Source organism: Garra rufa, chromosome 10 (assembly GCF_049309525.1).
Source record: "Garra rufa chromosome 10, GarRuf1.0, whole genome shotgun sequence".
NCBI lineage: Eukaryota > Metazoa > Chordata > Actinopteri > Cypriniformes > Cyprinidae > Garra > Garra rufa.
In genome coordinates this window covers 5,011,439-5,081,477 of record NC_133370.1, presented here as the reverse complement: position 1 = coordinate 5,081,477, position 70,039 = coordinate 5,011,439, and the positions used below count along the sequence as shown (strand labels likewise).

The 70,039-nt window shown below is 34.9% G+C and overlaps 1 protein-coding gene across 1 annotated transcript; it reads left to right on the top strand.

The window, feature by feature from the left end:
• Positions 1–28,005: 28,005 nt before the first annotated feature.
• LOC141344423 (uncharacterized) lies at positions 28,006–67,690 on the top strand. Its single transcript, XM_073849311.1, has 3 exons — positions 28,006–28,334; positions 55,361–55,652; positions 63,295–67,690. Exons 2-3 carry the CDS (start codon positions 55,388–55,390, stop codon positions 63,747–63,749), a joined length of 720 nt encoding a protein of 239 aa, XP_073705412.1. The 5' UTR covers positions 28,006–28,334; positions 55,361–55,387; the 3' UTR covers positions 63,750–67,690.
• Positions 67,691–70,039: the final 2,349 nt, after the last annotated feature.

Genomic DNA, 70,039 nt, shown 5'->3' with positions numbered 1-70,039 from the left:
CAATATCAACAAAACCTTATGCTTTTGTAAAACAAACCTGCGCTTTCTGCAGTCTCTGTCTTGAGGAGGAGCACTTCATAAAAATGATCCGAAACTCAGTGAATACTTGCCTCACAGACATGATAAATATATCTATAGAATGCTTTAAATTACTACTTTGATTTACTAAAATGAAAGTACTTTATATTGCATAAAGTTAATATGAAAATTCCACCTACTCCGCCCCCCGAAAAAGTCTGTGGTATTAAACCTGTCTTCACATTTAACAAAAAAACAGTTTAGTTAACTGGCTGATTTTTTTTCACTCTGATTGATCAATTTCATAAGACAACGTGTTTATTAATTTTACATGCATTCAAATATTTGTTCATATTTATTTCGTGCTGCAAATATTAGAAAGTAAAAGATGACTGATTCACATGCCGCTTGATCAGAGGCGAATATAGCATCTATTATCTCACTACAAATTAAAGAGCGTAAAAGCACATATTGTTTGTATTTTATCATAAAATTGACAATGTATAGGCTGAGACTTGCGTGCTACAAATAATGAATGGACTTGAAAATGTTAATGCAGAGCACAAAATCCGAGTATGGGTCACCATACTTGGCCACACATCACGTTCTTTCCTTTTCCATTTTCCTTTCCTATCTGAGGCCAGACTGAAAAGAAGCTCAGGACAGCTGACTGGCCACTGCTGCATGCCATCATGAAAGCTTATCATTTGCACGTGTTTTTAAGCCTTGCCAGTTTCAACATTCAAAAGAGTTTAAAGCATTAAACACAAGATGCAGGAAAAACTCAAATGAGTACTTGCGTCTCACGAACAGCGCACAAACACCGAACTGAGCTCTCCTTCGTATCCTTCTGCACCTGAACGAAAAAAATATAAATATACAAATACAAATATTTAATCTGTTGTGCGTAGAAGTCACTCATTGTTTACACAGTGCATATTGGTTTCTCAAAATGGTAATTACTTGTGCTTATCCTGATTCTGGCAACCGACTAAAAACTAAGACTTTTGACTTTTCGCCGACTCCATTGCCAGAGCACGTTGATGCGTCACGCGCCGGCTGTCGTGAACGCGCACCATACAGCTGAATGTTCCAGTGGATCAGAGGTAAATAATAGCTAAATAAATAAATACTGTTCAGTTTCTTGCACAGACCAATCGTTATGTGTCCCAACATGCATCATAACGAGCTGCAGGGTTTAACTTAATTCTGTCTGTGTATGTTTTTTTTTTTTTTACTCTTTAAGATTTGGTAACCATTGACTGCCATTATATGACTGACAGACTGCAACGGTTTGAGTTAAAAATCTTTGTTTGTGTCCTACTGAAGAAACAAAGTCACCTACATCTTGGATGCCCTGGGGGTGAGCAGGTAAACATCAAATTTTCATTTTTGGGTGAACTATCCCTTTAATGTTACCCCAAGAAAATGAAAGAAAATCACTCACTGACTGAACTTTGTTACTTTGTTTTAACAAGAATTAATCTACATTTAATTTATATAATTGAAGACTATGCAGTGATATTTTACATTTGATTATTCGGTTTCTGTACCTAGACACCATTGTGCAGCATTGTGTAAATAGCATAAACAAATAAATAGAACAAACATTAAACTATTTCAAACAAGCCCATGGGCACAACCTGCACCAGAGCTCCGCAAACCCCAGCTACGGTCCTGCTAATAGGTGCTGAAACTTCATTGGCCAATAGCGGCCATCTTTTTTTGAGATACGCAAATGTCCTTATAGACGCTTGTGGCACTTTGGACCAAGACTGTGCACAGCAATTGTTGAAAGGGCAAATGGTTGCTTAGGTATAACCATTTTTTTGTTCCCCCCCCCCCCCCACCCCTCTTATAGCACCACTAAGTGGCCAAGCCCCACCATTTTTGTCCTGTGACATCAGACTGAGTTCTTACATAAGTGTTCTGAGTTTGGAGAAAATATCAAAAAAATTTTTTTTTTTTTTAGAATTATTGACATTTACTCTCCAGAAAATCTTTCTGCCTTGGTTTGACAATGGCTTTGTCCTGGCTTGGTTCCGATCAGATGAAAAACCTATGACTGGTTCACAAAAGTATTTTTTTCAAAAAAATTCAAAATACCCAAAAAGGCTCCTAATCTAAGGCATGTGTTTTGTCCGGTGTGAGCCAAGGATTCCACTGAAATAAGACACTTGAGCCTGCGACTGACAGTTTAGGAGTTATGAGTGATTTCGTACTTTTGACCGCTGTAGCGTCCCCGTCAGGACGATTGGGGCGAGCTTTGGTGAGGTTGTCGGCGGTGAGAGTACTACCGTCCCACCAAGTTTCAAGTCTCTACTACTTACGGTTTGGTCTGCACCAAACCGTAAGTTTTATGTGGAGATTGCTGATCCTTGACCATTTTAACAATTAAAATAGGTTTTCAGCACAGTCTTAATTTTGAAATCAGGTCAAAGAAGGAGAGACTGTTTAAATTTCAGAAAAAGTGACTGTACAAAAACAAAATAAAGGTGCTTTAAAAGGTTCTTCACAGCGATGCCATAAAAGCACCATTTTTGGTTCCACAAAGAACCATTCAGTCAAAGGCAGACTGGCCACTGCTGCACATCATCATGAAAGCTTATCATTTGCATGTGTTTTTAAGCCTTTCCAGTTTCAAAATTAAAGAGTTTTGTCTGGCGTGAGGCAAGGCTTTTACTGACATAAGACACTTGAGCCTATGACTGACAGTTTAGGAGTTATGAGCAATTTTGTACTTTTGATCATTGTAGCGCCCCCATCAGGCCACTTGGGGCAAGCTTTGGTGAGGTTGTCGGCGGCATGAGTACTACCATCCCTCCAAGTTTCAAGTCTCTACGACTTACGGTTTGGTCTGCACACTCAGTTTTATGTAAAGATTGCTGATCCGTGACCAGTGCAGTCTTAATTCTGAAATCATGTGATGGCGATGGCGAGTCGAAAGTTCCACACCTTTTTTTTTTTTTTGGAAAGAATTTTTGATATTCACTCTCCAGAGAATCTTTCTGCACTGGTTTGGTTCCGATCAGACGAAAAACCTAGGACTGGTTCGCAAAAGTAGTTTTTTCAAAAAATCTAAAATAGCCAAAAAGGCTCACAATCGAATCTGAGGCATGTGTTTAGTCCGGCGTGAGCCAAGGCTTCCACTGACATAAGACACTTGAGCCTGCGACTGACAGTTTAGGAGTTATGAGCAATTTTGTACTTTTGATCGCTGTAGCGCCCCTGTCAGGCCAATTGGGATGAGCTTTGGTGAGGTTGTCACCGGTGTGACTACTACCATCACTCCAAGTTTCAAGTCTCTACGATTTACGGTTTGGTCTGCACGCTCAGTTTTATGTGAAGATTGCTAATCTGTGTCCATTCTAACCATTACAATATGTTTCAGCAGCGTAGTCTTAATTCTGAAATCATGTCAAAGAAAATGACTGTTCAAATTTCACTGATTTAATAGTCAGCTATATCAATATTAATTCATGAAAAACATAAATAGAAATCAATTTTGCCATAATGCATAAGTTTCTAGGATTATTCTACTTATATCAGATAGCACTTTAAAGGGATGGTTCGGAGTAGAATTGACTTCATTGCTATGCACTCCGAAGCCCATGTAAATACCCCATCCAAAGATTTTTTTACCTTAGTCAAACATTTATGGAGATATTAGAGTTTTTCAAATTGCTTGTTACAGGAGTGAATGGTACATGTGATGTATCTCGTAAATTGCACCACTAAACGTGCAAGTAATCTTACCAAACTTGTACAGTAGTGTAAATAGGTTATGTACTCACAAAACGCTGCATCAGAGCATTTGTAAGTCCACCATGAGTGTTTTAAAAACACGTTTTAGCCGACCCCTACTAGTCTCAAAAACTACAAATGGCGACACGTCGACGTCACTTCCCTGGTTTGAAAAAAGCACGTAAAAGTCCTCCTACAAGTTGACATGCACACAGATGTAGTAGGAGGACTTTTACGTGCTTTTTTCAAACCAGGGAAGTGATGTCGACTTGTAGTTTCTGAGACTAGTAGTTCTCGGGTAAAACGTGTTTTTAAAATCACTCATGGTGGACTTACAAATGTTCTGATGCAGCGTTTTGTGAGTACATAACCTATTTACACTACTGTACAAGTTTGGTAAGATTACTTGCACGTTTAGTGGTGCAATTTACGAGATACATCACATGTACCATTCACTCCTGTAACAAGCAATTTGAAAAACTCTAATATCTCCATAAATGTTTGACTAAGGTAAAAAAAAACTTCGGATGGGGTATTTACATGGGCTTCGGAGTGCATAGCAATGAAGTCAATTCTACTCCGAACCATCCCTTTAAAGTGTAATTCCAAAAACAATGGGAAGCGTTTCTTTTTTATTTCTGAATAACACACAATTATGATTAATTTAGATATCTGCTGATGACAACTGACCTACAGGACACGGTCCAGAACATTAATGTATTAAAACTGGTGCTGACCACATTAAGACCTCCCTGTTTTACCCTCTGACACTGGGACGAACTGAACTGGTTCGCACAAGTAGGTTTTTCAGAAAATCCAAAATACCCCCCCAAAAAAGCTCACAATCGAATTTGAGGTATGTGTTTTGTCCGGCGTGAGCCAAGGATTCCAAATGACACAAGAAACTTTAGCCTGCGGCTGATGGTTTAGGAGTTATGAGTGATTTCGTACTTTTGACCGCTGTAGCGCCCCCGTCAGGCCGATTGGGGCAAGCTTTGGTGAGGTTGTCGGCGGTGTGAGTACTACCATCTCACCAACTTTCAAGTCTCTATGACTTACGGTTTGGTCTGCATGCTCAGTTTTATGTGGAGATTGCTGATCCGTGACCATTCTAACAATTAAAGTAGGGTTTCAGCACTGTCTTAATTTTGAAATCATGTCAAAGAAAGAGAGACTGTTTAAATTTCAAAAAGAGTGACTGTTCAAAAACACTCTTAAAAATAAAGGTGCTCTTTCTTCGCCAAAAAGAGCCTTTTGTGAAACAGAAAGGTTCTTCAGATGTTAAAAGTTCTTTATGGAACCATTTAGACATAAAAGCATCATGAAGCACCTTTATTTTTAAGAGTGCAATGCATAAGTTTCTAGGGCTATTCTAATTATATCAGACAGCTTTTTAAAATGTAATTCCAAAACAGATGGAAAGAGTTTCATTTTTATTTCTAAATAACACACAACTATGATTAATTTTTAAATCTGCTGATGATATAACTGACTAAAAGGATACAGTCCAGAACATTATTATAATAGAACGGGTGCTGACCAGATTGAGACCTTCCTGTCTTACCCTCTGACACTGGGACAAACTGTATTTCATTTGTAAATTGAGTCCAGCTCTGTAAGCTGTCATGATGCATCACTGTGATTCTGAACATTAGGTCCAGTCTGAAACATACAAATGCTTGGGCAAGGGTTTAGCATGGGGAAGAACAATCCCATCAGACAAAATGACTTATTTTACCCATAATAAAATCTGCTAAATAAAGTCTTCTGCAAACACATCTGGATGTGATTCCACTGGCGTTCCTTCATCATATCTTTGGCTGAATGGCTTGTGTCCACTACAGTTTTCTTTTATTCAACTGGCGAGTGATAAAAGAAAAATCATTTTTATTTGAAGTGAGAAACACATAAAATCTCTTAGGCATGTTTAGCTCTAATTAAAATCAAGTCTATTGTAGAATTCTCTACTTCCAACCCATAGAAACAAACGGGTAACTGGGATTAATTTGTCCACATGCTAAACCAATTTTACCTCTCTAAAAAATAAATAGAAACGGGGAACAAATTATTTTTAAAGGTACTTTTTATAGTTTGAAGTAAAAAGTAAACCACACGTAAATTTTTAATAAAGATTATTGGAGAGCATTTTACTAGAAAACACTTTAGCTTTCTACTTCAAAATAGCACATTTAATTCAGTGTGTCAACTGCAGCCCCAGACCATGATGCTACCACCACCATGCTTGACTGTAGACAAGACACAATTTTCTTGGTACTCCTCACAAGGGCATCGCCACACATGCTGGACGCCATCTGAGCCAAACAAATTTATCTTATAGTCTCATCAGACCACAGGACATGGTTCCAGTAATTCATGCTCTTGGACAAGTTGTCTTGTGAACCAGCCTCAGATGAGGCTTCCTTCTGGGACGACGGCTATGCAAACCGACTTGTTGCTGTGTGTGACGTATGGTCTGAGCACTGACAAGCTGACCTTCTACTTCTGCAACCTTTAAAGCAATGCTGGCAGCACTCATGCATCTGTTTTTTTAAGCCTGTCTTGGAAAACCTCTGTATGACTCTGACCACTGTAGTGCAACTCGGTTTCAGGGTGTTACTGAACCTCTAATAGCCTTGGCCATCTTTGTGGAGAGCAACAACTCTAATTCTCAAACCCTCAGAGAGTTCTTTGCCATGAGATGCCATGTTGAACATCCAGTGGTCAGTAAGAGAGAATTGTACTTAAAGCATCTAATTTTAACTGCTCTAATACAAGATACACAAGTTTGTATGAACCTGTCAAGCAGACAAAAACATAAACATAATGAACAGGACATGTGGCTTTGCATGGTTAAACAACATACTGCTGTTATCACTTAGGGTGTACTCACTTTTGTTGCCAGCTATTTTGACAATAATGGCTGCATGTTGAGTTATTTTCAGAGGACAGTAAATCTATACTGCTATACAAGCTGCACTTTGACTACTCTAAAATATATCCAAGTTTCATTTCTATAGTATTGTCCCCTTGAGAAGATATACTGAAACGGTTTCTGAAATGAGAGGAGTGTACTCACTTTTGTGAGATACTGTAAACTAGGAATTGCAATAAGAAAAAAAAAATCATAAATGTTATAAAAATCGAAAAAATAATTTGCCATCCTTGTCTATGTGGTCGGAAAAAAAAAAATTCTGAAGCTAAAATGGTATTGCAATAAAAAATATTGGATTAGTTAAAAGAATGACTAGCACAAAATATGATTTTCCCTTTTTTAAATTTGACTTCAAAGTTGAAAGTGGGCTTAAAGGGTACATGGGCTTGGGTAAATTTACCCTAAACTAGAAATTTTAATAAAAAGACTGGGAGAATTGTGAGATAAGTCGCAATTTTTTTTTTTTTTTCATTTCATGGTGGAGCAATCAATTAATCAATCAATCAATCAATCAAAAAGTCAGAATTAAGGGGAATTTCAATCAATTTGAGATTTTGGGCTTTTTGCTTTTTCATTAAGTGTTTTTTGTCCGACTAGTGGAAAGAAAACATCCAAAAGACACCGTTAAGTGTTTCTTTTATAGCACTTTATCTATTTGTGTCAACAGAATTCAATTACAATACATATTTTTAAAGACCGTATTCTCAAAATGATTTTTTTCTTCTATACTAAGCCATGAATCTCCACTTCAGTAGCACTCCACTTACACACACCAAACTTTACATTTGTATTCCTGTCCATATCCTGAAGGTTTTAAACAGAGGGATTTATTCATATACAATTATCTTGATTTTATACGCTTTTTACTCCCCCCAAAATGGTAAAATACATGGTTTTCTTTGTTTCAGAAAGTTTTTTTCTGAATTATGGAGTAACAAAATGAGATGCCCAAAATCCCCTCCGTAAAAACATTTGACTCTAATATGTTAAAAAAATTAAACAAGAATTTTGAAACTGACTTCATTCAGTGTTTAGGTTTTGTTGTACTAGAAATGCAAATTAGTGCATATTTTATTAAATAATGCTTCACTTGCATATTTAAACCTAACATTTAACAAAAATGTTTGCAATTATCAATGTAATCAATCAACTGAGTAAGTAAGGTGATAACTATTAGTTCATTTTTTTACCCTGTTTACCTGCAGTGTCTCACCTTAGTTATAAACTTCATAAAGTTCATAACTCAGTTCCGAGGTAAAAAGGCTGAATTGTGAGATAAAAAGTCACAATTGTGGTGGTGGGAAAAATGCAGAATGTTAACTTAGAAAAAAAGCGCAACCTTCAGGAAGTGAAGAGTGAACTTTCAGGAATGTGAGACTAAATAGTTGCAATTACCCTTTTTATTTTTAATCCATGGTGGAAACAAGCTTCCACATTGAATCACTCCCATGATGTTACCAAAACCATATGCTGTCGTTTTTCCCGTGCAACGCAAACGTAGCATTTCTGAAGAATTTTCACTAAGCTACTAGCTTGCACACCCAGTTTTCCCATGGCGTAACCAAAGCCTCGTTCCTCACCTTCACACCTATAGGTTCAACTCCTCTCAGGTCAGGACACATGTCAGCCATCTGAGGTCCCCCGTTAAAACAACAAAACTCAAAGCTCTCGCATTTCAGCGAGAAACAGCCAGGAAAGGAGCCAGAGCCAGAGCAGCGGGACTCGATTCCAAACGTCTGATTGTATACAAAACAAATACACAATGCACTCAGAATCTGGTGCTGGAATGAAAACCACAACTCTAATGCACATAGTTGGTTTCAGATCATTGGTTCTTTTCAGGACAACGATCAGCGCTGATCAAACCCGAACATCCAGTCAGGGGGGTCTGCGGCCACTTTAAGGCTCGTCTTCATGAAACTAAAACATCTAGATTCATACTTCGAGGGCAAATACAATAAAACCTCACGCTTTTTCAACCCATTGCGACAATAAAATTGCGGCGTGCAACAGAGCGCAACAGTGAGCGGATACTTTAGAAGCAGAAATAGTTTTCTCCGTTGGGAATTCCGAGGCATGAACCGGACCAAACCCTGGATGAATCACAACACGACAATCACAAGTATATGAAAAGCAGAAAAAGACAAAGACTCAATGTCTTTTATAAGTGAATAAGCTACTTACTCACAGGAAAATTACATCATGCCCTTCACTAGCGATTATCGAGAGCAGTGACGTCAAAGACGGCAGACGAGGAAAAATTGTGTTCATTTCATACAGTAAGGTATTTTCAATTTGTTTACAAAAAAACAAATTACTCCATTATTTCATCAAAATAAGCTGCTCTGATATACGCCGAGGATCTACAAAGATGCCATTTGCTTGTTTTAAGGAATAGTTCAGCCAAAAATGAAACTTTCCTGTAAACTCTCAGGCCATCCATGATGTAGATGAGTTTGTTTCTTTATCAGATTTGGAGAAATGAAGCATTACATCACTTGCTCATCAATGGATCCTCTGCAGTGAATAAGGTGCCGTCAAAATAAGAGTCCAAAGAGCTCTAAACAAATGGATTTGGATGTGAGACAACAGAAGCTATTTTATGGACTCATATGTGACCCTGGACCACAAAAGAGTCATAAGGGTCAATTTTTGAAAATTGACATTAATACATTATCTGAAAGCTGAATATATAAGCTGCTAGGATAGGATAATATTTGGCTAAGATACAACAAAAAAATAAATATAATAAAATAAATAAATAATAATAGCAACTTTTTTATCTTATAATTCTCACTTTTTTCTCTCAATAAAAAAAAAAGATGTTTCAAAACTAAGAAAATAATTCATGAAATTATATTAAGAGAATAGTTATTTGCCATCCTATGTGGTCAAAAAACAACACAAATTTAATAAAATAAAATAAAATAAAATATAAAATAAAAATTGCAAATTTATCTTAAAAATTCTTACTTTTTTCTTTCAATTGTCCCAGATATAAACTAGAAATAGCAATTTGAAAAACAAAAAACCTGTTTCAAAACTAAGAAACAAAATTATATAAATAGAAAAAATACTTGCCATCCTATGTGGTCAAAAAAAAAAAACAATTTCCTGAAGGTAAAATAAAATACAATTCTCACTTTTTTTTTTCCTGAGTTGTCTCAGAATTGTGAGATATAAGCTCTGAAATTTGAAATATAATCTAAAAACTGCAATAAAAATAAAAAAATATATAAATATATATATATATAAATAAATAAGTAAAAAAATAAATAAATATATGTGTAAATAAATGGAAAAATAAATTTAAAAAAAGTTAATTTGCTATTCTATGTGGTCAAAAAACTGATTTCTGAAGATAAAATAAAAGGGTAATTGCAACTTTTATCTTACAATTCTCACTTTTTCTCTCTCAATTGTCTCAGAATTAAGATATAAGCTCAATGTAGAATTACATCACTAAGCTTAAGTTTTACATGAAGTTTTGATATATTTATGGTAGGAAACTCACAAAACATCTTCATGGAACAAAATCTTTACTTAATTTTGCACTTTGTGAAAGTAACAGTTTAACAGTAACTTAATGATTGATTTGTTCCTTACAAACACACAGCTTCTTCACAAGCCATTAATTGATGGACTGGAGAGGTATGAATTACTTGTGGATTATTGTGATGTTTTTATCAGCTGTTTGGACTCTCATTCTGACGGCACCCATTCACTGCAGAGGATCCATTGGTGAGCAAGTGATGCTACTTTTATTCAAATCTGATGAAGAAACAAAATCAAAAATTTTAATTTTTAAGTGAAATATCCCTTTATAGTAGTTACAGTATTAGAGTTAACTAGACCAGCCAAAACTTGATTGCACATCTTATGTAATCAATGTGTGTTAATAGCGGCACGTTTGCTCCCGATCTCACCCGCATTACCTTATAAAGCTCTAATGAGAAGTTTGCAAGCTAATTAAAGCCTCCATAACAGATTAATCCTGGCCTGGCGTGCAGATTTAGAGAGCACTAACTTTGCCTCATCCGAGTTACCTAATTTTCCTTGCTCAGACCGGCTGATGAAATCGGTGTAAACTGTCAGAGATACTTGAGCTACACGACACAGCTGACAGATACTTTCCCGGTAATAGACCTTTCCAAGCCAAACCAGCTAAAGGCCTTCAAAGGAAAAGAAAACAGACATTTATCAACTGCCTGATTGCTGCTCATCAGCATGTCACGGAGAGTATATGAATGCACATAAACGTCATTTCTTTTTATAGTCTTCTTGTATGCTCTTACATAAATATACCTCAGGAAGGATGCATTAAGTTGATCAAATCTACATATTAGAATGATTTCTGAAGAATCATGTGATACTGAAGACTGCCGTAATGATGCTGAAAATTCAGCTTTGATCACAGGAATACATTTGATTGTACAATATATTTAGATATTAAACACTTACTAAACTTTGATATTATTTCAGATATTTTAGTGTATTTTTGATCAAATCCATGCAGCCTGGTGAGCAAATATACAGCTGAGATCAAAAGTTTACATCCCCCTTTCAGAATCTGCAAAATGTTAATTTTACAAAAATAAGAGGGATCATACAAAATGCATGTTATTGTATATTTAGTACTGACCTGAATAAGATATTTCACATAAAAGATGTTTACATATAGTCCACAAGAGAAAATATTAGTTGAATTTTTAAAATTGACCATGTTCAAAAGTACATACGCTTGATTCTTAATACTGTGTTGTTACCTGAATGATCCACAGCTGTGTTTTTATGTTTAGTAATAGTGGTTTATGAGTCCCTTGTTTGTCCTGAACAGTTAAACTGCCTGCTGTTTTTCAGAAAAATCCATCAGGTCCCACAAATTATTTGTTTTTTCAGCATTTGTTGTGTATTTGAACCCTTTCCAACAATGACTGTATGATTTTGAGATCCATCTTTTCACACTGAGGACAACTGAGGGACTCATATGCAATTATTACAGAAGGTTCAAACACTCATTGATGCTCCAGAAGGAAAAACCATGCATTAAGAGCCGGGGGTGAAAACTTTTGAACAGAATGAAGATGTGTAAATTTATCTTATTTTGCCTTAAAATCATATTTTTTTCAATTAGTACTGCCCTTCAGAGGCTACAGAAAATGTTACATGTTTCCCAGGAGACATAAATTTACCCCTATCTTCAAATTCAAAAGTTTTCAGCCCCGGCTCTTAATGCATGATTTTTCCTTCTGGAGCATCAGTAGCTGTGTTTCCATTACTCTTTAAATTGCACAAATTGAAATTGCGAATTGAAAATTTTAGGCAATTCGAAAAAGGAATATTTCACAAAACAGCAATGGAAATGTTTTTTTTTTTTTCACATTTACAGGTCACAATCGATTAAATATAGCCAAAATCCCACAAAAATCCATTGCCATGACTCATCGCGAATGGAAAAATTATGTTTCAGTCGCATAACATCGGTTAATGGAAACACTGTCATTTCGCAATACTTTTTAATCGACATTTATAAAATAGCGCCATAGTTTTGCGCAAATCTGTAATGGAAACACAGCTAGTAAGTGTTTAAACCTTCTGTAATAGTCCCTCAGTTGTCCTCAGAGTGAAAAGATGAATCTCAAAGTCATACAGTCATTGTTGGAAAGGGTTCAAATTCACAAAAATGCTGGAAAACCATAGAATTTGTGGGACCTGAAAGATATTTCTGAAGAACAGCAGGCAGTTTAACTGTTCAGGACAAACAAGGGACTCATGAACAACTATCACTAAACAAACAAACAAACCAAAAAAAGACACCTGTGGATCATTCAGGGAACAACACAGTATTAAGAATTAAGTGGATGTAAACTTTTGAATAGGGTCATTTTTAAAAATTCAACTAATACTTTTTCTTGTGGAGTGCATAAAATATCGGATTCAGGTCAGTACTAAATAAAAACTAACATGCATTTTGTATGATAGCTCTTATTTTGATAAAATAATTAACATTTTGCAGAATCTGAAAGGGGGATGTAAACTTTTGACCTCAACTGTAAACAATTAGTCACTATATAAGCCACACTATAAAGTACATTAATGTAATAAAAAAAATAATAGTGTGAACATGAGAAGAACTGACTTCATACGTCCAGTAAGAATCAAGTTAATGTGGCTTATGTGTCCAAATATTATAAAAACTAGTGCACATTGTGAAGTAAACAGAAACATAATAATGATGTAATCTCTGGACTGAATGTCATTTGCTAAAGATTTCCTGCTATCATTACATCAGAAAGTCATCTCAACATCACATGACTCCACTGGAAGCCTTTTCAGGGTTCAAACTGAAGTGCTTTTCATTGGAAATTCATCTCTTTGGTCTTGGTTCAGTACTTGTGTTTAGTAAAGCACCATAGCGGCTTAGTGAGAAGACAGGCCGCCATGCAGATAAAGGCTTAGGTGAACAGCTTTGTTTTGACACAAAAGCACAAGAAAGGGTTTGACAGCTTCCACAGAACTGTGGAAAAATGTTTGAAGCTATACATTATAATGTTGGGTGTGTGTTTCTCTGAAAAAAGAAAGAGAAACAAAAAATGGTCGGACACATAACGTTCACTCTTTTTACTAACAAAAGTGGGATTAAGAATTCAATGAAATCAAAGATAAATAGGTCAAAGAATGGGTTTTCTAGCATCAAAACAATAAGTTTAATACAGTTTTAAAATAAGTTTTTGTTTCTACAATAGATTGTGTGCAGCATCATTTTATTCATTCTGTGCCAGAATTTTTAACACAATTAGAAGACATATTAGCAGAAGACATCCACTAAAATGTCACTGAATCAAGCAGGAGTTTATATACCAAAAGATCTTGTCATATTCAGAACAAAAATACTTGTCATTAAAGTACTGTTAAAGGATCACACTGCAGCCCATTTTAAATATTTGCCACTATCCATTAAGTTTTGAATCATTTAAAATCTAATAAAGTTTTGTTTGATCACTTTTTCCTTTACATATTAAATTAGTACAGGTTAGAATATTTTTTTTATATATACATAAATATATAGACATTTTGCTGCAGAGAACAAAATGTTGTGAAAACAATTTAACAAAGGTATCAGTACACTATAAGAGAGAGTTATTAATACACATTTGAGTAATTCTGAGAATGTAAGTTGATGAATAATGAAAAAATGTTCAAGTTCAAAATTATTCAACCACCAAAAATCAAATGTCTGTACTGCAATCTTGGCCCATTCCTCGCCTTTCAGATCACCTTCAAATATTACTGAAAATGGGCAGGAGTCTAGCAGTCGTTAAGCACTGTAGAAAATTTATTCCAAATCGAGTGATGAAAACACTAGTAGAATCATTAGTTTTAACGCATTTAGATTATTGTTCAATTATTTGACCAAGTACAACTGAAATGAATTTAAGCAAATTGCAAGTTGCTCAAAATAAAGCAGCTCGTGTAGTTTTAAGCTGCCCTTTCAGGACTAGTGTTAGAGAACTGAATACCAGGCTAGTTTGGCTAAGTGTAAAAGGTAGGATTAATTATTGTGTTATTAACTTAAAATTATTGTTACAAAAATGCCAGAAATACTTTACAGCAGACTGTCATTTTTTTAGTGCTGTGCATCAACATTCCACTCGTCAGTCAACAGAGAGTCGTTTTTTGTTATCTCCGTCTCGACCCTTATGCAAAGGACAGTGCAGTATAGAGCAATGTAGGGCTGGGTATTGTGACCAATTCGGCGATTCGATTCGATTCTTATTTTTATGGTTTCGATGCGATTCGATTCCAATTTCGATTCGATTCGATATCGATTAGCTATCAATATTTCATTTAAAATGTTAGTTTTGCAGACATGGGATCCATATTTTGATATAAATTCTGGTAACTGAAACTCTCCTACGAAAGTTTATTACTGAAATACACATCTACATTAATAATAGGGTGTACAGAGTTGTTTATTTTAAACAACTTTTATTTTAAATGAACAAACAAGAAGTCATAAATGTGCATCCATTGTACACCATGTAAACAAACTGCAAAATGCACATTACTGTAAAAAAAATAAAAAGACTGTAAATGTGCAACAGTGAAATCTATTAAGAACTTCAAACATGTTTAAGAAATAAAATGTTTTTCTAAATTCAAAACGTTCAAAACAGGCCCATTATAAAGCCCTTGTCTGCATATACAAAACATTCTAACCGTCCATAAAACTAACAGTTCTTACCACAGCCTTATTTTTGATCACCAGATTTTTCTGCAAAAAAAAAAAGCAGCTGATCAACATGTTCTGATAGCTCCTTTGCGCTGTGATTAGATCACCAGCGGTTGAGAAAACTCTCTCAGCAGGAACACTAGTGACACCTTCAGGACTAGAGGTGAATATTCATATCCTCTTACGTGAAGCACGTGCATTAAGAATCGATTCGGGGATTTCCCGAATCGATATCGTTGGGTTAAACTGAAGATCGATTAAAATCGGAGAATCGATATTTTTTTACCCAGCCCTAGAGCAATGGTGGCATGGAATTCTCTTCCACAGATTTTGATTTTGCGAATGAATGCAATGACTTTTCGTAAAAGATTAAGACTATATTTGTTTACATTAGAATAACTGTTATTATTTTTATTTGGTGCTTCGTCAAGAATGGTTGAAGAGAGGGAAAACACTGTGAAAATGATGAACCCTATAGTAGCATAGCTGTAACTGTGATAATGAATAACGTAGAGCTGTTGTTTTATTGTTTTATTTTTTAGTACGTTGTTGTACTGTCATGTATGATTGTGTGCACTCCATTTTGTCTGTATAATGTATTATGTTATAAGAATACTTTTTTTTTTAAAAGTCTATAGACCCCAGGAAGAATAGCTACTGCTTTTGCAGCAGCTAATGGTGATCTTAAGAAACTAAACTAAACTGATCACTTTTGGTTTTCACTTTGCCACTGCTTTCTTTAAATTCAACCAAATATTTTCAATGAGAATTAAATCTGGAGACTAAACAGGCCACTCAAGAACATTGTATGAATGATCCCTGAACCAAGCTTTAATGGATTTGGATGTTTACTTTGGGATGATTGTCCTGCAGGAAAGTCGACTGATCATCAGCTTCAGTCTTCACACCAAAGGCATCACAATTCTTGCCAAAATGGCCTGATACTTCAAAGAATCCATGATGTCCTTCATACAGTCATGATTTCTACTTCCTGCAACAGTAAAACACCTCCCTTAAAGTTTGACCATGGAGATGGTGTTCTTCTGCTCATAAGTTTTGCACCAGACATACACTTTTAAAATTAAAGGTGCTTCACGATGCCATAGAAGAACCTTTTTTGTCTAAATGGTTGCATAATAAAGAACCTTAAACATCTGAAGAACCTTTCTGTTTCACAAAAGGATCTTTGTGGCGAAAGAAGGTTCTTCAGATTATAAAAAGGTAAGAAAGAGATGGTTCTTTAAAGAACCTTTGATTGAATGGTTCCTTGTAGAACCAAAAATGGCTCTTCTATGGCATCGCTTGAAGAACCTTTCAAAGCACCTTTATTTTAAGAGTGCACTGCTGATCCATGGGTCCTAAAACTTCCAGTTAGAACACAAATATCCATTAAACATTCTTCCAGAGCTCCACAGGTCTATCCAAATAAATTTTAGCATGTTCAAGTCTGCCTTTTTGTTCTTCTTTTTTAAGAGTGGTATTCAGCAAAATGCCCCAACAAAAAGGCCATACTTGTCTAGTGTTCTTCTTATACACTGCATTGAAATGTTTTTCTTCCTTTCGTCAGGTCATCTTGCAAGTCTTTGGCTGTACATTGCAGGTTTCTCTTAATTTGCTCTGATCAAACATTTTATGATATTGTGCTTTTTTGTTCAACACCCTCAACGGTTTTCTTGTAAATCACATTTCAAACTAAGAAATAAGGCTGCCAGCTGTGTCTCTAGGAACTTTTAATGCCTTGGAAATGCACATGCATGGGTTAACTATATGTGTTTTTGTTCCCTACCATACAAATAAGCGACAAAAAAAAACAAAAACCCAGCAATGGTTAATAGGGGTTGAATAATTATGACATAGCCGTGTTATTAAAAAAAATACTTGAACTCAAAAATATTAGATTGCATATTGATTACATTACATATTCACTTTTAATATGCCAGTAATCTGATATAGATGCAATTTTCTGGTCCTGGATCTTTAGAAAAGCTTGTATTTGTAAAGTACTTCTGTCTCTGGGGGGTTGAATAATTAAGTTGGCTTGAGAACACCAAATGACTGAAATGCCATGTAAACTTCTGAGACTAAAATTTCTCCTCCTCCTCCTAGAGCTTTAACTATACAAACTCCAATCTTTTTTGTAACTGATCAGATTTACGGTTTTTCTTAAAAAGGCCATAAACCTGGGAAAAATACCACAGACTTGCACTGACAGAATGTTCAAATGAGCCAAGACTTTTCTAACGCCAACTGTCACAACTCCCAGAATCCTTTGAAACCCAATTAAGCTTCCCTTCTATGTACTATATTCCTAATCTTTTTAAACTCATCTAATATTTCTTATCCATCTATCCGTCTATCTATCCGTCTATCTATCCGTCTATCTATCCGTCTATCTATCTATCTATCTATCTATCTATCTATCTATCTATCTATCTATCTATCTGTCTATCTGTCTGTCCATCCATCCATCCAGAAAGCCAACTGACTGAAATGCCATGTAAACTTCTGAGACAAAAATTTCTGCTACTCCTCCTAGAGCTTTAACTCTACAAAACTCCAAACTCAGCCCAGGTATTCAGACTGTTCTGACTCCAGTTGCTATATCTTTTTTTTTGTAACTAATCAGACTTACGGTTTTCCTAAAAAAGGCCATTAAACCTGGGAAAAATCCCATAGACTTGCACTGACAGAATGTTCAAATGAGCCAAGACTTTTCTAACGCCAACTGTCACAACTCCCAGAATCCTTTGAAACCCAATTAAGCTTCCCTTCTATGTACTATATTCCTAATCTTTTTAAACTCATCTAATATTTCTTATCCATCTATCCGTCTATCTATCCGTCTATCTATCCGTCTATCTATCCGTCTATCTATCTATCTATCTATCTATCTATCTATCTATCTATCTATCTATCTATCTATCTGTCTATCTGTCTGTCCATCCATCCATCCAGAAAGCCAACTGACTGAAATGCCATGTAAACTTCTGAGACAAAAATTTCTGCTACTCCTCCTAGAGCTTTAACTCTACAAAACTCCAAACTCAGCCCAGGTATTCAGACTGTTCTGACTCCAGTTGCTATATCTTTTTTTTTGTAACTAATCAGACTTACGGTTTTCCTAAAAAAGGCCATTAAACCTGGGAAAAATCCCATAGACTTGCACTGACAGAATGTTCAAATGAGCCAAGACTTTTCTAACGCCAACTGTCAAAACTCCCAGAATTCCTCTGAGACTCAATTAAGCTTCCCTTCTATGTACTATATTCCTAATCTATTTAAACTCATCTAATATTTCTTCTCCATCTATCCATCAACATGTTAATCATGCTACAAACATGCCATCTATCCATTTATCCATCTGACAGACTATTGCCAAAACATTAAAGGTTTAAGTTTTAAAGGGGTCAACGGATGCCCATTTTCCACAAGTTAATATGATGCTTTAGGGTCCTAATGAAAAGTTTGTAATATACTTTGATTAAAAATTCTCTATGGTAGTGTAAAAAAAACACTCATTTTACCTGGTAAAAAATGCCTCTGTTCTCAGCAAGCGATATCAGTACCTGGCCCTTTAAATGATATGAACCTTTGCTCACCCTGCCCTCAGTTCTGTGGGTTACATAGCACACGGGGTGTTGCCTACACAACAGTTGGGGGTAAAGTTGTATAGTTTGGGGAAAAATGGCACTGGGGGGGCTTTGAAGACACTGTATAACCCTATCAATTTGAACCGGAGTCGGACCCGGAACAAGATGACACTCGTGAAGAAGTTCGGCAATTGCGGCTTGAACAGGGCGTTTCTGAGTGGTTAGTAAACTTTGATTTCAAAGTGGTTTGTCACTTTGATTTATCTTTGTATGTACTGGCAATGTGTTTACTGAGGTATAGCTGATTAAACACAAGCAAATAAGTGATCGGTTAACATAACTTACCCCGTCGTAATATTGAAATACATAAATGTGAGTGTTATGGTCCTTACTCCTATGCAGTTGCGGGCTGTAAACTCTTTTGCAGGTATTGCGTTAACGTTACCACTCTTAATGCAGTTATAACTGATCCAATACATGACTGTACATGACTTCTTAATCATTAACAGACACCATTTAAACCATCCAGCGTTACAAAGCTAAGCTTAATGTAGTTTTACGACAATGTACACAGTTTGTAACTAGACAATCACCTTAATGCATTGTTCATTATAAATGTGCGATTAGGAATTATATTGAGACGGATGTAGAGAAGACGACATAACCATGTTCTCTGAGAGTGTAACTTACACTTTAGCCACATTCATCGTGAAACACACTAACTTTAGCACATTATTAGAAAAGGCGATGAGCAAAGATTCATAGAATAAGAAATTACACTCACTTCTGGTGAAGATGAAGCACAAACACGAATAGCTGGTACAGATCCATTTTTCAGCAGCAGCTTCCTAGCAAAAACGGCTCTATACTGACCCTCGTTTATAAGTGGTGAGAAATGATTCACGAAAACATGAACCCATTTAGGTCGATCGGCGGCCACATTCAGAAACAAAATTCAGCCACTGTGTCCTCAGCAGCTCAGATGTCGGCAGTAAATGATGACTGCTGTGTTTGCTGTTACACCCATCAACTGTACTCCACACTCACTTAGGCGACATTCTGCTCCAGCGTCGAAACAATGGCCGACAGTTTACTTCTCACTGGGGGCGGGTCTATGCTAAAATCATAGAAGTGTCTGGGAGTGGCCTCTGTCGGTGTGACGTCACACCGACAGAGGCTCAATATGAGAAGGGGCAAATTATTTTACTAAATTAAAAGAAAACTACTGGGTGGATCTTTGTCATTCTAGGGTGGTTGTGTACACACACTAAAGCACTGGTCTCAAACTCAATTCCTGGAGGGCCTGATCCAGCTAATCAAGGTCTTCAGGATTACTAGAAACCTCCAAGCAGGTGTGAGTTGGAGCTGGTTGGAGCTAAACTCTGAGACCTCTGCACTAAATGATGATGGAACACTACACTCACTGATTTTGATGTTTTATTTTCACAAAGGTTTTTTAGTAGACCCTTTACTTGAAATATATATGCTTTCTATGTATATTAAGTCACTTTTGTAGATTTTATTTGACGCAGACACTAAATGGGAAGCCCTGTCTTTGACCCAAATCTGAAACTACTTTTTAGCAACAAACAATACAGGCAAACATCTGCTTACAATATTGTTTTTAGCCACAACGATTTATTAAATCCGCAGCGGTTCACTAATAGACGATGACATTTCACTAGGTCAAAACCTAGGCCAAACCAAGGTCTGTGGTTTAACACAAGCTCAAAATTTTCCCATTTTGTTTCTCATAAAATACACTCTTTTAAAGGTTTTATTGGTCTTGAAGGCTTCAAAATATATGAATCTTGTGAGGATTATCATGAACAAAGTGTTTAAGAATCAAACTTTTGCTGGTCACAGATCTTATTTTCTGAAACAATCCAAAATCCAACTAAAATTAAATTCTATATGGATGACAGTAAACTTCCAAGTTGGCTTCACAGCGCTATATAAGTGGGCGATAATATGTTTCCTAACGTCATTTTGGTCAAAAACAGCTAAACCAATTAGGCTAAACATTCATGCTTTATGTTTACATCCAGGAAATGCCAAAAAGTTCATATTCACGAATGACTCCTGTATTCCATAAACACACAGAATGAGAATTTACTCACTCACACATTTAAATGCAATTGTCACTCTCGAAATATTCCAGTGTGTACGTTGCTATTGTGATTCAGTATACAACCGTCACAAATAAATGGCATGTTATGACTCCTAAACACACTGGCAATATTTAGTATTTTGTAAATCACAGACATCAACACGCTAACATTTCCAGTTAAAGTTGAGGTGTGTTATTTCTTCAACAATAGAGTTACTAAAACAATTTTTCAAAGGTATTCCTCGAACTTTTTTTTACTTTACAAATAAGTTGCTGCTCTGCCGATTGAGTCACTCTGTTGAGGTGAATCAACCTAGAAATGATTCACAGTTGTCTCTGCATGTTGAACTTGGAAAGAAGAAAATATTCGAACATCAAACAAGTTAAATAAACCATCATTCCATCCTCTTAAATCTCTCAGCGAAGACATGCTTCACCGTTTAGCATGCTGTCCCTCCTCCAAGACACACAGGTGCTGAATCACGCAGTGGGAATGTTATGAGAGACAGATAACTCGAGTCTTTGGACAGGTTGCAGAGCCAACGTGTGCCATGCTGCCGTACACTCAGACATTTATTTTTGCGGAGGTCTTCCATCTGCTTTGCATTAGCTGACTCGAACACTATGCTCAGAGCCGATGTGTTTCAGTGAGTCACTGGCAGATCACTGCAGAGTCTCACTTTCCCTCTTTCTGGCAGACGGCTTCGTTGTTTAACGGCCATGAGTTTCAAGGTATTTCGCCTAGGGAAGGTCTTGATGCTTTTTAAATATAATGGCACACATTATTCTAAGCAGATCCAGGGAGAACATGGAAAACATGCACCAGGTCAAGTGCAAGTCATGTCAAAACATCTCAGACCTGCTCATCACGATTTATTTCCTAGAGCATGAATCATCCATCTAATTGCAGTTTTACAAAGAGAAAAGTCTTAATATTTCTAGTTATTAAAAGTGGAAAGACTGGAAACACTCAGCTTCATGTACATGTACCTGCATTACCATGCAGAAAGGTACACAAGCTAAAAGAGCAAGAGAGATTACATGCAGGCCTATTGATTTTATTTTGTTGTTTACTTTAGAAATGAAGTCATATGCAAAAGCAGGCCAAACTACATCTCGCAGTGATCCTTTAGCGTCGTGCAGCATGTTTAATTACGTTAAAAAAGTGTGATGAAAAGCATGGAGCGTCCATTGGGTTTAAAGGTGCAGATCGAATATTAAAAAAAAAATTAATCACAAGATGATAAAAGATGCATGTGAACTCTTCGGCACATCAAGGCTGCATTTATTTGATAAAAAAAAAAAAGTGATACTGTGAAATATGATTGGAATTTAAAATAATGGTTTTCTATTTTAATATACTCAAATTTTTATTTCAGTGCTAAATTTTTAGCATCATTACTTGAGTCTTCAGTGTCACACGATCCTTCAGAAATAATTCTAATATGCTGATTTATTATCAATGTTGGAAAAAGTTGATGCTTTTTATTTTTTGGAATCTGATACTTTTTTCAGGATTCTTCGAATAGAAGGTTTAATAAAAAAATAAAATAAATTATTTTGTAACAAACACTACTGTTTAAAACTTTTTTTTCTTTTTTTTTTTTAAAGAATTAATACTTTTATTCAGCAAGGTTGATACAAAGTGATAGTAAAGACGTATATTGTTAGAAAATATTTTTTATTTTGAATAAATTCTGTTCTTCTCTTAATTTTTATTCATCAAATATATCCTGAAAAAGTGTCAAAGTTTCCTAAAAAAAAATATGAAGCACCAAACCATTGATAATAAATCAGCATATTAGAATGATTTCTGAAGGATCATGTAACACTGAAGACTGGAGTAATGATGCTGAAAATTCAGCTTAAATTGCAAAAATATTTCACAATATTACTGTTTTTTTTTTTGATCAAATAAATATGAAAACCCATTTCTGCCACTGAAAAGTTATTGCGACTTCTCAAAATTCAGACTTTTTTTCTCAGAATTGTGAGATATAAACTCGCAATTCTGAGAAATAAAGTCATAATAAACTCCAAATTGCAAGTTATAAAGTCAGAATTGCATGACATAAACTTGCAATTCTGAGAAATTAAGTCAGAATAGTAAGATATAAACTCACAATTCTATATTAGTAATTTTTCTCCTCAGAACTAGACTTTCTAACTCGCTAATGCAAGTTCATATCTCACAATTCTAAGAAAAGTCAAAATTGCGAAATACAAAGTCGCAATGGTGAGAAAAAAAAGTCAGAATTGCAAGATACAAAATAGCATCCATCTCCATGCAGTTTTATAGAAAGAAAAGTCTTAATATTTCTAGTTAGAAAAGGTGAAAAGGTTGGAAAAACTCAACTTAATGTACGTGTACCTGCATTACCATGCAGAAAGGTACACAAGCTAAAGGAGCAAGAGAGATTACATGCAGGCCTATTGATTTTATTTTGTTGTTTACTTTAGAAATGAAGTCATATGCAAAAGCAGGCCAAACTACATCTCGCAGTGATCCTTTAGCGTCGTGCAGCATGTTTAATTAAGTTGAAAAAGTGTGATGAAAAGCATGGAGCGTCCATTGGGTTTAAAGGTGCAGTTCGAATATTAAAAAAAATTAAATCACAAGATGATAAAAGATGCATGTGAACACTTCTGCACATCAAGGCTGCATTTATTTGATCAAAAACAGTGATACTGTGAAATATGATTGGAATTTAAAATAACGGTTTTCTATTTTTATATACTTTCAAATTTAATTTATTTCTGTGATGCAAAGCTGAATTTTCAGCATCATTACTCCAGGCTTTAGTGTCACACGATCCTTCAGAAATAATTCTAATATGCTGATTTATTATCAATGTTGGAAAAAGTTGATGCTTTTTATTTTTTGGAACCTGTGATACTTTTTCAGGATTCTTTGGTGAATAAAAATTTAAAAAAGTACAGTATTTATTTAAAATAAAAATATTTTGTAACAATATAAACCACTGTTCAAACTTTTTTCTTTTTAAAGAATTAATACTTTTATTCAGCAAGGTTGATACAAAGTGATAGTAAAGACTTATATTGTTAGAAATGATTTTTATTTTGAATAAATTCTGTTCTTTTTATTCTTTAAAAAAAAAATTCTAAAAAAAAAAAAAAGTATCACAGGTTACAAAAAATATGAAGCACCAAAACTGTTTTCAACATTGATAATAAATCAGCATATTAGAATGATTTCTGGAGGACCGTGGAACACTGAAGACTAGAATAATGATGCTGAAAATTCAGCCTAAATTGCAAGAATGTTTCACAATATTACTGTTTTTTTTTTTTTTTTGATCAAATAAATATAGAAGCCCATGTGAGAAGTTGCATATTAACTCGCAATTCTGAGAAATAAAGTCGCAATTATCATCAAATCATTTTTTCTCCTCAGAACTGGACTTTATAACTCACAATTGCGACTTTGTATCTCGCAATTATGACTTTTTTTTCTCAGAATTGTGAGATATAAAGTTGCAAATGCAAGAAAAAAAGTCAGAATTTTAAGTTTATATCTCACAATTCTGAGAAAAGTCAGAATTGCGAGATACAAAGTCGCAATTGCAAGAAAAAAAGTCTCAATTGTGAGTTTAAAAAAGTCAGAATTGTGAGATAAAGTCAGAATTGCAAGGAAAAAAGTCAGAATTGCAAGATACAAAGTCGCAATTGCGAGTAAAAATTTAGAATTGCAAGATACAGTCGCAATTGAGAGTAAAAATTTAGAATTGCAAGATACAAAGTCGCAATTGCGAGAGAAAAAAACGTCAGTTGCAATTCTGACTATATAACTCGCAATTGTGCACTTATATCTCACAGTTCTGAGAAAAAAGTCAGAATTGTGAGTTTATAATATGATGCAATTCTGAGAAAAAAGTAAGAATTGCGAAATACAAAGTCAGAATTGCGAGAAAAGTCAGAATTGCAAGATACAAAGTCACAATTACAAGAAAAAAGTCAGAATTGTGAGATACAAAGTCTCAGTTGCAAGAAAAAAAGTCAGAATTGCAAGATACAAAGTCGCAATTGCGAGTAAAAATTTAGAATTGCAAGATACAGTCGCAATTGAGAGTAAAAATTTAGAATTGCAAGATACAAAGTCGCAATTGCGAGAGAAAAAAACGTCAGTTGCAATTCTGACTATATAACTCGCAATTGTGCACTTATATCTCACAGTTCTGAGAAAAAAGTCAGAATTGTGAGTTTATAATATGATGCAATTCTGAGAAAAAAGTAAGAATTGCGAAATACAAAGTCAGAATTGCGAGAAAAGTCAGAATTGCAAGATACAAAGTCACAATTACAAGAAAAAAGTCAGAATTGTGAGATACAAAGTCTCAGTTGCAAGAAAAAAAGTCAGAATTGCAAGATACAAAGTCACAATTGTGAGAAAAGTCAGAATTGCAAGATACAAAGTCACAATTACAAGAAAAAAGTCAGAATTGTGAGATACAAAGTCGCAATTGCAAGAAAAAAAGTCTGAATTGTGAGTTTAAAAAAGTCAGAATTGTGAGATAGTCACAATTGCAAGGAAAAAAGTCAGAATTGCAAGATACAAAGTCGCAATTGCGAGTAAAAATTTAGAATTGCAAGATACAAAGTCACAATTGCAAGAAAAAAGTCAGAATTGCAAGATACAAAGTCGCAATTGCAAGAAAAAAGTCAGAATTGCAAGATACAAAGTCGCAATTGCAAGAAAAAAGTCAGAATTGCAAGATACAAAGTCGCAATTGCAAGAAAAAAGTCAGAATTGCAAGATACAAAGTCGCAATTGCAAGAAAAAAGTCAGAATTGCAAGATACAAAGTCGCAGTTGCGAGAAAAAAACGTCAGTTGCAATTCTGACTATATAACTCGCAATTGTGCATTTATCTCTCACAGTTCTGAAAAATAAGTCAGAATTGCGAGTTTATATGATGCAATTCTGAGAAAAAAGTAAGAATTGCGAGATACAAAGTCAGAATTGCGAGAAAAAAGAATTGCGAGATACAAAGTCACAATTGTGAGAAAAAAGTCTGAATTGTGAGTTTAAAAAAAGTCAGAATTGCGAGATACAAAGTCAAAATTGCGAGAAAAAAGTCAGAATTGCAAGATAAGTCACAATTGCGAGAAAAAAGTCAGAATTGCGAGATACAAAGTCACAATTGTGAGAAAAAAGTCTGAATTGTGAGTTTAAAAAAAGTCAGAATTGCGAGATACAAAGTCTCAGTTGCAAGAAAAAAAGTCAGAATTGCGAGAAAAGTCAGAATTGCAAGATACAAAGTCACAATTGTGAGAAAAAAGTCTGAATTGTGAGTTTAAAAAAAGTCAGAATTGCGAGATACAAAGTCTCAGTTGCAAGAAAAAAAGTCAGAATTGCAAGATACAAAGTCACAATTACAAGAAAAAAGTCAGAATTGCAAGATACAAAGTCACAATTGTGAGAAAAAAGTCTGAATTGTGAGTTTAAAAAAGTCAGAATTGCGAGATACAAAGTCTCAGTTGCAAGAAAAAAGTCAGAATTGCAAGATACAAAGTCGCAATTGCGAGAAGTTTTTATTTTGCAATTCTGACTATATAACTCGCAATTGTGCGTTTATATCTCACAGTTCTGAGAAAAAAAAAGCGAGTTCATATGATGCAATACTGAGAAAAAAAAATCAGAATTTCGAGATACAAAGTCACAATTGCGAGAAAAAAGTCAAAATTGTGAGATAAAAAGTCGCAATTACCTTTTTTATTCACTGGCGGAAATGGTCTTCCATAAATAAATGCAGCCTTGGTGAGCATAAGAGACTTAGTGCATTAAAACATAAAAAAAAAAAAAAAAAAAATCTCACCGATCCCAAACTTTAAAACGGCAAGCGTTTCACTGGTCTCTTCAATGGTTTCTGATGGGAAAATAACCATACAGAGTTTATTTATTTATTACCTTACTTGTAATAAAATCTACAAACTCTGCTGATTCAACACCCAGGTGGTCTGGGATATAGTTTATGTTAACTCTGCTATGGTTTGCAATTGCTAAAGCAATCCGTCTTAACTCACAGAAATAAACTGCTGTGATGACAAAGCTTAGACCACAGCTATTTACAGAGTGTATTCAAAAAGGTAGATGCTATTTAGATACCGTTCACACCAAATACAAATAGCCTTTTTTTTTGACTAAGTGCCAAACAGTGAAAGATGCAACCGAGTGTAACCAGAAATATGCTATATGTACTGAAGATAAAACATCTAAGCAATAGTGAAAATGAGAATGCATTTCTCATAGCTGCTTGTCACCACATAAATAGCCTTTAGAGCATTTATGCATCTCTTGCAAGAGACAAAAGTGTCATTCTGTATGCAAAAATAAATAGAGCTAGAGTTAATAGACACTCTCTGAAGCTTTTCTGGCAGGATAAGTTAATGCTTGACATCGCAAGCGTCGAGCATGTGGTGTACAGTAGGTGTTTAGAGCTCTTGTTCATTGTGCCCTCCTTTGGAGCATCCTCAGGTCCCGTCCAGCGAGAGAGGGGGAGATCCAAGACTGTGCAGTGAGCGATTAGAGTCTACGGTAATCCGACCCATCCAGTGATCAGCGTGCTGGTAGAGGAGGAGTCACACAGACAGGGAGGAGAAAGACTGACAGGGACCGAGGGGAGTTCTCCATGCGCACACCCCTAAAAACATACACACGCAAACTCCTGCTCTCACACATCGCTTTACACACGGGCAAGGATCTTACGCACGGACTTCGCATGAGAGGATACCAAAACCAGGATCCGGACAGCCTGTAAGCTTCACATGGCACATGGTAAGTCTGGAAGCGCTGAAGGAAAGAGCTTAGTCGGTTTAAGTACCTTACAATTTTGAGACGAACCTTATTGCGATCTGTTTACATTTAATTTGGATACTTATAGGAGTTACGGCTGTAAAATATGACAAATATAAGAATTCAATTCTTGTTACATTGCATTAAATTTAGTTTTAGTCTACTCTGGTCTAAACCATACATGAGGGTGAAGATCTGGAACAAATTAAAAGGTTTACTAAAATTCGTTGGCGTCTCTTAACAACTGTTGCAAAACCTTTGTGAGCTGCTGTGCTGTCTACATAGGCATCTTAAATGAGAGGAAGCTCATAAGGGATTGATTTGAAACGACTTTGAAATAGCGCTTTGCATGAGAGACTTAACTCTCAATTGATTTTGAGAGAGTTTGCATGTTACCAAGCCAACAATATTTGGACTAGATATGGGAGATGCCTTAAAACGCTAGCTTTTGCACATCCACCTGTTTAATTTATGCTGATGTCTGTCATACAAAGTTCATTCTACCAATTTGGATTGTGTGTTTCAGATCTGGACTCCTAAAAGCGGACAGGAATCAGGTGAACCCAGACTGCAGGCTCATTTCCAAACTGATTTACATTGCAAAGCCGCAATCGACTAGTCTTGGACTTGCGTAACCAACTATGTCTAAGGATGAGGAAATTCCGAGCCCAGAGTGGCCGGAAGAAATTTTAGTGTAAACATATATCGGAGCCCTCGAGGAGAAGTCACCATGAAAAGGAATCTCTAGTGATTACATGGATATACAGTGTGGATGGACAGCACACGCTAGCGCCTCCAATCCTGCCTCCATGAGGGATTTGTCCTCCCCTCCTGTTGCCTGAGGTCAACCCAACACAACGCCACCTTGATAAGTCTGGCTTAGCTGGCCACTTGGTAAGGACACATCTTCTTTTGTTAGCATAAGCTGCTACTTACAGCCGGGGTGTTAAACACTGCAGATCGCCACAGATTAAGAAAGCGTCACTGTGCCAGAGTGCATAGATCATGATTAGTAAACAGGTTGTTGCAGTAAGTGAATCAAGATGCTGATGTTTTCCATACATGGGGAAGTTGTATCATCTCAAAGATTACTAAGACTTGTGCATTTTATTTTGGACTGAAAATCTTGATCTTATGAAGGAAATCTTGTTTTGGTGTTTTTCACATTAGACCACAACAAAGTCCCCAAGGAGAACCTTTGATTCCTGTCCTAGACATTTAGGCCATCATACATCACTTGCAGTCCATTTAAGTTCAACAAGCTTGACCAAGTCTTTTTTTTAACCCATACCCCAAAGCGGATCTCTGTGGGGCCAGATATAGAGGTATTTATGGGTAGATCAGTGTAAACCAGGTTAGAGAAGTTTTCGAGGAAAATCTGTTGGTATTAAGGAACTCCCTTTGGGTTAATCCGCATTTGCTCTTGTGACAAAATCTAATGCATTCCATCAGCCTCCCAAATTTTCACTAGAAGAGATTCTAATTGAACACTATGTCACCTCTTGTTTCATACATTTAGAAAAGCAGATTACCTGTAGAGATGACCTAATCATACTTGTCAATGAAATCTGGTGCATTCTGAGGTAACTTTTGAGGAAATCTGTTGGTATTAAGGAAATCCGCATTTGCTCTTGTGACAAAATCTACTGCATTATGCATCCCAACAGCATTCAAAATATTCAGATTTTCTTAGTGCACACTGTGATTGTTAGCTCTTGTTTTATGCATTTAGAAAGGCAGCTGACCTGTAGAGATGACCTAATCATACTCGTCAATGAAATCTGGTGCACTTTGAGGTAACTTTTGAGGAAATCTGTTGGTATTAAGGAACTCCCTTTAGGTTAATCCGCATTTGCTCTTGTGACAAAATCTAATGCATTCCAACAGAATTCCAAATATTCACTAGAAGAGATTCTAATTGAACACTGTGATTGTTGCCTCTTGTTTCATGCATTTAGAAAGGCAGCTGATCTGTAGAGATGACCTAATCATACTCGTCAATGAAATCTGGTGCATTTTGAGGTAACTTTTGTAGAAACCTGTTGGTATTAAGGAAATCCGCATTTGCTCTTGTGACAAAATCTAATGCATTATGCATCCCAAATATTCATATTTTCTTAGTGCACACTGTGATTGTTACCTCTCATTTCATGCATTTAGAAAGGCAGCTGACCTGTAAAGATGACCTAATCATACTCGTTAATGAAATCTGGTGCACTTTGAGGTAACTTTTGAGGAAATCTGTTGGTATTAAAGAAATCCGCATTTGCTCTTATGACAAAATCTAATGCATTATGCATCCCAACACCATCACAAATATTCATTAGGACATTTTCTTTGTGCACACTGTGATTGTTACCTCTCATTTCATGCATTTAGAAAGGCAGCTGACCTGTAGAGATGACCTAATCATACTCGTCAATGAAATCTGCTGCACTTTGAGGTAACTTTTGAGGAAATCTGTTGGTATTAAGGAACTCCCTTTTGGGTTAATCTGCATTTGCTCTTGTGACAAAATCTAATGCAGTCCAACAGCATCCCAAATATTCACTAGAAGAAATTCTAATTGAACATTGTGATTGTTGCCTCTTGTTTCATGCATTTAGAAAGGCAGCTAACCTGTAGAGGTGACCTAATCATACTCGTCAATGAAATCTGGTGCATTTTGAGGTAACTTTTGTAGAAACCTGTTGGTATTAAGGAAATCCGCATTTGCTCTTGTGACAAAATCTAATGCATTATGCATCCCAAATATTCATATTTTCTTAGTGCACACTGTGATTGTTACCTCTCATTTCATGCATTTAGAAAGGCAGCTGACCTGTAAAGATGACCTAATCATACTCGTCAATGAAATCTGCTGCACTTTGAGGTAACTTTTGAGGAAATCTGTTGGTATTAAGGAACTCCCTTTTGGGTTAATCTGCATTTGCTCTTGTGACAAAATCTAATGCAGTCCAACAGCATCCCAAATATTCACTAGAAGAAATTCTAATTGAACACTGTGATTGTTGCCTCTTGTTTCATGCATTTAGAAAGGCAGCTAACCTGTAGAGGTGACCTAATCATACTCGTCAATAAAATCTGGTGCACTTTGAGGTAACTTGAGGAAATCTGTTGGTATTAAGGAACTCCCATTCGGGTTAATCTAATGCATTATGCATCCCGACAGCATCCCAAATATTCATTAGGACATTTTCTTAGTGCACACTATGATTGTTACCTGTTGTTTCATGCATTTAGAAAGGCAGTTGACCTGTAGAGATTTGACGAAATCTATTGGTATTAATGAAATAATACGCATTTGCTCTTGTGACAGATTCGAATGCATTATGCATCCTAAATATTCATAGCTTCTTAGTGCACACTGCGATTGTTGCCTCTTGTTTTATGCATTTAGAAAGGCAGCTAACCTGTAGAGATGACCTAATCATACTCGTCAATAAGATCTGGTGCACTTTGAGGTAACTTATGAGGAAATCTGTTGGTATTAAAGAAATCCGCATTTGCTCTTATGACAAAACCTAATGCATTATGCATCCCGACAGCATCCCAAATATTCATTAGGACATTTTCTTAGTGCACACTGTGATTGTTACCTGTTGTTTCATGCATTTAGAAAGGCAGCTGACCTGTAGAGATGACCTAATCATACTCGTCAATGGGATCTGGTGCATTCTGAGCTGGCAAAGGCATGGCAGGTTAAGCTTAGATTCACTTGAGCCTTTCAACTCCCGTAACCTGGGATTCAATCGGGCTTAGTTTGCAAGCCTGATGAAGGTCTGTGCTGTACAGTAAAAATCAAAAGATTTTTTACCTACACTCGTTCCCCTCGACCTCAGAGGGAACTCTCGAAATCGGCTTGCAGGTGCAGCGTTATCCATTCGCAACGCGACGCTGAGATTTGACACATCTCATCTTGATCCCTGCACATTTTTCCAGACCTCAAATGGGTGCGTTTGTTGTTTCTGCCTGTCCTGCTCCGACACGCTCAGAGCAAGCTGCATTCAAGTGTGCCAGTCGCTAATCATCAGGACGTTTAAAATGCCATCACGCACAATAGCACAAGGGTTTCATTTGAGTACGATCTGCTCTTCGGCACGCAGAACTGTCTGGATTGAGGCTAACTACGGCATTGCGAAAGCAAACATTCGTGGCATTCAATCCAGACCGTAAAAAATTCCACAATGCAACTGATTTACGGTTTACAGATTTGACCATCCATTTGTTATATCTGATAACACAGCTGTCGCCAAACAAAAAAACAACAACTCTGGAAGTTCTAAATCATGCATACGTGATTAAAACAGTGTTGAATACATTGTGGTTTTGCATGGATTAATCGGGATGGGATATGAAAAGGTCACGTCCTTTTCCGCTATTGATCACTGGAGCGACGACGCACATGTGCATGTCTTTCCGTCGTGCATCTGGGCTTTTATTCCTGTCAGATGTTCCAGTCTTTTCCCTACACGGGGTACATTTTTACTACCAGCCACAAAAAAATAACTGGGGTGAAAGATGGCAGGAAATGCACTCGCAGTGTTCACACAGAGCGGGTGAAATGACCACTCTAACCTTGGGAAGCTCGGATGTATGATGATATCAAATTCCTGCTGTAGTAAATCCTCAGTGGAACCACAAATCAAACCTCAGAACTGAACTGTTGACTGGGCCCACACGGAAACTCCAGAGGACTAAATGCTTGTCATTCACAAACTACTACACATGCCCTGTGCTCTGTGTGTTTGTTTAGTGAATAAAATAGCAAAATTGGATACATTACATAAATATCTCGCAATACTAGCTGTCTTCACCAAGCATTCATGTCACTTCATGTCATTCCAACTCTGAAGATGATGTTTTGAATTTGGGGTAAAAACAACATCGGAGCCTATTGAATTTCATCGCATAGACTTTTTTAGTATCTCTTGTGCTCATATGTGAGGTTGAGTAGATGAGGACATTATAAATCTACTTCATTGAATTATCCAGACTTTCCTCTCAAAATCAATACAAAAGATGCAAAAAAGTTCTTAAAGATGCACTCACTCTAATGTCTTTTCAAACTTGTTTTCTTCTGCTAAACAGAAATTATGATATTTTAAGTTGGGATAAAAAACAAACAAACAAATAAAAAGCAATGCAGTCTGAATTTCACTCTTTTTTAAATATCTTTTATGTTCATATAGGTTTGGAAAGATACTATGGCCATAAATTGTGATCTTTTTTGGATGAACTGTTGTATCAATCAAATGCACAAAAATCAGTCCACTGTATAAATCCACTCCACTGAATTCTGCAGACTTTCCTCCAAAAATCAGCACAGATGATGCCAAAAAAAAGGTCTTAAAGATGTAAAAAAGCTACTGCTGTCTTAACATGGATAGTTCACCAAAAAGGTAAAATATAGGAAACACATTTTTCCTCTGCTGAGCAGAAAAGATTATATTTTGGAGTTAGGATAAAAAAACAACAACACTGGACTGAATTTCATTGTATGGACATTTTTCTAAATATCTTTTGTGTTCATACAAGTTTGGCAATATATTGTGATCATTAATTGCCACCTTTTTTGGGTAAATCTGTTGAATAAATCAAGTGCACAAAAATCATCCCATTGTATAAATCCACTCCACTGAATTCTGCAGACGTTCCACCAAAAATGACCACAGCACAGATGATGCTAAAAAAAAAGGTCTTAAAGATGCAAAACAGCTAGCGCCGTCTTAACATGGATAGTTCACCTAAGAGTGAAAATATTCACTCTAATGTCTTTCCAAACATATAACCCTTTTCTTCTGCTGAACAGAAAATATGATAATTTGAACATTGGACTGATTTTACTGGACTGAATACTGAGATTTTTTTTAAATATCTTTTGTGTTCATGCAAGTTTAGAAAGATATTGTGAACACTAAATTATGACCTTTTTAAGTGAACTGTAGTATAAATCAAATGCACAAAAATCCACCCATTGTATAAATCCACTCCACTGAATTCTGTAGACTTTCTTCCAAAAATCAGCACAAATGATGCCAAAAAAAGGTCTTAAAGATGCAAAACAGCTAGCGCCGTCTTAACATGGATAGTTCACCTAAGAGTGAAAATATTCACTCTAATGTCTTTCCAAACGTATAACCCTTTTCTTCTGCTGAACAGAAAATGTGATAATTTGAACAACATTGGACTGAATTTACTGGACTGAATACTGAGATTTTTTAAATATCTTTTGTGTTCATACAAGTTTGGAAAGATATTATGAACACTAAATTATGACCTTTTTAAGTGAACTGTAGTATAAATCAAATGCACAAAACAGCTAGTGCTGTCTTAACATGGATAGTTCACCTAAAAGAGAAAATATTCACTCTAATGTCTTTCCAAACTTATAACCCTGAACAGAAAATGATCATTTGAACAACATTGGACTGAATTTACACCAACTTAAAAATCCACCCATTGTATAAATCCACTCCACTGAATTCTGCAGACTTTCCTAAAAAAATCTTGACAGATGATGCCAACTGTTTTAACATGAATAGTTCACCAACAAGTGAAAATATTCACTCTCATGTCTTTCCAAACATATAACCTTTTTTCTGATGAGTAGAAAACATGATACATTAAAGTTGGGGTAAAAACAGCATTTGACTAAATTTAATTATACTGACATTTTTAAAACATATTTTGTTTTCATACAGGTTTGGAAATATATTATGGTCAGAAAATGACCATATCAATCAAATGCACAAAAATCCATCTATTGTATAAATCTACTCCACTGAATTCTGCAGACTTTCCTCCAAAAATCAGCACAGAAGATGGAAAACAGCTACTAATAGCTGTCTTAACATGGCTATTTTACCAAACATAAAACTTTCTTCTGCTAAACAGAATAGATAATACTGTATTTTAAACAACATTGGACTGAATTTCATTGCACAGACATTTTTGAAAATATCTTTTGTGTACAGATTTGGAAAGATATCATGATCAGTAAATTATTACCTTGTTTGGGTGAACTGTTGTATAAATCAACTGCACAAAAATCCACCCATTGTATAAATCCACTCCACTGAATTCTGCAGACTTAACTCCAAAAATCAGCACAGAAGATGCAAAAAAAGTCTTAAAGATGCAAAATAGAAACCAATAGCTCTCTTAACATGGATAGTTCACCAAAAAGTGAAAATATTCACTCTCATGTCATTCCGATCATATAACTTTTTTCTTCTGCCAAGCACAAATCAGTCTTAAAAATACACTGTATGGGTCAAAATGATAAATTTCTCTTTTATGCCAAAAATCATTATGATATTAAGTCAAGATCATATTCCATGAAGATATTTTGTAAATCTCCTACTTTAAATATATCAAAACTTAATTTTTGATTAGTAATATGCATTGCTTAGAACTTCATTTGGCACAACTTTAAAGGCGATTTTTAAATATTTAGATTTTTTGCACCCTCAGATTTCAGATTTTCAAATAGTCGTATCTCTGCCAAAGTTTGGCCTATCCTAACAAACATAAATGGAAAGCTTATTTGTTCAGCTTTAAGATCATGTATAAATCTCAATTTCAAAAAAACGTACCGTTATGATTGGTTTTGTGGTCCAGGGTCACATATGTCTGAAAAGATTATGATCAGTAAATTATTTCCTTTTTTGGGGATAAAAATCACAAAAATCCAGAACAAAAGATGCAAAAAAAAGTCTTAAAGACGCAAAATGGCGACCAATAGCTGTCTTAACATAGATAGTTCACCAAAAAGTGAAAACATTTACTCTAATGTCTTTCCAAATACATATTTTTTTCTTTTGCTGAACAGAAAAAATGAGAAAAACATTTTGTCTTCATACAAGTTTGGAAAGATATTAGTGAATTACCTTTTTGTGTGAAACGTTGTATAAATCAGTTGCACAGAAAGCCATTCATTGTATAAATCCACTGAATTCTGCTGATTTTCCTCTTCAAACCTGCACAGAAAATGCAAAAAAGGTCTTAAAAGATACAAAACAGGACAGGGGGTAATTACTTTGAATCTGATTTCAAAGAGTGCTTAGTATGCACGGAATATGATCTAATACCTTCCAAAGAGAGATAAAACACTTGAAAGGGATTGAATTGCATTTAAATTGCACCGCTTATAAATAAACTGACAAAAGGTCCAAAAATAAAAACAATGTATAGTGTGGGACAGAAGAAGAGTAATATTTATCCTTGTGTAGGAGATCCAACTCTGTCCATTAGAGAGCGATCAAGCCAAGGACAACAGGTCAGGTTCAAACCACCTCCATTTATTGGCTCCGGAAGAACATATGGGACACTTCATCAGAGGAATATCCTCTTCTCTAACTCTTCCCACGTTATACACTGTGCACAAACCGCTATTTAGTTAGCTCCATGATGGTCCAATAAAACAACCAATAAAAAAGATAAAATGCATAATGATGACCATACATTCTTAACTCCATGGGAAGATTTTGGGAAGTTCACCACAAAATTCCAACCAGATACACTTGTGTAGTACAAATTCTCATAAGAGTTTCGCAACACAGCAGATGAAAGTGATCAGGGATCGTCACAAGCCAAATTCAAACCCACATCACCCGCATAAGCACCTTGGTGCAATGTTCTGAAGCAATAACTGCACTACCTGAGCTATAAGCTCTTAGCATTGTGCAATTATTTTCCTGTTAAAGCATCCGTCAGGGTTGTGCAATATTCCTGGCTACAACTAACAGGAAATTGAATGGAAATTGAAAAAGAAAAAAAATGGAACTTGAATTGGAACGTCAAGAATTTTAACAGGTAGCAAACATCTATGGTCTATAAACCTACAAATTTCAATGCTTTTTAAACCTTTTAAAACTTTCAAACACACCCTTTTAAAGCTTAAAGACGCAAAACAGCTACCAATAGCTGTCTTAACATGTATAGCTCAACAAAACATTCACTCTTGTGTCTTTCCAAACATATAACCTTTTCTTCTGCTGAGCAAATTGGGGTAAAAACAACACTGGACTGAACTTAATTATACTGACATTTTTAAAAATATCTTTTGTGTTCATACAAGTTCGGAAAGATATTATGAACAGTAAATTATGACCTTTTTTGGGTGAACTGTTGTATAAAATCAAATGCACAAAAATCCATCCATTGTGTAAATTTACTACACTGAATTCTGCAGACTTTCCTCAGAAATTCAGCACAGATGATGCCAAAAAAAGGTATTGATGTAAAAAGGTAGTTCACCAAAAAGAGAAAATATTCACTCTTTGTGACCCTGGACCACAAAACGTTCATAAGTAGCACGGGTATATTTGTAGCAATAGCCAACAATACACTGCATGGGTCAAAATGATAGATTTATCTTATAAGCCAAATATTAGTGATGCTCCGATTGATCGGCAACCGATCATGATCGGCCGATATTGGCTAAAAATAGCTTGATCGGCGAACCCCAAAAGAGCCGATCAAAAAAGCCGATCACTTGACGTAAATTACTCGCACAACTTTTTCACACGTGCATGCACGGCGCCTAGGTAAACAACAGCAGAGCGGAGCTTACCAGTGGCAGCATGCAACATGAGTACTAAATTTATTAGTTTTGTAAGGGTAGTCTTGTTATTGGGCATGTGACTACGTTGTGCGTGTCACTGTAGTTTTGCCGGAGAAGTTAAAGTATACTTTCGGTTTCATTCTGAGTGGTGAATGTGCGTGCTTGAATGTAAATGAATGCATCTTTCTATACCCGTCATATTGCAATAATGTTACCGCTGTATGTCTGATTGTTGTCATCAGTTCATGTTGTAGTTCAGTCCATATAGAATGAGGAGAAACGGTGCGCGTGTAATTCACGTGCGTATGTTTAGCGCCATTTTGTCGCATCGTAATTCTAATGAACGCATATAGATGTTACTGAGGTGAATGTTTGTTTCCTATATACAGAAAGATTCTGATATATCACATTTAATTCAGCCTAAACCATATTTTACTACCTTTATCCTAATGACTGCAATGCTGGATAATATAATCCTTACATCATCTTAAAAAGCAGCTACAAATAACAAGCAAAGAACATTTACAATATCAAAGAACATAGCCTAGTCTAGTGCGAGGTGCACTTTAATATAAATAAATCTCTTACCCATGCAGCGCGTTAAGGCGACGTGGCCACTCTATGCGTGTGTTTATATCACGACAAGTTTCTGAAGCATCCTAGAACCGACTCTCTGCACTGCATCGCTAAAGTTAGGCGCCTTTTTGACGGATAATAATAATAATAATAATCGTCTTGCTATCGTCAAACCCTGGTGAAAAAAACAGCATATGCTGCTTAGATATGTTTTGGTGCTGGGATGCTGGTTTAAGCTGGTTTATGCTGGTCCTTTGCTGGTTCATGCTGGTTCTTTGGCTGGTTAATGCTGGTCCTTGAGACAACTGCAGAATTTTCAAATAGCTGTATCTCGGCTAAATATTGTCTCATCCTAACAAACATCAATGGAAAGCTTATTGATTCAGCTTTCAGAAATGGAATTTGAATTGGATTAACAAGAATTTTAACATGTAGCAGATATCTATGGCCAATAAACCTTCAAATTTCAAGGCTTTTTAAACCTTTTAAAACTTTCAAACACGGCGTTTTAAAGCTTAAAGATGCAAAACAGCTACCAATAGCTGTCTAAACATGTATAGCTCACCAAAACGAGTGTTGTCCTAACAGACATCAATGGAAAGCTTATTTATTCAGCCTTCAGAAACGGAATTTGAAAGAAAAAAAAAAAAGGAATTTGAATTGGAATGACAAGAATTTTAACAGGTAGCAAATATCTATGGCCTATAAACCTTCAACCTTTTTAGACCTTTTAACACGACTTTTTAAAGCTTAAACAGGCAAAACGGCTTCCAATGGCTGTCTTAACATGTATAGTTTACCAAAACGTGAAAATATTCACTCTTGCGTCTTTCCAAACATATAACTTTTTCTTCTGCTGAGCAGAAAAGATTATATTTTAAAATTGGGGTAAAAACAACATTGGACTGAATTGAATTATACTGACATTTTTCTTTAAATATCGTTTGTGTTTATACAAGTTTGGCAAGATATTATGAACAGTAAATTGTCATTTTTTTGGATGAACTGTAGTATAAATTCAAATGCACAAAATCCATCCATTTTATAAATCCACTCCACTGAATTCTGCAGACTTCCCTCCAAAAATCAGCACAGATGTTGCCAAAAAAGGTCTTAAAGATACAAAATAGTTACCTATAGCTGTCTCAACATGGATAGTTCACCAAAAAGTGAATATATTTACTCTCTGTGACCCTGGACCACAAAATTAAATATATTTGTGGCCATAGCCCAAAACTTTGTATGGGTCCAAATTATATATTTTTCTTATATATGCCAAAAATCATTAGGATATTAAGTAAAGATCATGTTCCATTAAAATATTTTGTAAATTTTCCATCATAAATTTATCAAAACTTAATTTTTGATTGGTACGCATTGCTAAGAACTTAATTTAGACAACTTTAAAGGAGAGTATTTAGATTTTTTTCACCCTCAGATTTTAGATTTTCAGATAGTTGTATCTCGGCCAAATATTGACCTATCCTAACAAACCATCAATGGAAAGCTTATTTATTTCGCTTTCAGAATATTTGATACTTTGAAAGTTGAATTGAAATGACAAGAATTTTAACAGGTAGCACGGCCTATAAACCTTCAAATAACAAGGCTTTTTAAACATTTTAAAACTTTCAAACAGCTTTTTAAAGCTTAAAGAGGCAAAAAAGTGAAAATATTGACTTTTGCGTCTTTCCAAACATATAACTCTTTCTTCTGCTGAGCAGAAAAGATATTTTAAAATTGGGGTAAAACAACATTAGACTGAATAGAATTATACTGACATTTTTTTTTAAATATCTTGTGTTTTCATACAAGTTTATGAACAGTAAATTATGACCTTTTTTGGGTGAACTGTAATATAAAATCAAATGCACAAAAACCCATCCATTGTTTTTTAAAATTTAATTTTAGATAAGTAATATGCATTTTTTGCACCCTCAGATTTTAGATGTTCAAATAGTTGTATCTCGGCTAAATATTGTCCGATCCTAACAAACGTCAATGGAAAGCTTATTTATTCAGCTTTCAGAAATGGAATTTGAAAATCTGAAAATTTGAGAGAGAGAGAGAGAGAGAGAGAGAGAGAGAGAGAGAGAGAGAGAGAGAGAGAGAGAGAGAGAGAGAGAGAGAGAGAGAGAGAGAGAGAGAGAGAGAGAGAGAGAGAGAGAGAGAGAGAGAGAGGAATTTGAATTGGAATGACAAGAATTTTAACAGGTAGCAAATATCTATGGTCTATAAACTTTCAAATTTCTAAGCTTTTTAAACCTTTTAAAATTTTTAAACACAGCTTTTTAAAGCCAACATATAGAACACTAGATCTTTGCTTTGCTGTTCTAGTTTAAAAATTTAAATTTGATTTAAATTCTACTTACATTTAAACTCAAACTTCATTGTAAAAATTCTCATTGAAAAGGCATCCTCCATTCTCCTGAAATGGTCGTGCACGATCTTCACATCTCTACATCACGCCAAAATAAAAGCATGTTGCTAAAGCCCAATATTTCAGCCTCGCATCGTTCAGCGTAAAGATTGAAAAGTGTTAGTTCCAGGGTTATGGTCTGATTTTACACTCGTTCGCAGGTTCAGTACGTGACAGCTGTTGTATTTCAGACATAGCATCCACACATGGACTGGCTGACCTCCAAATACACAAACTAAATGCTAAATGGTGTCTTTCACAGCTGTCGACTAACACTTCCAGTAAACATGCGATTTCTAAGAGCAGATGCTCAGAGCCTTTGTCAGTGTTTATAGCATATTTTGAAAGCGAGCCCAAATGTGACATCATGTTTAGTTTATATGCAACATTAGGGTCAGCAGATGATAGGACGCACTGGTATAATAACTGATAACTTAGCATGCTAACTGCTCGTCTGTTTGAATACACATTCAGAAATACACAGAGAAAAGCAAAGTGTTTCAACAATAGATGTTGAAATAGTTGATTATGCAGTCTGCTTATGTAACCACTAGCAGATTTATGAGTGACCCACTTCAACTCCGGCAAACATTTCATATACAGAAGCACTTATAAAGTAAAACCAGTCACACATTAAAATGTCTTAACGTCATTGCATTAAATAACAAGTCAAAGCAAGTGTCTTAAATGCGTTAGCATCTTTTCTCTTTGCGAACTTTAGTTTCTTTTTCACTTTTTTTTTTTCACACAAACCAATCTGTTTGAATCATCTATGATTTGTGTCAGACATGTTGCGTGACTTACTTTGTTATTTTATGCAATGCAATAACATGTCTGTTGTAAAGATCAAAATGCATTTTTAAGTCTACAATAGCACACATGAACTGAAAATAACGGTGTCGGATTTATTTAGAAACCCTTTTTTATTAAGAAATGTTGCTATTAAAATGTACTACAATATTCTTTACAACAAAATGTTTTGTAGGAGTATAAATGCGGGCTGTATAAATTCAGCCTAACAGTAAAATAAGTACAGTATAAGATAAATATAATTTTTTTTTTTAAATTATATAATGAAAACATGTTATTATATAAAAATGTAATGTAAGATGTGACCCTGGACCACAAAACCAGTCATAAGGTTAAATTTGACAAAACTGAGATTTATACATCATATGAAAGCTCAATAAATAAGCTTTCTATTGATGTATGGTTTGTTAGGATCGGACATTATTTGACTGAGATACATCTATTTGAAATCAGAAATCTAAGGATGCAAAAAAATCAAAAATACTGAGAAAATCACGTTTAAAGTTGTCCAAATTAGGTTCTTAACAATGCATATTACAAATCAAAAATTACATTTTGATATGTTTACAGTAGGAATTTTATAAAAAAAAAATCTTCATGGAACATGAACTTTACTTAATTTCCTAATGATTTTTGGCATAAAAGAAAAATCAAAAATTTTGACCCATGCAATGTATTTTTGGCTATTGCTACAAATATACCCCAGCGACTTAAGACTGGTTTTGTGCTCCAGGGTCACATATATTGTTTATTTGTCCCTCGTTAGACTTTTAGTATGGACCTAAAAACATAAAAACCAAAAAAATAAAATAATAATAATAATAATAATAATAATAATAAAGTAACAAAACGATAAATATTAAACTATAGTATAAAAACAAGTATTTCTGAGAATATCCAAACTCATTAAGTGTACTGTTTACAGAGCCTGCGTATGCGTTTGTGTGTGAATCCAACGATTGAGGCGACAGTGAGATTAGCCTGGCCGGCTGCTTCCACACCCCGCGAGCCAATCCCAGGTGTTAGCCCACGTGACGCTAGATAAAGCAGGCCGCATTAGTGCTAATCCCAGCCTGATCTTTGGAGTGTGTTCCTGCTCCCCTTCTGCCACCCAGCCGCCACCTATCTGCCCTGTGATGGACCCGAGCGGTGACCAAAGCCTTACGTGCCTGTGCTTTTCAATGAAGAGCGTAAAGTAGGTGTCGTGCTTCATCAGAGTTTATCATGCATTAAGTGGCTTCACCTTTCAGCCTGGAGTTTATGGCTCTGAAACTGAGTTCTATATAATGTTTAGCTGATTTGTTTTATGGAGCCTGGAGTCTGATTATTTGATATATGAGAGTGAGAGGACAGAAAATGGGAAAGGTTTGATTACTGTAAAAATGAATCACAGTTCTTACAGTCATGTCAAAATGTAAGGGAGTTAGAAAAGTCTAGTCTATTTCTCTGAAATTAAGTGAACGGTACATTTTGTAAATATTACGGGAGCGTTACTTTTGAATGTTCTCTGAACTTTCTGAAACTAGTCAGTAGTAATTTCTAGTTATTTTAATGATGTATAAATAATTTGGAAATGTTATTAAAGTTCACATAACTTCAAACAAGCGTTCTATGAACGCTTCTGGCAGAATGTTTGTTCATAACTTTGAGAAAACCTTGGCAGAACATTCTAAGAATGATTCCGGTTCAAAAAACCTCTTCAAAAACAAAGATCAAACATAATAATGTAAAGATGTTGCCAAATGTGTTTTAGACAGCAAGAATTCAAGTTTCAGTACATTTACTGGAAATTGAGCATGAGTGACAAACTAGCAGTTTCCTGAGCTCTGGAAAGTTTCGAACAGTAAAATCATGAGAACCTTTCCAGAGCTGATAGAGACTTGCTCAGGAAACAGGTAGTTTGTCACACTGTGTGTTTTCTAATCACTTGCAATTGGCAAAAGAAAACTTCAGACACACGTGCAAGTCATATAAATTATAGCTGGGTGTGTAAAGTTGACAACAGCAAATGTGACTCTCTGGGTGGGTGGTACAGCATTGGTAATATCAGATCACACTAACAACTGCATAAATCATGACATAATACAGTGAATTAAATATATTTCCAGTTTAATTTGGAACCTAATGAACAGAAACCAAAAGATCAGATTATTCAACATAATGATAGATAATAATATAATGGAAGCCTGTTTCCGCCACTGAATTAAAAAAAAAAAAAAAAAGGTTATTGTGACTTCTCACAATTCTGACATATATATTTTTTTTTTTTATCAGAAGTGCGTTATGCAAACTCACAGTTCTTAAAAATACAGTCGTAATTGTATAACAAACTCACAATTGCAAGTTATAAAGCCAGAATTCTGACATATAAACTCGCAATTCTGACTTTTTTCTTGCAATTGCGAGTTTGCTTGTCGCAATTCTGACTTTTTTCTCTCAGAATTGTGAGATTTAAACTTGCAATTGCGAGTTATAAGGTCCAGTTCTGAGGAGAAACCAAAAGACTGCTATGTTCAAAGAATTGCGAGTTTATATCTCACAATTCTGACTTTATAACTCACAATTGCAAGTTTATATTATACAATTGCGACTTTTAAATAAAGTCAGTTGCGAGATATAAACTTGCAGTTGCAAAAAAAGTCTGAATTGTGAGATACAAACTCGCAATTCTGAGAAATGAAGTCAGAATTGTGTGATATAAACTCGCAATTGTGAGTTATTCAGTCAGAACTGTGAGATATAAACTCGCAATTCTGTGAACATAGAAGTCTTTCTTTTTTCCTCCCCAGAACTGGACTTTATACCTCGCAATTACAAGTTCATCTCTCACAATTCTGAGAAAAAAAGTCAGAATAGTCAGATACAAATTCGCAGTTGCAAGAAAAAAGTCAGAATTGCGGGTTTATATATCACAATTATGACTTATATCTCACATTTCTGAATTTATAAGTCACAATTGCGAGATATAAATTTGCAGTTGTGAAAAAAATAGAATTGTGAGATATAAAACTCTCAAACAGGTAGTTTGTCACACTATGTGTTTTCTAATCATTTGCAATTGGCAAAAGAAAACTTCAGACACACGTGCAAGTCATATAAATTATAACTAAATTAACGCTGACAACAGCAAATGTGACTCTATAGGTAAAGCATTGTTAATATATCAGATCACACTAACAACTGCATAAATCACAACATGGTTGACTATGATGGAAATACTACACAAAAAGGTTTATTTATTAAATACCATGGCAATGGCTATTTTTGTATAATACAGTGAATTAAATATATTTCCTGTTTAATTTGGAACCTAATGGACAGAAACCAAAAGATCCCATTATTTAACATAATAATAGATAATAATATTATGGAAGCCAGTTTCCGACACTGAATAATAAAAAAAAGGTTATTGCGACTTCTCACAATTCTAACTTTTTTCTCAGAATTGCATTATGCAAACTTACAATTATGAGAAATAAAGTCACAACTCTATAATATAAACTCGCAACTGAGAGTTACAAAGTCAGAATTCTGAGATATAAACTCGCAATTCTGACTTTTTTTCTTGCAATTGCGAGTTTGCATCACGCAATTCAGACTTTTTTTTTTTCCTCAGAATTGTGAGATTTAAATTTGCAATTGCGAGTTATAAAGTCCAGTTCTGGGGAGAAAACAAAGGACTGCTATGTTTACAGAATTGCACATTTATATCTCACAATTCTGACTTAATTTCTCAGAATTGTGAGATAATATTTCTGGCTTTTTAACAATTGTGAGTTTATACAGTTACGACATTATTTCTCAGAATTGGAGTTTATATCTCAGAATTCTGACTTTATAACTCACATTTGCGAGTTTATATTATACAATTGCGACTTTCTCAGAATTGCGAGTTTATATCATGCAATTCTGATTTTTTATGCTGATTTGTGAGTCTAGACTCTTTGTGTGTCAGAATTGTGAGTTTGCATAAATATAAAGTTGCAATTGCGAAAAAAGTCAGAATTGTGAATTGTGAGATACAAACTCGCAGTTCTTTGAACATGTCTTTTTTTTTTTCTCCCCAGAACTGGACTTGATGACTCGCAATTGCAAGTTTATATCTCACAAATCTGAGAAAAAAGTCAGAATTGCAAGATATAAACTTGCAGTTGTGAAAAAAGTCTGAATTGTGAGATACAAACTTGCAATTCTGAGAAATGAAGTCAGAATTGTGATATAAACTCGCAATTGTGAGTTATTCGGTCAGAATTGTGAGATATAAACTTGCAATTCTGTGAACAGTCTTTTTACTGAGAAAAGTAAAAAATGTGAGTTTATATTCCACAATTATGAATTATATCTCACATTTCTGAATTTATAAGTCACAATTGCGAGTTTATATATCTCACATATCTGAGAAAAAAGTCAGAATTGCAAGATATAAACTTGCAGTTGCGAAAAAAAAAAGTCTGAATTGTGTGATAGAAACTTGCTAATTCTCTTTTTTCTCCTCAGAACTGGACTTTATTTCTCACAATTGTGAGTTTTTACTCCACAATTCTAACTTTATATCTAGCAATTCTGACTTTATAACTTGCAATTGTGAGTTTATATCTCTCAGATCTGAGACAAAAAAAAGAATTGCGAGGTGTAAACTTGCAATTGGAAGAAAGTCAGAATTGTGAGAAAAAAGTTGCAACTACCTTTTTTATTTTTTATTCAGTGGCGGAAACAGGCTTCCATAAATTATAATGATGCCTTTATGCAAAGCACATCTCTTATACAACAAAAGCATGAGGCTGACAGGAGCTGTGATCTCCAAAAGACAAATGTTTGTTGATTCTGGAATACTGTATCCTGTCATCAATCTGATAATATCACAGCACTGTGATGACATAATTTATCAGACTACACAGACACACGCTTCTCGGAAACTGTAAAGTGTGACACGTCAGCATGAGATTTCGTGTTAAACAATCTGTCTTCCCCAGTTACAGATAAGAGATAAGATGTGAGAAGTTACTGATGTCCTGACAGATGAAAAGAAACAGATATTCACTCTCTTCCAGGGAAAAAGTCTGTTTTGTTTTCTTACAAAAAAACCCACATCCCTATCTGGCGAGTCTTGTTAATGCATTTCCCTTTGAAATCTAACATGATAACTTGAGTGATCTGACGATTTTATATCATGATCGTTCTTGAATTCAAATTATATCATGTCCCTCTATAATGCATCTTTCATGTGTGGTGATGCATTTAAAAAGTCAATGTGAAAAAGTCAAATTTTAGTTTCAGTTTCTATTTGTGCCGATCCATTCCGATGTCCATCTTGGGGAGTATTTACATAAAGAGTCAGTTATTTCTTAAGTAAACAACTGGGAAAGAAATCGGATTCGGTCAGTATATTTGATCCAAGCATTCCGTCTTAAAGTGACAGCAGCCTAATAAACCTGCTGTCTGTGTCATTAATATTAATCAAACAACAAAAGAGAGAAAAATCACTTACTGCTCTTGACTGAATCACTGCATAACTTTAGGAAGAACTATAAAATGCATATTTGATTCTTACAGTGATGCAGTGTTTTAAAGTTTAACTCAGGTTTTAATGACCATTTTGGATGTTTAATGCAATACTGTGTTTTAAATTGTTCACATGGATAAGTCCTAGGCTTGTTGCTTGTTGGTTTTCCCGATAGTACTGTATATTTGAAAATTGAGAAGACCGCAGTTCACATTGAGGATTATGTATGATATTTTGGCAAGATCGACCGGCCTAAATCTGTACACACCGAACTGCTTTGCAATGTGATAAACAAAACAAAGACTTTACAATAAAACAGTATTTAAGTCGTTTCTATTTACAAATGTCATGTTTAAATGTCATGTTAAATTATTTTAAGTTACTTGCCATTTCTTTGTAAACATCTGTGACATTTACTAGCAATTTCTGATTGAAAATAGTTTTAAAATAAATCATTCACGAAAATATTTTTGGGGTGAACCATCAACATTTGTGGTCTGTTTTCTGGGAAAAAGAGTGAATGTCCTCAAAACTTGACAAACATGGAATAAATGCCATAAAAATCTTTATAAACGCATGTAGAAACGACTTACTATTCAATATTATGACATTGTTGGCTACTTTATAATAAATTACCTTTATTTCAGATAAAAGTACCTGCTAAAGGAGCAAAGCTGCAGCAATTTTGGTGCAAAAAAAAAGCCTACTATCATTTTAAGCAGTGAATGCCAAACTAAAATAAGGACTAGTCAGATCACAGCTGTTAAAAATAGATGATGAGGCAACACTTAATATACAACAATGACATAATAACACAACATGATTTATCATGCATACTGCAGTTAACGTCAGACTTGATAATCAGCATGAAGCACTTTAAAATTGAATTGTTCATTGCATTCATAAGGGTCTGTGTAAATAAAGTTAATTAGCGGAACACCACTGATGGTAACGATTCACCCTTAACAGGCCAATTCATCAAATGGCCATCTTTGAAAACTCAAATTGCTGTTTGATTATTTTTACTGCAACTAAAGGACGATTAAAGGTCGATTAAAGCAGGAAGGTGAAAAACCGTTAGTGTTAATACATACCATATGAATCTGCAATAAAGTTGTAATGTTCTTTTGTATATTGTGACACATTTTGCTCCCTGGATTACTTTGGATTTCAAAATAAACAAATCTCATGATAGCAATCAAAAACGTGTGTAGGTCATAATTCATTTCTACCCCCCAAAAAATGACATTTTGATTTAACCCTCTGGTTGTGTTCAGATTCCTGTCACACCTGTAATGTACCTCATTTTTTGAGTGAAAAAGACATTTTTTTATTAATAATTTTCACAATATGACATAAAAATATATAAAAAATGTGCACTGTTTATCACACTTGTGTGTTTTAATGATTATTCAGGAAGTTTGCTTTTAAATGCTTTCATTTTGTACAAAACTGCAAAAAATCACACTTGTGGTGTTCCCGGTCAAAAATGATCGGACTCCAAACAATTGCTTATAAATCTCTCATTATGCTGTATTATCAACAAATATTGTATTCAATCTTTTTGTCAACTCGTTTTCTTTCATTTAGGATTAGTTTTGGATTGTTATATATATTTAACCGAAATATAACAGTTTTGGTTTGATGTTATAATGGAAATAATCTTAATTTGTTCTTTCTTGTATGTCACGATGGTCAGATTTAACAGGGAACAGCATAAGTGTGACTTTGTGCCCCTTTTCGGAAAATAAAAGCATTTCAAATAAAGGTCCTGTTTTTTGTGATCTTCCCCATTCTCTTTTAATGGCCGACCATTTTTGACAAGTGTGACTTTGTGCAATTTTGTACAAAACATTTAAAAGCAAACTTCCTGATTAACCATTAAAGCACACTAGTGTGATAAACAGTGCAAATCTCATATTGTGAAAATTATGATACACTCAAAAAATGAGGTGATTTCTTTCGAATAGATGAATAAATGAAAGATAACAAGTTGACAAAAAGAATGAATCCAATATTAAGTGATAATATAGCATAATGAGAGATTTATAAGCAATTGTTTGGAGTCCGGTCATTCTTGACCAATAACACCACAAGTGTGACTATTTGCAAATTTGTACAAAATAAAAGCATTTAAAAGCAAACTTCCTGATTAATCATTAAAGCACACTAGTGTGATAAACAGTGCAAATCTCATATTGTGAAAATTATGATACACTCAAAAAATGAGGTGATTTCTTTCGAATAGATGAATAAATGAAAGATAACAAGTTGACAAAAAGAATGAATCCAATATTAAGTGATAATATAGCATAATGAGAGATTTATAAGCAATTGTTTGGAGTCCGGTCATTCTTGACCAATAACACCACAAGTGACTATTTGCAAATTTGTACAAAATAAAAGCATTTAAAAGCAAACTTCCTGATTAATCATTAAAGCACACTAATGTAATAAACAGTGCACATTTTCATAATTTTTATCTCATGTTGTGAAAATTATTTATAAAAAATTATTTTTTCACTCAAAAAATGAAGTGCCTATTTTCGGATAAATGAGGCCTACGGTTAATCAGATGCAAATAGGAACACAAAACCAGTCCTAAATGAAAGAAAACAAGTTGACAAAAAGAATGAATCCAATATTAAGTGATAATATAGCATAATGAGAGATTTATAAGCAATTGTTTGGAGTCCGGTCATTTTTGACCAATAACACCACAAGTGTGACTATTTGCAATTTTGTACAAAATAAAAACATTTAAAAGCAAACCTCCTGATGAAACATTAAAGCACACTAGTGTGATAAACAGTGCAAATTTTCATAATTTATCATCTCATATTGTGAAAATTATTCATAAAAAATACATTTTTTCACTCAAAAAACAAGGTACATACTCTCAGATAAATGAGGCCTACTGTTAATCAGATGCTAATAGAAACCAGTCCCAAAAAAAAAAAAAAAAAAGAAAACAAGTTGACAAAAAGATTGATTCCAATACTTGGTGATAATATAGCATAATGAGAGATTTATAAGCAATTGTTTGGAGTCTGGTCATTTTTGACCCGGGAACACCACAAGTGTGAATAGGTGAAATAAAAACCACAAAAAAATAACAAAGATTAAAAAAAAATTAATTATGAGAAGTGCTTGTACCCTGTGTGAACAAAGTCAGAAAATTTGAGTCTAATGCAACAACGTTAACTAGTATTTTTCGGGAAAATCTTTTCCGAGTCAATTTGCTCCGAACACAACCAGAGGGTTAAGTAAAGTCTATTTAGAAGACAATTTTATTTATTTTTTTATACATAGTGTTTTCATGAGAATTTGGGTAGAAATATGACCGGAACGTGTTTTCATGACACTCATTTAAATAATGATTATCTATTCATTATCACGTGTTGGAAGTTTTTAGCATTTAGACTTGCCAGATCTATATTTGGTCAAGTGAAGAAAATGACAAGGGTGATAATGTCATTTCCAAAATACACATCGAACGAGATAAAGAGACCAGAACACAACAAAAATGACAAGATGCTTTCCAACAGCATGAGAAGTTCGCGGAGACATTGAATTCCAGACTTATTGAAAAAAGACATTCATTTTTCTATTAAAGACAATAATAGCTTGGGTTTACGTTTATTTAAACAGACATTGAGCTCTTTCTAAACAGAGACATGGCGTAATGCCACTTGATACCCTGATATTGTAAATATCACAAACACATGCTTATTTCATCAAAATATATATATTATCATAACTCAAAAAACTTATTTCTGACTAGTAGATAAATTCAGCCATCAAACTGTCATTGTTATAACGCATCCAAATGCTTTGCCATTTCATAATTGTTTTTTATGAAGATGATTTTCAATATATTCTCATAAAGTTTAAAAATATATGCATAAAATATAAACATAATTAAATAGGTATTAAATATAAAATATGAAACACTTCCAGGATATACTGTCTGGATTTGTCCTTAAATGTAACCCATCTGCCATTTCCTAATCCAGGAAATTTTTCTTGCAATTGCGACTTAAAAAGTCAGAATTGCAAGACAAACGTGCAATTCTGAGAAATAAACTAAATTCTGAAAAATAAAGTTAGAATTCTGAGAAATAAAGTCAGAATTGTGAGATATAAACGTGTAACTGCGAGATATAAAGTCAGAATTGTAAGATGCAAATTGGAATTCTGAGAAAAAAAGTCAGAATTGTGAGATATAACCTCCTGAATCTGAATCTGACTACTTTTTCTCAGAATCGTAAGATAGGATCTCACAATTGTGAGTAAAAAATACGAATTTCTGAAAAAAAAAAAAAAAAAATCTGAATTGTGCCATATAAACTCGCAAATTTGACTTTTCTTTCCAGAATTGTGAGATATGAACTTGCAATTGCGCATTAAGAAGTCTGAATTTTGAGAATTCTGAGAAATGAAGTTAGAATTCTGGGGAATAAAAGTCATAATTGTGAGAACTCCCAATTCCAACTTTTTTCTCAGAATTACATGATACAAACTCACAAATCTGACTTTTTTTTTTCTCAGAATTGTGAGATATGAACTCGTAAATGCGAGTTATAAAGTCAGAATTGCGAGATATAATCTTGCAAATCCAAGTTTTTTTTACTTCAGAATTAAGAGATATCAAGTTGGAATTCTGAGAAATAAAGTCAGAATGGTCAGACATAAACTCCCAATTCTGAATTTTTTTCTCCAAATTTATATTTTGCAATTCTGACTTTATAACACGTAATTGTTTATATCTCAAAATTCTGAGAAAACAAGTCAGAATTGCGAGATATAAACTTGCAATTGTGAGGAAAAAAGTCAGAATTGTCAGATAAAGAGTCGCAATAACCTTTTTTTATTTTTTATTCTGTGGCAGAAACAGGCTTCCATAGAAAATACTGTGAACAGACAGAGAAATCACCATGTTTTTAGGGAAAAATGTTGTATAAAACCAGTAAAAAAAAATTATGACTAAACCCAATAGTAAAAACCTTCAGAATATAGGAATAAAACTGATAAAAAAAATAAAAATAAAAATGCTGAAGCAGAAAAGTTAAATTGGCAGACAAAATTACAGGTCATCCTGGGCCAACTTTGGCACACATGCACTGGTTTTAGCATCTCTACTTTAGACCAACATGACTAGGCAGCCCGATTTACATTGACCCAGTAAGACCACCATACGGTCGAATCTGGCAAAACACTTCCAGGGTATACTGTCTGGATTTGTCCTTAAATGTTGCCCATCTGCCATTTCCTGATCTGGGGAAGAGTTTTCCACCTTCCTCCGCTACTCTGGAGAAAACAGTAACTAGTTCTAGCAATGAAAACAAAGACTTTACAGCAAAGAAGGAAAGTTCAATGGCAAAAACAACACTGCATTGGAAAGAGATTCCTCAGCTGGGAAAGAATGCAGTCTTTTGAGATGATGAAAGAAAAATATGTGTGTACATGCAGGCATAGATATATGTTCCTTAGACCTGTGTTTAGCTAAACAAACAAAAGACAACAGATAGATCTGGCAGGGGACGTTATACCAGCAGGCCCACATTGAAGCAAAGCACTAGATTTCCCGAAAACTGGAACGCCCATTAGTCACACCACCCATAGCGTGTTTATTAAATATTTTGCACAAGCGAAAGTGTCGCAATTGTAGCAAAATTTTGTTTTTACTATAAACTTCTAAAAATATATACCGTTTTTGCTGCAATGCCATAGAAAACCATTTTTTGCTTCCCCAGTGAACAATTAAAAAAAATCGAAAGAAGCTGTAGAGAAATGGAAAGATTCTATGAATTTTAAAGTTTCTTCATAAAACCATAAATGCCAATAAAAACCTTTATTTTTAAGAAAAACACTGTAAATTCTCTCTCAACCCGTCTAATTTCGACATCTAATGGAGGTCTGTTTACCATCATAAATCTGACAGCGTTGAATGGATCATCTCTGCAAACAAAGATTCCCCCTCAGGAAACGTCAGTCTAATTGTTTGGGCTTGCTTGTGTATAATGAAGTCGGGTCTCCACCCAGGCGGATGTTAGGAAAGACACACCTTCATAAAGATGAAGAATCAATTGGGAAGAGGAAACACTATATAGAAAAGAGCATGACTTGAAAGAACCTAATTTTATTCATCCAGCACAAACGATGATCTCTAACCTTTCAACACAGACAGTAATTCTATAGGTTGTATTATAGTATACTTAAGGCTTATTAAAAACACACACACACACACACACACACACACACACACACAGTATGCCAAGTACGCTGCGGTGCGGAAACCAAAGATAGTATAACACACTAAAGGTTAAGTCCTTGAAAGTACATACTTGAGCCTTAAAATAATAGTTCACTCCATTTTGTTATCATTAACTGTAATTTTTGCTATTAAGTGTTTTGTGATTGATACTGCCAACTTCTGAAAAGAAAAACAAAAAGCAGTATAAAAATAGTCCTTTGGATGCATCTCGTCAGCTGCTTAGTTTTTGTCACATGACTGATAAGAGATATAACCCATTTAAACAACTAAGTAAAAGAGATTCAAGCACTACAATGAAAAATAAAGAAACTTAACAACAAATTTAGGGGTGTGTGATATTAAATATGGCTGATACACTGTAAAAAAAAATGTTTGAAGTTGCTATTTAAGTCCTTCAAATTTGAATGTTTTATTTCTCTGTAATTGTGAAATTTGAGCACAATTTCTGAATGAAAATGTTTCTACACCAATTTGTGTACGGATAAATATAAATATTACATTGCATTCTGAAGAAATAAAGTCAGAATTTACTTATTTTTTACCCTCAGAATTATGATATAAACTCGCAAATCTGACTTTTCTCAGAATTGTGAAATATAAACTTGTAATTGCGAGTTAAGAAGTCAGAATTGCGAGACCAACTCACAATTCTGAGAAATAAACTTGCAATTCTGAGAAAAAGTTAGACTTCTGAGAAATAAAGTCAATATTGCAAAATATAACTTGCAAATCTGACCCTTTTTTTCCTTCACAATTTTGAGTTAAGTCAGAATTGCAATTCTGAGAAATAAAGTCAGAATTGCTAGACATAAACTCGCAAATCTGACTTTTTTCTCAGAATTCTCAAATTTAAACTTCTAATTGCAAGTTAAGTTGTCAGAATTGTGAGACAAACTCACAATTCTGAGAAATAAAGTTAGAATTCTGAGAAATAAAGTCAATATTGCAAAATATAACTTGCAAATCTGACCTTTTTCTCAGAATTGAGCGATATAAACTCCCAATTGGGGGTTAAGAAGTTTAACTTAAGACTAGTAATATACAGTAGCACACAAGTGATGCAGACTCATATGGTGTTTTATAATGCTTTTTGTCCTTTTTAGCAGTACAAATCTGCTTTTGTTGCATGTATGCTTGGATATTATACCTTAAAAGAAAAACTCACAACTCTGAGAAATAAAGTTGGAATTCTAAGAAATAAAGTCGGAATTCTGAGAAATAAAGTCAGAATTGCGAGTTAAGAAGTCAGAATTGCGAGACAAACTTACAATTCTAAGAAATAAACTTGCAATTCTGAGAAATAAAGTCAGTATTGCAAAACATAAACTTGCAAATCTGACCTTTTTCTCGGAATTGTGAGATATAAACTCACAATTGGGCATTAAGATGTTTAACTTCAGTTATCATATGACTTCAGAAGACTAGTAGCACAGAAGTAATACAGACTGCTCATATGGTTCTTTATGGCTTTTTGCCCTTTTTAGCAGTACAAATCATCTGCATTTGTTGCATGCAAGATTGGATATTCTACCTTAAAAGAAAAACATGCAATTCTGAGAAACAGAATTCTGTTTCTTGGAATTCTGAGAAATTCAGAATTGTGAGAACACACTAACAATTGCAAGTTAAGAAGTCAGAATTGCAAGACAAACTCACAATTCTGAGAATTTTTTTTCTCAGAACTGTGAGATATAAACTCACAATTGCGAGTTAAGTCAGAATTGCGAGATCAACACACAATTCTGAGAAACAAACTTGCAATTCTGAGAAATAAAGTTAGAATTCTGAGAAATAAAGTCAGTATTGCAAAATATAAATTCACAAATTTGACCTTTTTCTCAGAATTGTGAGATATTAACTCACAATTGGGCGTTAAGAAGTTTAACTTTTAACAGTTTAAGTTTAACATTTTTTTTTCTCTCACACAAATTATCATATGACTGATCATAGTGTTATTTCTTTTTGTCCTTTTTAGCAGTACAAATCTGCTTTCATTTCATAGAAAGCTTGGATATTCTACCTTATTACACGGCTCTTTGGAATGCTTGATTCTGATTGGTCAGTTGAGACATTTGCAGGTTCGTTCTTTTCAAATAATCACCGCTCCAAAGTAATAACGCATAGCCGGTACTACTTGTATGTTTAAAATCCCTCCGTGCCTACAAAGATTACCGTTTGGCGCCATCTTGTGACAAACACTGGACAACCACAATTAACAATGGAAAATTTCGACATTAATCGATTTAAATTGTCTTACTAACGTACATAGTTTGAAGGTTAGTCACGTGGTACTATATCGTTTCGCGGAAGGATAAAAATGTTAATTTAAAACAAATATGCCAATAAAAGGTTTCAAATTCATATCCATGTCCATTTTTTTTCCTTATGTGGCAAGTAGCCGTGTAATAAGCGGGATAATGTACAGGCAGCCGGTAGTTATCGCAGAAATAAGCCCCTTCAGTGTGATACAAGACTGATCACACTGTCGGGGCTTATTTCTGCGATAACTACCGGCTGCCTGTACATTATCCCTTACTTAACAGATAAACTGTCAAAGATGACAAATTGCCATTTTTGAGTAAACTATCCATTTAAAACAGTTTTTTTTCCCCCAAATATTCCTCAGGGACATTTTTACAGTTCACTGGAAGCTTTCAATAAATAAGAAGAGAGCCGCATATTTCACAAGACTGATAAAAATCCAGTCTGAGCTTAACTAAACATTGACAAGTTGTCTAATGGGTTTGTTTTGACATGTGTTTTCCAGAGTTTCAATGCTCCACGCTGCTCTAAGATGAGGGTATGGAAAGAGGTCACCCTCGCCTTCATCCTGTTCGGTGCCTCGTTTTTCCTCCTGCTTATGAAAACCACGTTACCTGTTGGGTCCTCCTACCCAAAGGCCTTAGGGATTTCATCAGACCCTTCCTCACAGCCACCAGCCACAGCACTTGAACCACCATCATCATCCTCATCTTCACTATCATCGACCTCAGCGAGGAAACCAGCACCGCGCAGAGCGGTCAGAGCCACTGAGGACATGGGCTCTTTTCTCTCAGAATGTAAGAGTCTTTTTTTGGTTTTCCTCAGCGATAGTATAAGCATGGATTAGGTAGCGTTGATGTAGATGTGACAGGAAGGATTGAATATATCACTCTGCAGTCTCCGTTGTATATATACTACATGCCTCTGCAGCCAGTTCTGCTTAATCACACAACTCCTCATACATCTTTCAGTTCACAGTTATGGCTCAAACAGCGTCTGTCAGCTCACTTGATATTTAAGACAGGACCGCCCACGTGAATTGAGTACAACATTACTAGTAGATAACTAGTAGGTAGTTCATATCAGAAATGCCATTCCTTACAGGACCACAGTGCTACATATCCTATATAAATTTACATACACCTATATTAACCTATTTACAGAGTAATCTAACTCTACATATACTTTGGCCACATTTGAATTTACAAAAGATATGACTAGTAGTGTTATACTGGCCAAGTTGATTGATTACATTAAGAATTGCATACATTCTTTTGCATAAGTTTTCTGAAATGTTAAATATGCAAATGATGCATTATCTAATCTAATTACATATGCACTTAAAATTTGCATGGATTTCCAGAATATAAATCTGAAAAAGCCAGGCTCAAAATTCTTAATTCATTTCGCTGACATAATTGAGTCAAAGGTTTTTACATTGGGGATTTTGAATTTCATTCACATAAATCAGAAAATCATGAAAGCCCGTTTCTGCCAGGTAATTGAAAAAAGGGTAATTGCGACTTTTCATCTCACAATTCTGACTTTTTTTCCCCCCACAACTGCAAGTTAACATCTTGCAATTTAGACACTTTTTTTCTCAGCATTAGGTGATACAAACTCACAAATCTGACTTTTTTTTCTCAGAACTACATGATACAAACTTGCAAATTCAACTTTTTTTTCTCAGAATTGAGAGATATAAACTTGAAATTGCGAGTTAAAAAGTCAGAATTGCGAGACAAACTGAATTCTGAATTCTGAGAAAAAAAAAATGAATTTTGAGATATAAACTCGCAAATCTGACTTTTTTTTTCTCCAAATTGGGAGATATAAACTTGCAAATGTGAGTTAAGTCAGAATTGTGAGACAAATGAGCAATTCTGAGAAATAAAGTTGGAATTTTGAGAAAAAAAAACCTTTTTTTCTTAGAATTGTGAGAAACTCGCAATTGCACATTAAGAAGTCAGAATTGCAAGAATTCTGCGCAATAAAGTCAAGAGTTGAGATAAACTCGTAATTGCAAGTTGTAAAGTCAGAATTGCAAGATATAAACTTGCAAATCTGACTTTTTTTCTTAGAATTGTGAGATATAAACAGACAATAAACTTTTTAAAATTGCGACTTGTCTCACAATTCTTTTGTTTTCTTTTTGAGTTTTTCTTGCAATTGCGAGTTTATATAAACTTTAAAAACTTTTCTTAGAATTACGTTATACAAAGTCGTAAATAATGCATTTTTTTTCTCAGAATTGCAACTCTGACTTTATAACACGAAATTGTGAGTTTATATCTCACAATTCTGAGAAAAATGATTTACGAATTTGTATAACGTAATTCTAAGAAGAAGAAAAAATCCAAATTGAGAATTCCAACTTCATTACCTTATGTCTCACAATCCTGAGAAAAAAAAAAGTCAAATTTGCAAGTTTATATAAACTCACAATTGCAAGAAATAGTCAGAATTGTGAGACAAAGTGTCACAATAACCTTTTTTAATTGTTTATTCAGTGGCAGAAACAGGATTCAATAGAAAATACTGTCAACAGACAGAAAAAAATAAATCACCATGTTTTTGGGGAAAAATCTTGCATAAAATCAGTGAAAAATTATTTATGAACAAACCCATCAGTAAAAACCTTCAGAATATAGATAGGAATAAAACTAAGTAACTAGCTACTGAAGTAGAGAAAACAGACTTTAAATATATTTACAATTAAAATATACAAAACACAAACAGATAAAGTGCAATAAAATAAACATAAGAAGTTATATAGGATGTTTTCTTTCCATTACTCTGAATTCTCAAAACTGACCAGTGAATGAAAAAAACAATGTTTTGCCTTCAAACCCATAAGGTATGCTGCTGGATGTGTTTAAGATTGTTATATCAAGACTGTCAATCAAAAATGTAGAAACACACAAACATTTCATCTCATGAAGATTATTTGAGGAACATTTCTAATAGTTGGGTAAAACACCTTAAATTAAATTTTAACAATATTTTCACACCTTTTCTTCAACGCTTTCATACACTGTGTTGAAATGGCTGCATGAACATGCAAAAGTAATTTCCTTAAAACACACCCGGACTGACTTGTAAAGATTGCAAAGAAAAGCAGACCTATTCTCATCTTACATATAGAGCAGCGTTTCCTAACCTGGTACACATTTGGATGTCTACCTCAGCTGACACCCAACCTGGTGTCTCTAAAGACAAAGCTATTAAATTGAATCAGGTGTGTTTGATTAGAAAAACACGCAAAACGTGCAGAACTGCAGGGCGAATGCTGGGAAACACTGACATGGAGTAGCAAAAGCTCAGTGCAAAAATGCTCTAAAGCCATCTTAAAGATGGACATAATCCTGCTTTACAACTCTGATTATTACAACGGTTTAAAGTGAGCCATTGAATCCCTGACAGAATGTGCAGGTTAAGCCCTAGAGTTTGACACAAGCATTCACTTCCATCAAAACTTATTAGGTGTGTTTACATACTCTAATTTTTGCAGTTGCATTTAGTTGCACAGCCCTAAGATAGACAGAATTAAATGGAAAGCACATGGAGACCTGAAGCTGAAGTTTCCCACTTCTCAAATGTGTTTCCTGAAAATAAGACTTAAGTAATCTCACATGTCGCCTTTAGCATTTCAACCTGTGCTTGGAGACACCAAAGCCTCAATCAAAAGTCAATCTCAATACAAAGTCATACTGAACAACTATAAAGCCCAAACACACCGCCTATCCACATTAATTTTATAGTTTGAGAGACCACAGTGAAGGTAGACGCCATAAAAATGTAATTAGAGACAGATGAAAATGAAAGAAATAATACTATATAAAATCCAGGGCTGAACAATATAATTTTTTTTTCTGGCCAGCAGTTAACACTATAAATTCAAAACCACATGTTTGCTGGAAAACAATGATATGATGCTTCGTAACACATTCTTACTAATGCTTTCAAGTTATATTTAACCACATGTGTGTTAGCCAACTAGATTAACATTATCTTTATGAAAAATCAGCAGAATTGAAACAATGCACAATACAAGTACAACATAAGTCTGCAAGATATTTACAAAATCTGTGAATATGCTAACATTTTCTCATGCTGGTCCACTTAACCTATAGAATGAACTCAACGGTCTAAACTCAACTTTAGCCTTGTTTTCATTTGTGTCAAATTAAATGTGTTTTACACTCTCAACAAGGTCCATTTTCTTACTGTATTTCAACAAATGTTCTAAAGAATTTTAGAAAAAACATTGAAGACAAAATTGATACTTAAAGCAAACATTACCAAGGTCTGAAATGCACTCTATACAAATATGTGAATGCAAACACTTCTAAGGTGAATGCATAGCCGTGTCAGACTAACACAATGCAAGTACGTGTTCCCACAAGACTCGCTATATTAGCACAAGCGGTCCTCTACACTGAGCTGTTTCAGATTAAGTGCCATCGTGGCAGAGAAACACTTTGAGGTAAATCTTAAAATAACACTTTGTTTTGGAAGACCAATTTTCACTATTAATTATCACAATTAGTACATAATATTGCCTTATTCTGCATGACCATATTTTAAATCCCTACCTAATACCTAAATTACATATTAAATAGGGCTGGGCGGTATACCTTTTCATACCGAATACCGGTGTTTTTTTTTTTTTAATGATATTCATTTTTCATATACCCCAATACCGGTGAGTGTGTGCGTACGAAGCGCTGGGAACACGTATGTTGACGCAAACAGAAACCGCAGCTTGCACGTGCTTGTCTGAAGCAACACATCTGAGGTGTGGACGTATTTCAGTATATCTGAGAAAGACCCAGGGTTAGCGATTTGCAAAACTTGTAATGCTGAAATTTCAAGAGGGGGTGTGTCTGCAGTGATGACTAGAGCAGAGATCGGCGCATTGTGCGCAGACAGTAGCTTTCAGTGAGAGAAAAACAATGGCTTTACGTTAGTGTTACGTCGCAATATTTTAAAGATATGTATTTTCTATATACTGTATTTTTATTAATATTTATGTTTTAAAGCCAATGGATATCACACAAGCAACGTGGAAACTGATCAATATGTTAAAGTGAAAGTAAAAACTGACTTTCAGCATCTGATGTGCATTCTTTCAGACAATGAGAGACGATTATACTTCATATGCTGATATTAATTTAGTCCCTTAATATTTTTCTTGTGCCCCGAACATGGTGGGGAAAGGTTTGTGTAAGGTTTGTTTTTGAAAGTCTTAAATAAAGCTCTTAATTTTCATTGATGACTGCAGTGTTATTAGGGGGTTATGAAAGTCATGTGGGGACTGAAAGACAAGAATTGCGATGAAACTTCAAAAGGCTATCCATTGAATAAATATGAGCGCTGCACGTTTCAAAATCATTTGTTGCGCTACTTTGTATACTACCATTCTGATAGCGCCTCCTGCTGGAAGAGAAACGCGTGAACTTGTGAATAATGCACAATAAAGTGTTGTGTATTTTGACTGCAAATCATGAATTCGGATTTCTTCACCTCATTACAATTATGAGTGCCACTGTCACTTCTTTGTGAACAGCAGCATTTTGTGAGACCAATCAAACCTGGGTTAATACTAGTCCGGTCAATGTAAGCCAATATACTGCAGTAATTATTCTCTAATTTATTAGGAAATGTGGTTAACACCTAGTCATGCATGAAAAAAAAAAAAATACCGTCATATACCGTGATACCGTATAATTTTGAAAAATACCGTGATATAAATTTTTGGTCATACCGCCCAGCTCTAATATTAAAGACATCTAATAGGCATCTATTTGACATCTGAAACGTCCAATTGACGTATTGCAGATGAGCAATGTACAGACAATTGACGTATTGCAGATGTAAACGTAGACATCAAACAGACGACTCTGAGATGTACGTGTGCTATCAGGGTTCCTAACTATTAATAAGCATTAGAAGTTTATTTAGGCAAAATACGAAGTTAAAAGGAAGCTATTAGCGAGAATTGGGCCTTAAAATAAAGTGTGACCCATTTTACAGGATTATTCAGAATAAAAATTGCCTAATAATCACCCCATGTCATCCAAGATATTCATCTCTTTCTTTCTTCAGTCACATAGAAATTAAGTTTTTTGAGGAACATTGCAGGATTTTTTTCCCCATAGTGGACTTCAATGGTGCTCAACGGATTGAAGGTTAAAAATGCAGTTTCAATGCAGCTTTAAATGATCCCAGCCTTGGAATAAGGGTCTCATCTAGCTAAACAATCAGTCATTTTCTTTTTTTCTTTAAAAAAAAAAAAAAAAAAAAAAAAAGATATTTATACACTTTTTAACCACAAATGCTCATCTTGTTTTAGCTCTGTGTAGGTCAAGACAGTTAGGGTAACTCCCATCTCATTTTCTCCTCCAGCTTCAAAATCACCCTATTGATGTTTTTTCTTTTTTTAAAGCGTGTTTGACTCTCCTTGCACGTTCACTTTGTAAACACTGGGTCGGTACTTCTGCAGCGTTGTATGATGACTTTGGAGGAGAAAATGAGATAGGAGTTTTTCGACATACCCTAACTGTCTTGAACCGGAGTGCACAATGTCCGAATGCGTATCACAAAGCTAGACAAGATGAGCATTTGAGGTTAAAAAGTATAAACAAATTGTAATTTTTTGTAGAAAGCAACCAATCATTTTGCTAGACAAGACCTAGAGGCCTTGAAGCAGCATTTAAACTGCATTTTTATTCTTCACTGCTTTGAGCACCATTAAAGTCTGCTATGTGGAGAAAAATCCTGGAATATTTTCCTCAAAAAACTTAATTCTTTGCAACTGAAGAAAGAAAGACATGAATATCTTGTATGACATGGGGGGGTGAGTAAATTATCAGTAAATTTCCTTAAAAGAAGGTTAATAGTGAGAATTGGGCCTTAAAATCAAATGTGACCAATCTTAAAGGATTAGCCCACTTTCAGAATAAAAATTCTGATAATTTACTCACCCCCATGTCATCCAAGATATTAATGTCACTCTTTCTTCAGTCGTAAAAAAGATTTTTCAATGGTGCTCAACGAATTGAAGGTTAAAAATGCAGTTTCAATACAGCTTTTAAGGGTTCTAAATGATCCCAGCCAATGAACCTAGTGAAACAATTGGTCATTTTCTAAAAAAAAAAAATAATAATATTTAGACACTTTTTAACCACAAATGCTCATCTTGTCTAGCTCTGCGATGGCAATGCAGATGGCATGTCAAAAAACTCCCATCTCATTTTCTCCTCCAACTTTAAAATCATCCTACATCGCTACAGAAGTACTGACCCAGTTCTTACAAAGTCAATGTGCAAATAAGGTCAAACGCCCTTTACAAAAAAAGTAAAACAGCGATGTAGGACGATTTTGAAGTTGGAGAAGAAATTGAGATGGGAGTTTTTGACGTACCCTAACTGTCTTGAACCAGAATGCACAGAGTACTCATGCACATCGCAGAGCTAGACAAGATGAGCATTTGAGATTAAAAAGTATATATAAATTGTACATTTATAGAAAATAACTGATCGTTTTGCTAGATAAGACCCTTATTCCTCGGCTGGGATCATGTAGAGTCCTTTGAAGCTGTATTGAAACTGCATTTTTAACCTTCAATCCACTGAGCACCATTGAAGTCCAGTATATGGAGAAAAATCCTGAAACGTTTTCCTCAAAAAAAATTAATTTCTTTACGACTGATGAAAGAAAGACATAAATATCTTGGATGAAACGGGGGTGAGCAAATTATCAGGAAATTTTTATTCTGGAAATAATAGTGAGAATTGGGCCGTAAAATGAAGTGTGACTATTCTTAATGACAAAGTCAACATGTTTATAGATGGCTACCCGTAGAGAGTGGTTGAGTTCACAAAACCCCGAAGAGTTTTAGCATTTGAGTTGCTCTTCCCAAATTTTTGTTTTGATTAAAATAAGCTCTGAGGTTTTCACATTTTGTTCTTTAACATACTGTAGATTACATAAAGTCAGACCTCAAATAAGAATTGAATCCACTGTATTAAAAAAAAAAAATACACGTGACTTCACATTTGACAAGCAACTGATGTTAACACACCCAGAGTGACTTTAAAATTCACATTTGAAACTTGATTGCGCATAATTTATGCTGTAGAACAAAATATCAAAGTAACCTTTGAAAGAACCTTATTTTTATTCATAAATCCAAATCCAAAACCGCAGAAACTCCGGAGGGAATGCACGCTAAATTAGCCTGGCTTTGGTTTAATGACATTAAATCAACCTTTGAGAACTGGGATTGGTTACCAGCAGGGTAACACAAACACATGTTAAGTATGTTTGATGGCACATTAGTAAAAAGTTTGGAAAGCATTCACATTTCCAGTATGTTTCTGGCCTAAGTACTCCATGAGCATTAACTTTCTTCTCCGGTTGTTTTTCTTCCTCTAGTCTCGTACCTCTTCCAAAGCTTCACCGAGGGCGAGTTGAAGAAGGTGATCGCAACCCTGGTGGACCGGAAGGAGAGGAGGATCAGAGCCGAGACGGGACGGAGAACAAAACGAGCACGGAAAGGCCCGAAGCCGTGCTCTCTACACGAGGTCGAGCTCACAGTGAGCGAGCTCGGGCTCGGATATGAAAGCGACGAGACGGTGCGCTTCAGGTACTGCAGCGGCAAGTGCATCCATGAACGACGCAACTATGACTTTGTAATGGAGCACATGCAGTTAAATAATGGCTCCAGTGAGAAAGGCCGGCGAGGACGGGACAGCATTAAAAAAGACAAGGCGCGCTACACCCCATGTTGTCGCCCTACAAAGTTCGAGAAGAAAATGTCTTTCTTTGACAACAAGGACAGATTCTACACCATCCAGAATGTTTCTGCGAGAGCGTGTGGTTGCGTATGACGTTCCGGTATACTATAAAAACTTCAAGGAGAATGTCTATACATTGGTGACGGCAACAGAGAATGTTTCAAAATTCCGTGGAAGCCACGGAACTTTGGAACTTTCTTCGTGAGACACGCAGAAACCATGGAACAATTCGAGAACGTAGGGCAAATTGCAATTTCTAGATACCAAGAGCGTCCCGCTGTGCCACAATGGAAAGAGTGAAAGTTACAGAAAAGTGCAACACAAAACGCAAAAGACAAGGCCTGAATTTTCTAAAGCCTTGGGAACTATGGGAAAAAGTTTTGCTTCTGCCTTTTCAGTGGTTTCTGGCACTTTTGATTAGCACAGGGCACTGGACTTTAACCAAAGGTGGATTGTTGGTTTAATTCGATGGGACCAAAAGCTGGCGGGAGACTCTTTTCGCCTTCCACTGGAAACTTCTGCAGAGGAACAAGTACAGATATAGTAGTATTTAACCGAAGATATATATAAATATATATTATTGGTAGAGGGCTACAGAGACAACTGTATGCTGCTCGCTTTTGTTACGAATCTGATTACTGAAGTATGAAGTGCAACGCAGCTGTGAAAACTACCTCATTTCTTTCTTTGTTTCTTTTTTGTTTGTTTTCTTAGAAGAATGTACATGCAATGAATCTTGTTCTACCGCACCCACTTCCTGGGATTACGCTAGTCAGAAATATGAATCAGAGGTGTACGTGTAGAGAAATGCTTCTCGATCAAAAGTAGGATGGATATTATCTAAAACAACACTGTCACTTGAAACGTATATGCACACTATATAAAACCACTGAATTTGACCTTAAAGCCTTGCCAAAGCATGTCTGATCAAATCCAAGCATCTCCCATGCTTGAGACAATTTATACCCAGATATTTACGTGTAACATAGGAATAGGCGATTCTATTCTAAAGTTTTCCCAAATGTGTCGTCCCTTAAAGAGCTTAAAAGTCAGTTTTTCTCATGGTCACGCTCATGTTCACATTCTTTTAGACGATGATTTTCAAGATACATTGTCTTTTGGAAAGTAATTCCAGTGGGGTGTTCCATAAAACAAGTTTACCAAATAAGTCAGGCTTTTTTCAGTTAGTCTGACTTAATTTGAGCCAAATCAAGTGACAATAAGTAAGACTAACTAAAATAAGCGTGGCTTATTTGGTAAATTTATTTTATGGAACACCCCTCAGGTTTAGTCCTTCTCAACAGCAAACATATACATTTATTATCCTTACACGTAATTGTAATCTAAATCCTGTTAGAAATAAAGGTTCTTTAATGGTTCTTTACAGCACTTTACATTAAAAAAAGATCTGTCCTTATAAGAACCATTTTCTGCTGTACAAGTTTATCAAAAATTGATCAAATTCATGATTTGTTATATCAAAGTGTTGGTTTTTGGGTTCAACAAGAAAAAAAATGCAGTAATGAGAATTTGATACAATAATGTGCAAAATTGCTCTGCTAAACATTTCTCAAAAAAAAAAAATCAAAATTTTATTTCGATATATATATATACACACACATACATTTGTGACCCTGGACCAATAGCCAAAAATACATTGTATGGGTCAAAATGATAGATTTTTATTTATTGCCAAATATCATTAGGCTATTAAGTAAAGATCATGTTCCATGAAGATATTTTGTAAATTTTCTACTGTAAATATATCAAAACTTAATTTCTGATTAGTAATATACATTGCTAAGAACTTAATTTGGACAACTTTAAAATATGTTTTTCTCAATATTTAGAATTTTTTTTTTGCACCTTCAGTTTCCAGATTTTCAAGTAGTTGTATCTCTGCCAAATATTGTCGTATCCTATAACCTATATTTTTTTAATGCTTATTTAATCAGCTTAGTGTATAAATCTCAATTTAAAAAAAAAAAAGACCCTTATGACTGGTTTTGTGGTCCAGGGTCACATGTATATGAAATGTGACCTGGATACATTTTAATGAACAATATAATTTTTTTTTCAGTTACTTAAAGATTGTGCAGCTTAAATGGTTCTCCTATGACATCTTAAACCTTTATTTCTAAGAGTGCACATGCTTTGCCCCATTCATTCTTTATGTTATCGTTTTTAGTTTCTGGACTAATTACAAAGCATAAAATCTGTTATAAACACAGTTAACTGAGTGCATGTGTGAAGATGAACTGCTGAAGAGACTAATGGTGGAGTTGTAAGCGGTTCTAAGCTGTTCAGACGTACAGGATTAAGCGTTAAGTTTAGCCTTGTCCTTTCAGAAACATGCTGTAAAAGTGTAGCCAGTCTTTTCACTGCTACATTCCAGTTAAATTCCTGTATATATTACACAATACTCCATGAAAATCAGAAACACAAAAGGACAAATCTGTTTTATATGCAAAGCATGCTGAACAATCTGATAGAGTTGAATTTGGTCTGAATCAAATGAGCCACAATCCCCAAATCAGTTAACAGATTATTACGATAGTCTACAACTATGTTTCTTGATATTCGTTCACCTAACTTCTTCATCCTTGCTATTCTTTCTCACTGAAAAATACCGTGGTCTAATTGAATAATTCTGAAGTAATTAAGGACAAAACTACAAATGGGATTGGAGTCACGCCAGGATCCGTCAAGCCCTAAACACGTCTTTCCTTCAAAGCTAATGGAATTACTGTAAAAACAAGGCAACAGCTAATGGAGCATGCAGCCGTTTTACACGGATCAATTACATTTCAATTCATCTGGAAAATTGTTTTTTTGTCATTTATGTATTTGAATTGTGAACTAAAATGTAATGTACCTTCTGAATGAAAATGGAATTGCCACACACCGTCAAACCCAGCTCAAGGATAAACAATTGGTACGTACTGCCCTCTGGAAAAATCAGCAGCAGACAAGACAACATGTCTTTAATTTGTTTTTAGAAATTTAAGGCACCCTGCCAATGGTGGAACCCTAGTAAGCGATTAAACTGTGTCTAAGCTTGCTAATTGGATGCAGGAGGCGATTTCTTGCTTCGATAAGGCAGTACCAGTGTGGTCTGTGCAAATAAAATTATATTTTTTTGTTTTGGAAAATTGCAAAAAATAAAAATTGTAAATTAGGTTCTCCCAAAGAAAATAAAGATTTGCTTAAAATGTAGGCCATCAACGATGTAGGTCAGTTTGTTTCTTCCTCAGATTTGGAGAAATGTATCATTACATTACTTGCTCAACGGATCCTCTGCAGTGAATGGGTGCCGTCATATTTTAGCTGGAAGCAACAGTTTGAAGTTAAAGTGTCTTAATGATGGATTTGTTTTTTTGTTTTTTACAAACACACAGCTTTTGACTTTTCAAGATGTTAATTGATGGATTGGAGTGGTGTGGATTATTGTGGATTATTGTTATGTTTTTATTGGACTCTTATTCTGACGGCACCCATTCGCTGCAGAGGATCCACTGGTGAGCAAGTGATGCAATGCTGCATTTCTCCAAATCTGATGAAGAAAAAAACTGGTGGTTGTAAATTTTAAACAAATTTTAATTTCTGAGTGAACAATTCGTTTAAACTTAGTATGTAACTGTTTTTGTCCCTCTCTGAAAAAGCTAATGCAAATAAGACAAGGGGTTCAGTGACTCCACTTCTGTCCATTTATATTGGAGTGGAGTACTTGAGTGTCTGTATTTGAGTTGAAAGTACTGCGGCAGTATTACAGGAATGCAAATGTGTGTGTGCGTGTACATGCGAGTGTGTGTTGTTGTTACATTTCCCATGTCAACCAATCATGCATTTGGGAGTGTTGGATTTTTTCACACCAACAGCAGAAATGTCGATGCAGTGCATCTGTATTGTGGATAAACAGTATTTATTGCAAAATGCTTTTCATTTATATTTAGATATTTCAGGAGGGAGACAGAAACTTATTTATTATTTTACACTTGTGCCAAATGGAATTTATAAAGTCGGCTGAATAAACATACCCAGCTTACAACAAAACACAAAAAGTTGCTTATTTGTCTTGAGTTTCTAAATGTACTTTCCTGTTTACGCTCAACTACAAGATGTGCAGACTGCAGATTTACAATGCCGCAACTTCAGGGCACAAGCCGAAGAATTCAATTCTAGTGGGAGAGATCTTGTTTACAACTCTTTGATGTTTAAGCAATTGCATGTGGTGATGTAAGGACGATAAAAAAAAACAATACAATTAAAGCAATAACAAAATCAAGCGGACGACTTGTTAAGGTCAAAGCGAAAACAGATTCTCCCAACGTAAAATCCAAAATAAGTCATTTCATAAGCATTCACCCCATTATGACACATTTGTACCATCACTGGTGCGGCCAGTAGGGTTTAGAGGTCACATAAATAGTTGAATTGAGATCACTTGTGTTGTCAAGGGGCTTGATTCTAGTATAAACACACCTCGTTCTGGAAGATCCGACTTTCTGGTGAGTCAGTACTGTGGCAGAACCGCCATTAAGGGAAAAAAAAAAAATCAATCCAAGCAGCTAATTGAAAAGCATGAGGAAGGGAATGGATACCAGAAGATTTCCAGAAGTGTATCCCTTGGAGTACAGTTAAATCAATCATTAAGAAATGGAAGAAGCTGTAAATCTAAGGAAAGCCGCCAAGAGACCAATGACTACCATAAGTAAACCAGGGGCGATATTACAAAAACCTACCATCTTAAGTGAACAAGTTGTTACATTTAATAAATTGAAAATCTGTTTAATAATTTATAAGTAACTTTAAAAAAACCTCCATGCAATCTGACCAAGCCTGAGCGGGGTTTTTTTTAAACAGAACAATTGAGGAAAAAACCCTTGTAGCTGCCAGATGTGCAACTTGTGTTGACATGAAAGAATATTTTACTGTTGATCGGTGTCAAAAAGGCGTAATTAATTCCTCTAAGGCTGAATGTTGTAAAACATGAAAGTTGAATACTTCTGGCACAGTACATTTGTAAAATCATGTTCATTAACACATTATTTGGATTTTACCATCACATAATTAACTGAAGTGTTTTGAACACATGTTCAAAAGCAAGAACGCATGCAAAAAAGCCTTTACAGAAACAAAAGTGGTGATTTAGCTTGTTAAGCGCTATTTCAACATGACCACAAATACAACTGTTGCTATTGGCTGTAAATTTGTAGCCCATTGTAGGGCGACTGTCAGATCTGGGTCACTTCACTGGTGCATGCCACCATGAATCCAATGACTCTATACAACTTCTAATGCTCTGTGAGAAGTCCGGTTTATGTTTGAAACCACTGAGACACAGTAAACAAGAAAGCATAAACTATTTCTCTGTTGGTCCAAGATTCTAATCTTCCTCCAAGTGGTACAAATTGACTAATCTGAGGTCTGTTACTTTTCACTACACGACAGACGAAAACAATTATAAGCATCTCAGTGGCTTCGCCTGTAAACGTGAGCATCTTAATGGAAAAAAATATATATATAAACATTTCCAGCTATTTATAACATGAACGCCTTTGGGTGAATCTCATGAAACATTTATGGGTCATCTTTCAGAATAATACAATCAAAAACTACTAATGTGAACCCGGACCACAAAACCAGTCTTAAGTAGCATTTGTAGCAGTCAACAATATATTGTATGTGTCAAAATGCCAAAAATCATTAGGATATTAATTAACGATCATGTTCCATGAAGATGTTTTGTAAACTTCCACCGTAAATATATCAAAACTTAATGTTTTAGTAATAATTAATTAATTTGGACAACTTTAATGACAATATTCTCAATATTTAGATTATTTTGCACCCTCAGATTCCAGATATTCAAATAGTTGTATCTCAGCCAAATATTGTCCTATATCCTAACAAACCTACATCAATGGAAAGTTTATTTATTCAGCTTTCAGATGATTTATACATCTCAATTAAAAAATATATATCCTTTATGACTGCTTTGTGGTCCAGGATCACAAATGAAAACTATAATTGAGAATAAAGAAAATCTATCAATGGAAATTGGAAATACAGTAACAATTTGTGGGTTAAAGGTGATCTAGAAGCATTTCCAGTAGAATCTGACTTTACTGGTTTTGACAGGCGTCTAAAACAGTCTAAAACAACAAACTTCCACAAATTATAGACTAGTTTAGACATGAAGAGGGTTTGTTTAGACGATTCTCTTTACCTGTACTGAAGTCCCGTGGTTTACAGTGATAAATAGAGATGAATACATCGATTAAAATCGGTAAAAGTTTATGAGAAACGCGTTTATCCGTCAGGCCTATTCAGCGTCACGTGATCACGCATTCCCGCCTTACACAAAATTACCTGTAGCTTCC

Excerpts from the sequence above, each read along its gene's own strand:
- LOC141344423 (XM_073849311.1), top strand. The coding sequence starts at position 55,388 with ATGAGGGTATGGAAAGAGGTCACCCTCGCCTTCATCCTGTTCGGTGCC. Across the intron at positions 55,653-63,294 it reads GGGCTCTTTTCTCTCAGAAT|TCTCGTACCTCTTCCAAAGC; the intron begins GTAAGAGTCTTT and ends TTCTTCCTCTAG.